Source organism: Saccostrea cucullata, unplaced genomic scaffold, assembly GCF_032062105.1.
Source record: "Saccostrea cucullata isolate Sc308-1 unplaced genomic scaffold, CSIRO_AGI_Scuc_v1 ctg889, whole genome shotgun sequence".
NCBI lineage: Eukaryota > Metazoa > Mollusca > Bivalvia > Ostreida > Ostreidae > Saccostrea > Saccostrea cuccullata.
In genome coordinates, this window is record NW_026932237.1 from 87,475 (window position 1) to 159,563 (window position 72,089).

At 34.0% G+C, this 72,089-nt stretch overlaps 3 protein-coding genes across 5 annotated transcripts in view; 1 reads left to right on the forward strand and 2 right to left on the reverse strand.

Annotated features, from left to right (window-relative positions):
* LOC134234699 (uncharacterized) overlaps positions 1-1,842 on the reverse strand; it is a 21,714-nt gene extending 19,872 nt beyond the window's left edge. Inside the window, exon 1 of one of the 2 annotated variants that reach the window (XM_062716753.1) lies at positions 1,711-1,842. Coding sequence is in view for 1 of the 2 variants with exons in the window: in XM_062716752.1 (XP_062572736.1) it covers positions 1,363-1,420 (58 nt within the window). In the remaining variant the exon portion in view is untranslated. Of the gene's footprint in view, positions 1-1,362; positions 1,643-1,710 lie in introns of those variants that run through there. The other variant, XM_062716752.1, reaches the window with a different exon arrangement.
* Positions 1,843-4,943: 3,101 nt separating this feature from the next.
* LOC134234706 (uncharacterized) lies at positions 4,944-7,486 on the reverse strand. Its single transcript, XM_062716761.1, has 2 exons — positions 7,430-7,486; positions 4,944-5,961 (listed from the first exon to the last, which is right to left on the reverse strand). Exon 2 carries the CDS (start codon positions 5,836-5,838, stop codon positions 4,978-4,980), a length of 861 nt encoding a protein of 286 aa, XP_062572745.1. The 5' UTR covers positions 5,839-5,961; positions 7,430-7,486; the 3' UTR covers positions 4,944-4,977.
* Positions 7,487-8,744: 1,258 nt separating this feature from the next.
* LOC134234697 (potassium voltage-gated channel subfamily H member 6-like) lies at positions 8,745-52,895 on the forward strand. 2 transcript variants are annotated; one of them, XM_062716748.1, is made up of 19 exons: positions 8,745-9,248; positions 20,331-20,561; positions 27,111-27,254; positions 31,673-31,960; positions 34,641-34,694; positions 36,007-36,224; positions 41,406-41,498; positions 41,870-42,208; positions 42,566-42,962; positions 43,625-43,824; positions 44,295-44,382; positions 44,736-44,900; positions 45,532-45,725; positions 46,009-46,111; positions 46,295-46,552; positions 49,159-49,268; positions 50,019-50,215; positions 50,352-50,565; positions 50,970-52,895. In XM_062716748.1, the coding sequence occupies exons 1-19, from the start codon at positions 9,173-9,175 to the stop codon at positions 51,501-51,503; spliced, it is 3,903 nt and encodes a 1,300-aa protein (XP_062572732.1). In that variant the 5' UTR covers positions 8,745-9,172; the 3' UTR covers positions 51,504-52,895. The 2 variants fall into 2 exon arrangements, with proteins under 2 accessions (XP_062572732.1, XP_062572733.1); XM_062716749.1 differs by lacking the exon at positions 34,641-34,694 and having other exon boundaries at positions 8,746-9,248.
* Positions 52,896-72,089: the final 19,194 nt, after the last annotated feature.

Below are 72,089 nucleotides of genomic sequence, written 5' to 3' on the forward strand. Positions count from 1 at the left end.
ATACTATATATGTTCATCCTAGAGACCTAATCTGTGTGCATTCACTTGAGCATTGCATAATATTATACGAAAAAAACTCGGTAATCCACGGGAAATATTACGCGTAAATAAATGTTTCGATCATTTCATTCGATTTCATGTGTGCTGCCCGAGCCTATTAAGAAACATTTTGCTTAAGCCTATGAGTCTAAAGTTTATCCTTTATTTCGAACATTTCATACGTCATGATAAACAAAAAATTGTTTTGCACTTAATGACAACATATGTGTTTCAGAAATTAGTGTGGCAGCTAGCAAATTAACTTCATTTTTCCGTATTTTTTAAATTTAAAGGCTCTCAACCCCCCCCCCCCCCCGAATTCCGATGCTTTAATATGCCACAGGTTTTCTTTTGATACCCCCATATTGTAAGCACAGATGTAGTTTTATTGATAGATGCCTATCTGTGTTTTGTTCTTTGCTTCTTTAGATCCGCCCGTGTGTTGTTAAACAGAGGGGATATTTTAATGATACATGCCAATCTTTATAATTTTTTTCTGAGAAATCTTTGATCCGCCTGTCTTGTACACTTATTGATACGCGCCTGTCTTCTAAATCTTCGTTCGGTATGTTAGCTTTGATCCGCCCGTGTTTTTACAGAGTCTGTGTTTTATCGATACGCACTTGTCGATACGTTAAGAAATGATGCGTTTTTATCCAGTCTTATCAATCTTTTATAGACATTTCCACCTGGTCGATCAGTTGGAAACTTTTTTGATAAATACCTCACCACAGCCAGAACGTATCAAGAAAAATTGAAAACTCTCTCTTTCTCTCTCTCTCTCTCTTTCTCTCTCTCTCTCTCAGGTGCACATAAGTATTAAGGATTTATAAATCAAAAGAAAGAAAAAATATCAAATATGAAAAATATGTTTTACCAAGACGTCGGCATAAAGGTAGTCTCTAAAGATATTATTTTTCTAGAACTTTAAGTTTAGATCCAAGGATGTGCGATTTAAGATAAAATGATAAATTTCCGTCCCACGCTTTAATTTCTGTAATATCATATAAAATTAAGTGAGCCAGGTGTTCAGAGTTCACAGACTTATAAGATGAATGCTGGAATCATGACATTATAATCACAAGACAGTTGTCCTTTTGTCAACCTAAAATCCGCCTCCCCACCGTCCCATTTATACATTGTACATGTCACGTGGTCTTCGCGTCCTATGGGGAAGGGAAAGGGGGGGGGCTTAAACATGTTTCTATCTTATTATAAATACGTAACTTATATAAATGAATTTAAGTATCAATTTAAAAGCTAACATATTTCACGAATACACGTTATCATTAAGGAAATAATACATGTATATATCATATTTACCTTCTCCCAAGGTGAATATGAAGATATCCATTAAAATCAAGGAAATTATTCCAAACATTTTCTCTCCGAATTTTGATGGAGCCCACCGCAGATATTTGGGTAATATTTTCCAATAAACACTTGTTGATGCCAGTGATTTTTGAGTTGCGTGCTTATATTTTTTTTCTTTAACTTGTTGCAGACGATAGTTTTAGATCACGTGACTTTTGTGTGAGCGATAAAATATGCATGCTTTTTTTTTCTCTCTCTCAAACTTTTTACATAATCTAAGCTTTATCTTAAAAGCACTTGTGGGTTTCAAGATAGAGGGAAAACATTTTAAAGCAGTGAATCTTAAGAATTTCATACCTAACTCTAGTTTCCTGATGTCCGTTTGAATAACGAGCCCGTCATGTTGTGGTTCTTTTTTTCAGTCATAGGCACGAAACCGGACATTGCTCTGAAGTGAGCAAAATTCCTCATCCCCTGAAAGTCTGTTTACTCACACGCTATTTTTTTCTGGGAGGAAATGATCGTTTTGCAAGTCACGAAATTTACATGTATATATAATTAAAAGAGAAGAGCGTCAAGATGTAAATGTATTTTATGCACGGTATTCATGCACAGGTACAAAGAATTGCACATGCTCTCTCTCTCTCTCTCTCTGCTTTTTTTTTTCGAAAAAAAAAAAACATTCCATTAATCTTTCAAGTCAACAATTCTACTAATGAGTAAATTTCATTAGCTCCGAGATATGATCGGATGATTCCAAATGGTCAACATGCAATTTTATACAAACTAATGCATGTATAGTACATTATACTGATATGCAATATGAGTTCCGACCACTCTAATACACTGTATATCTTTATCAACTTTATGCACTTAGCAAGTGGTGTGACTAATAAGTGTAAATCTACACGATTATACTTTGATGTTAAGTATTTTATTACTTTAGGTGCATGTTTTTAAAATTGTAAATGAATTTTCTACATAGATTCTAAATATGTTTTTATCAAAACTTTATGAACTCTCCTTGACAAAGGCCTTTGGATCGCTTAAAAAAATTTGTGTGTAAAAGTTTTTTTTTTCAACAACTCAATTTTTTTCCTAAGCGATCTAAACGCCTGTGCTCCTTGAAATACTAATTTGCAAAAAATTTAGAAAGAGAAAATTCATTACGGAAAGGAAATGTATGATGTATATCTTTAGGCAATATAAACCAACACACACATAAAAATTCTCTCTGATTTAACCGTATATACATGTATTGTCTTAATAAAAGTAGGTGTTCGTTTAATATTTGAAGGTGAATACCTTCCGAGCAGGTATTCAATTCAAACACACTTTTAATGCACTCGAACTTCAAGGCTTTTATTTTAATGTACTTTTATCCATTGTCCCAACCATACTGCATTTAATGAAAGAAATGGTGATTAGAGAATTCTGCCTTTATTGTCAAGTCAATTTTATGAAGAGAAATTAAGTTATGATTGGCAAGAGTAGAAAAAAAATTGTGAATTATGAAATTTGATTCATTACCTTTTTTTATATTGCAGAAGGAAGTTAAAGAACCCGTCACAGTATTAATGTATTATATATCAAATAAATGATATGAAAAATAAATTTCATGCGTTTTATTTTTATAGAGTTACCGTCCTTCGCGTTGATCTTTATTTTCTATTTGGAAGAGTTCATATTTATTTAAGGAATGGATTTAATAATAACATTTGACTAAATGTTTATGATTATTAGGCTATGATGGGGCAGTCTTCCATCTAAATCAAAACAATTAATACATCTGTCACGATTAATGTGCCGTGACACGATACGTATCACAATATTTTAGATCAACAACTCATTATTTCTTTAGGTAAATTGCTGTGATCTTGGTTCGTCTGGTAGTTTACTATAGTTAACTATAGTTTTAAAGTATAGTAAATCAAAGTGTTCAAAGTCTTTGCCAAAGTTTTTCAAAGTGTCAAAGTTTTCGCCAAAGTTTTTCAAAGTGTCAAAGTTTTCGCCAAACACAGTGTCAAAGCCAAAGTTTTTGTGTCAAAGTTATCACTAAAGTAAATCAAAGTTTTCAAAGTGTCAAAGTTATAACTATAGTTAACTGTTAATTGTAGTAAACTGTAGTTAACTATGTATTTTTTTGTTAGGGAAGATACATGTAATAGGAGGCGTTTCGAAGATGTGAAATACCTGTTTTTGAAAATACTGGGTCGTCAAATTAATGTCTACTTCCAACCTTTTTTCTTATTTTTTGGAATCGCCCGCATGGCGCAGTGGCTAGAGCGTCTGCTCTAGAGTCGCGAAGTAAGGAGTTGATCTTACGTCACGGGTTCGAATCCCACTGTGGGACGTGGAGACCGGTCCTTCGGATGAGACCGTAAACGGAGGTCCTGTGTCGCAGGAGGTGCTGGCGCAAAAAAGATCCCTCCCTGCTTAATGGCCCAAAGTCCCGAGTATAGGACAAAATTTACAGCTCTTCACCGGCAAGTAGTGGCGTCTCCATATGAGAGAAATATTCTCGAGAGGGATATTAAACAATATACAATCTTTTTTGGACTCCTGTAGCTGGTCTAAAAAGGCATTTTCTTACATTAAATAGTCCTAGCTTATACCAAAATGCTTTATGTCCCATAATCGAAAATTGAGGGTTAAACATTTTTTCTCTTGTCTGTCTGTTTGTTTGCAAAAACTTAAAACATTGTCCGAAATTGTTGATTGGTTGGAGCTATGACTCTCATTATTTCACATTTTGTATTCCTTGTGACATGATCTTTCTTTTGGTATACCATAACATTTGACATCTTGACCTTGGAGTTTCATTCAATTTTGCAAGAATTTGTCAAACTTTAACCTTGACCATCATTTTTGAACGCTAAGTCTTGGTACTAGGGCCTTTATCATACTTTGAAATCACAAATTTTCGTGGGGGTTTAATTTTCGTTGTTTTCGAGGTATGACGAGACCCACGAATTCATGTCAACCACGAAATGAAAATGTTACATACCTAACTACTCAACAATTCTTCATCCACGAATTCAAATCCCAACGAACCAAGATTTTTACTCAAACCACGAAAATTTGACCCCACGTTAATAAGTGGTTTTACAGTATTTAAGATGAGTTTTCGTTATTACAAGAACTTTCCATCAATATAAATACTTTTTACCTTTCAACCTCGACCTTTGATTTTGATCCACTGTCAAAAAAACTTTAACCTTTACTTTTTAATCATTAAAAAAAGTCTTTTCTTTGGGCAATCTAATTAAAATTAGATGTAAGATCCATTCGCATATTCGTTAGTTTAGCGAGTATGCGAGTGGATCTTACATCTAATTTTATAAATAGATTGTTTTTTTTTTGGGAAGTAATCATCCCTTGAGGAGTTTGACTTCAAGAAACTTCTCCAAAAGCTGCCAAACGAGGCATCAGTGTTTCACAAAAGCATCTTAGTTTGAAGATTTTCTATATAAAGAGATAAGAGGCCTTCCAGCAGAAAAAAAAATCAACTCTCGTCCACATTTTAGTAAAATGGAATTGATCAATGTTGAAATTAAATTTGCATTATAAAAAAACCCATGTGTTTTCTTTTTCCAAAAAGATTTTAATATTTGTTGAATGCTTTTACTTGGTTAATACTAGGTCTTTAGTTCTGTAAATGCTTATAACCGATAAAATATTCCCAGTTTGTGATCCAATGACCAACAAGTTGCTTTCGGTGTCATAGGCAAGTCCGTATGGAATCAAATTCATGCCAGTTTCTGCTGGCTCTAACAACAGTGCTAGGAACTTCCCGTCTTTGTCAATAATTTGTACCGATCCAGTTGTGGCACAATTAACGATGATGTTACATAGAGCATCCGTGCAAACTGCGCGCGCAAGTAAACGCCTGTAACGGAAGGGCGGTCCCCTATAATTAAACCTAAAATCCCCATCACGTGTCATCGCAACTATGGCCGTCTTCATGTCAGAAATTATGACGTCACCGTTTTTGTTTTCTGTAATATAATGAGGGATACCAAATAAACAATTGTTTTTAGAGTCTTTCTGTTTGAAGACAGCAAGTTCTTTTCCGGAACTGTTGAATCGCAAGACCTTCGAGTCTTGTTTACCCGCTGTCTTCATTCCTATCAACATATCGCCATTGGATGGAGAACTGTAGACACACCAAGGAGTCCATGGATCTTTAATACTAAACAATACGTTCTTAGTTTTGTCCTTGCTAGACAAACGACAGACGTTGTGTCCATTGTCTAGATAAATAAGATCTCCGGATGACGTCACCGTGTGGGTCCCGTGACCTTTGTCGCTGACGTCAGAGATTGTGTGAAGCAAGTTGCCTGATTGGTCAGCCAAAACGAGGGTTGAAAAATCATCACTGATACAGAAACGATCTGATGGTAGAATCGTGATGTGGGTCGAGTACTTGATTCCGGGCACTTCAATGGATTTCTCCAATACTACTTCTGGTAATAGTTTCAACATTGCGTGTCTTGGACAAAAGTATACCAGTCCTGTTTATTTTATTTTTTACTAAGATAGTCAGCGTGCAAGAGATGCATGTGTGTTCATATCCGTGAAGGTTTTAAAACCGCCTTAAACCAATATCTACAAAAAAGGGAAAAAAAATAAATTGCATGAAAAAATGATCTGAAAAAACATTATGATTCTACACACAATACTTTGAAGTTGAAATTATAAAAAGATGCTTCATCGGTTTCTCATTGACAGTATCTGGTTTTTAGAAAAAAAATCTGTTGGAATACCCATGGGTACTCATTGCGTGCCGTTATACGCTAACGAGTTTTAGTATTTATTTATAAATACTTATATTCAAAGCTTCTACATGAAAAGAAGTATGTGAAAGTTGAAGATAACAAACAATGATCACTCTCAGAAACCTATAAACAAGAACCTGCTGTTGAGCTATCACCCGCCGTGGGTCCTATGAAATTAATCAAGATTACGTTGTGTAGTCGAATCTAGTATTAAAACTATAAAGCCTAACATTTAGTATGAAACGAGTCAACAAAACTACAGGCCCAGTGACAGGTTATAATACTAACAACATCATTATAAAGCCCATAGAATTTACGAAATACAAGTTAACTTTTGTTGAAATCCCAGTAACATTATTTAACTTGTCAAATCAATGAGTAGCATTTCTTTCTTTATCTTTTTGTGATCTTCAATTTGACATTTAGATTGATCAATTAACAATGTTCCTTTTTATTCTTATGCTAATGGCTAGAACCACTCAGCGGTTGTGAGCGGTAGGCAGGGGATGCTCTCTCCTCCATGGTACTCAATTCAACCCTCTGTTTACAGAGGTCTGTGTTTGCTCTGACCGTAATATGTATTGTTGAAACTGTATTTAATCTTCACATGTCATTTAAATGTTATTGACTTGACATTTAGAAACTATATTTTGTTTTAACAAACATTTCTAAATAGTAAATACATGAATTATTAACCGAAACTTTAAAAAAATCAAAGGCATGACTATTTAATTAGCTCAAAATAATATTTATACCGATAATTTTGTTTCAGCATTCATGATAAAAATCAGTGAAATAAAATAAAACGATCTAGTGAAATTTATTACATGTACCCCCCCCCCCCCCATAAAAAAAAACTGTTTTCTTATTTTTTCACGTTTATAATTCAAAACGTTTCGATAGCTCTTGCCGTATATCAGGCTTTGTAGAAATAACTCAAAATGGATCATGTGGATCGTATGGCTTAATCTTTTTTTAATTCCCGTTAAAAATTCAAAGTTACAATATATTGACCGACAGATCATGATGAACATGATAGGTTCCCTCATACATCATACTGTCCCCTCGGAGGAACAGTCTGCAAAGAATACATTTTGAAATAACTTAATAACCGAAATGTATTTGTCAAATATATACATTGTATTAACTTGAATAGGCTCCATTTAATCTATGACGTTTACTTTGATCGGTCGATTAGGAGGAAATACTTATTGAATTTGGTTACAAATATTACCCGATGATAGATGACATTTGCGGGGGGGGGGGATCACCACCCAAATCAAACCCTTTCTACAAACCTTTCGGAGTGAGGAATATCCTTCAATGAATCCTCTTGTTGTCTTCGTTTTAGTAAACGGAACAAATATTGTTTTGTCAGTTACCAACAGACTTATTTCAGTAAGAGTTATCCCGCTTGCACCTTGTTCATTTAGATCTACCCAATTTTTTTTCATTATAAAGTATATAATTAACCTAAAATCTAAAGCTTGAAGATTTTTTTTCATACTTAGTAAGTATTGAGGGAAAATTATCACTTACTTTCTATATAACTAAAATTCTTTAAATAGATCAAGAAATTTCAAATAAATAAATAAATATAAATTAAAAAAATATCAGATTCCGAGTTATGAATCTACTTTCTCTGTCAAGTTCTTGACACAGGCACCTGACCTGTGATTCCTGAATATTTTTTGTAACATGGAATTTATTTAATTCATTTTTTTTTTTTTTTCGCTGATACTCTTTAGTGTGTGTTTAGCATTATTCAATTTAAATTACCCGCTGCTTCATTATTTTAGTCATGGCTGATTTAGTGTTGGGGGATTTATATTGGGGGTGGGGGGCTTGTAACGCTGATAAATTTTTATATGTTAAAATAATGGGGGGGATAAACTTGGATCCTCCTTATAGAAACACAAATCTCTCCTAAAATGGGAGAGTCATGTATTTGAAGGTCTCATGACACCCATGGAGTGCCTCAAGGCCGCCCATAGAACCCTGCATTCAAAGACCCCCTACAGCTCCGCCGTTGTTGCATATGGAATTTATTTCACGATGAGGACAGATTTTTTTTCGGGAGTGCGAAACAAGCAAGGGTAAACATATCTTTTTTTAATAATTGGAGAATCCACTCACAGGTGAACTAATACTTACCAACCATAAGACATTGAAAGACTACCGAGCCTTAATAATTATAATTCTTTATTAACTCTGAAATGTGAAATAATTCAAGTCATATTTTTGACGGGTAATTAGTTCTTTTGAGTTTGACTTGACATATTTAGTGCAGTGCTGGCAAGTGCGTATTATTATAATTTTTTAATTCAAATATTTTTCCCTGTTCATGATTTGGATGTAAAACATATAAAAATATGTTGTTTTTTTTCAATTTGAGTTCACAGAAAATATCACATGACCTCTAAAGGACACTCTCAGTTTCACAATAGTGAAAAGAAAGAAAAAAAAAACTAATTATTTAAAAGATTTGGTAATATTCCGACTCAAAACTTCAAAACAGTATGATACATTGTAGGATGTTTAAAAACGAGAGAGAGAGAGAGAGAGAGAGAGAGAGAGAGATGGGAGCATGCTGTACACAGCGGAGCTGGTGTTCGTTCATCGATCGGAAGTCGCTCTATGTAGATCGATATCTCTCTTTACAAAACAAACTTCTTCTGCTACAGAGTCTGGTGTAGAAACACGATAGTTCACCACCGACAGGGGGGAAATAACCTCACACGCCGCGTGCAACCCCAGGCGGCAGATTCCAACCAACGGATCAACGGCAGGCGTAACCCACCCCCGCCCGGAGAAGAGTGTGTAATGTGAAATCCTCGCGTGGAGATTTTTTCAGTGCATTTTTATTGGTCGATTTTTACATTTAGTAAACACAGCAACTCGTGAACAGTTTCTCTGTTAGCACCTTCTGTTAGTTACAGATTTCTGAGTCATTTGTTGATAATGGGATAAAAATCGCGTTTTTATTTTTGTTTTTTGTGGTGACGATTCAGCTGTGTGGTTTCAAGGACAATTGAAAAAAAATGCCCGTACGGAGAGGTCATGTCGCCCCACCAAACATCTTCATTGATACAATAATCCGGAAATTTGATGGTCAAAGTAAGTTACGGTTTTGTAGTTTATACTTACCTTTCAGGCGGGAAGAAGTGTCACACATGTGACTTGAGTCTTCTGTCAAACTAGACGTGATGAAGGCACACGTGACTTGTGGAACCCTCACACTTTGCGCTTTCTACGTAATGTACATTCTGGTATAATATAATATTCATTTACCTATTGAGATAAATTATGTATGGTCAACCTCAATAGAGACATGTACATGATTGTATAATTATGTATACTTATATATAGGCCTATACATGTAGTTGCCTAGTATGTAGCCTAATGTAAGCCTAATTTTGAACTGACTAAGCAACTCTCCATTTCATTCTGTAAAAGACGAATGATAAGTCTACCCCTCTATAGTATAAAATCTTGTTGATTTTATAGTATAGAGGGGTAGCCTTATTTATCATTATCCATGTTATCTGTTAAATGGGCTGTATGAATTACAATGTAGATAGCTTTGAACAGAATTGGTTGTCAGCAATATTTTTTATGAACGTCAGCTGTTCCTACAGTCATGATAGAGATATTAAGTAAAAGTTGAATAGAACATGTGGAATATATATTAACATGATTAAGCAGGGACCTAAATACTATATGTTAATTAGTATATTGGTCCCTTGATTAATATAACATACTGCATGTGTCTTTGGAGAAGCTAAGATACTAGGTACTATGTACATGTAAATAAGAAAATAATGATGCAGAAAGAATGTAGTTTAATATAAAATGAATCATAATATTATGAAAATTAAATATTCATTGTTAAAAAGATATTTTAAAAATGCAACATTTTTTGCCCCACTCGTAAAATCTGGACAGAAGTGTCAATGCATCACCATGAGCATGATGAGGTCATGACACAATTAATTCATAATATATAAACATTGTTAACCTAAACTTAATTCAGTTTTAAAAAGGAATTAATAATTATTAAGCCTTTCAGAGATTTTTTATTACATATATACATGTTACATCACCATGTTCACAAGATGTGCATATTTTTGAATTTTCTCTAAAATCTTTTGAATATGAATATTTCAATTTACATCATAGAGTTTTCTGAACTTTTCAAATGCCCCTGGGTATATTCAGAAAATTTTCTTAGTGACAAAAATGAATGAATGAACATTTTAAATTAAAAAAATAATAATGAAATAAATGAATAAAATATTTGTAAGTCTTTCATAAAACATGATAAATTTGTTACAGTAATACATGTACGGTACATGGAAAATAAACCTCATGAAATATCAAAATTGAATTTAAAAATTTAACAAAAAGAGAATTTCACATAGGAGTAAATCAATAATTACATTTGTACAACATTCGTACATGATATTTTTTTTGCCAAGGGAAAGAGATTTACTGTATAAGTATAGAAGTCAATAATAGCTTTATCTTGTATCATATATTAAGATGAAACACATCTTAGAGAAAACGTTTGAGAGATGATCCCACCTCCCCCTCTGACATTTTCCGTTCGAGATAAGAGGCTAATTAAATCTTTGCGATGTATATTTATCCTTTATACGCGTCTAGATATCCGCGTTATTATTTCTGTTTTTTCATCTCATTGTATTTCCTCATGTCATAGATAATTCCCCTACATCGCTTCATTAACATCACTAGTGGCTGGGTGTATTGGTAGTAAATTGGTATGTGTTATGATACATGGTTATTAAGAGAGTCAATGTTATACTGGTTAAACATGTATATATGATAAAGTTCAAAAGAGGTATATGATTGTGTATTCATGCATACATGTATCTATTCAGTTATCAGTGTAGAGTGTTGTAACCTAAGACTTGGGGCTTGGGGGATGGGAAGTCAAGATCATCTTTTTTTTTTTGGTGGGGGGGGGCAAGGATTATGATTTCCAATCTGCCCCCCCCCCCCCCAAAAGAATGATCTTCCTACCTAGTCTTTGTTGGACCCAGAGGCACATATAGCAAGGATTATGATTTTCAGTCTTCTCTGCTCTTGGCTGTCCTCTCCACCTCTCTCCAGGTTATTTTCCCCCAGTTCTTTTTCTATGGTTCTCCTCCATGTTGTTTTTGGTCGGGCTTGGCATTTCCTCCATTTCCCTTTTGGGGTCCATCTAAATGCCACTCTTGTGATATATCGTTTGTTATTGGCTTTCTTAGAACAATGACCATCTCCATCTGCATTTTCATGTGCATATTGTTTCTATAGGGAATTTTAAGTTGAAAGTGTTTTGTTGCATCTAATCTATGAAAGTTAAAGTAAAATAGTCATGTGTCTATGAAAAAAAAAGATGAAATAGTTATTTTGTGTCTAAAAAATTAAAGTGAAATACGGGGTATAGTCATGGTGCATCTTTGAAAGTTAAGGTGAAAATAGTTATATGTAATTTAGTTGAGTTGAAATAGTCATGTTGTGTCTACAAAACTTAAATCATAATTTATAAATGGTCATGTTGTGTCTATAAAAGTTCAAGTGAAATAGTCATGTTGTTTCTCTATAACAGACTTGAAGTAAAATCGTCATGTGTCTTTGAAAATCAAAGAGAAATAGTCATGTTCACAGTTGTGTCTATGTAAGTTAAAGTAAAATAGCCATGTATCTTTGAGAGTCACGGAGAAATAGTCATGTTCATGTGAATTGCGTCTATAAAAGTTAAAGAGAAGTAGTCATGTTTTGTCTATGAAAGTAAAGATAAAATAGTCATGTACACATGCTGTATCTATTTGGAGAAGAAGTTCAACAGTATGTTGTGTCTATAAAAAGTAAAGTCAGGGGATTTAAAAGTTTATGTGAATTAAGGTGCATACATTGTAGAACCTGGTCATGTGCACTGATTGTCTGTTGAGATTGAATGTTTGAAAAACAATAGTGACATGTATGCTTTCCAGAGGACTTTTGGGGGAATGAGGAAGGTGGATGGTTTAATGTGGGAGTTCGGGATCCAGATTTGACTATTGGGGGTTTTTGATCAACAAAAGCAGTTTCCAACAAGAATTCAATTTACACTTTTTTTGTTCTTTGATCTAAAGTTGAATAGGGATATTAATTCAGTAGGCAAATGATTACTACTGTACTTGTTAATGCTTTTCTTAAGTGTATATTCAATTTAGGTACTAGTAAGTTCCTGTTTGATCCTGTCACCCATGTTGTGCAATGGTTAGAGTTAAGGGTGAAACGTTTACTGAATTTTGTAAACGTTTAAACGGATAGCAGTAAACGAAACGGTACCGTTTAAACGGGAGATATTCTATGTTGGATTTTTATGGCTACTTACTCATGAAACTCGAATTTTAATAATCAATTCTTTCACTTTAATATAAGTATGAGTTGTTATTACAAATTTATTGTTGGTTATTGTGATTTAACCGTAAGAATTTGAGGCGGCGGCGCATTAAATTCATTCACTTACGACCTCGTCACCCAACTGCTTGGTTTGTTTGGCTACCGGACGTAGAAAAAATAATTGTAAAGATGGATCTTTTAATCTCGAAAAAAGTAAAACAAGGCCTGCTGACTGTATTGAAACTTTTCAAAGACTTGTAAAAAATGTAATATATTTATTTAATCAAAATATATCAAGTTTTATATTTCAAGTGTCGTAAAACATCGCTAGTATTAGCAACTCGGAAATCGGAATTAATTATGTTAGCCCGTATCGGGTTTTAGATATTTTCATTCAATATGTTTCCGGTTTAGATTGGTCAAAGACGGTGTTTCTTTTGTAAATTATGAAATAAAACAATTTTTTGTGTTAAACTTTATTTCTGATAGACATTGATAATGACCTTCGTGTAAACGTTTACTCAAACTGTAAACGTTTAGAGCATATAATCGAAACGTCGCCGTTTACACGTGTAATCGTTTCGCCCTTAGTTAGAGTGGTTAAAGAAATGATCCTTACATTATGAGTTCTAATCCCACTTGGGATGTGGAGACTGGTCCTTCGGATGAGATCATATAAACCGAGATCCCATGTCGCAGTAGGTGCTGGCATGGAAAAGATCCCTCTCTGCTCAGTGGCCCAGAGTGCCGACAAAGGACAAAATTTGCAGCTCTCCACTGGCAAGTGGTGGCATCTCCATATGAGTCAAAAATTCTTGAGAAGGATGTTTAACAATAAACAATCAATCAATCTATTTCAGCTAAACTGAATTTGATATAGATTCATCCACATGAAACTTATAAATGAGGTCACCTGACCTTACGTGACCCCATCTACCAGTTTACGTATATCTGTATATCCAGGCAATATTGGATTTATAGTCATCCCCAAGTTTTTTTTTTGAATTTATGAGTACAAGTCACTACATGTATTAAATTCAGAACTTGAGGCTTCACAAAAATATGACTCAGCATTGATTAAAATTGATTTTTGAGTTAACTGGGTCCCCCCTCCCTTGCCAAGCAATTTGGTACATTTTCAAGCATAGGTACATTACTGAACATTGCTGAGACTTATGGTACAATTGTCAAAGATGGAGAAGTTATGTAAATTTAATCTAGTCAAGTAATATCATATTGTGATGGTGGGGGGTATCAACCATATCATGCATAATAAAGTGCTCAGAAGTTACTCAGTGGGGTAAATTTTTATCCAGATTAAAGCTGATGATCCAACCAATTATTATTAATACCACACTGACAGTCAGTTCCTCGAAGAGTCAGTCCATTGAATATACTGAATATGTTCTATTGAATGTACTATGTTTGAATGACTTAGCAGAAGCATTAAAATTCAAATATCTATCTATTTGATTATATAAGATAGAATTAAGCAATTGATAGTTAGAGAATACAATTAGCTTAGGGGGTTTGATTGTCTATTATAGTTTGTCTGGAAACTCTGATGGAAATCTTTGTGATTCTAATTCTGAAAATTTTATTTGTGTACATGTTTTGAAGTAAGATTTATTCATAAAGTAGAATTTTAGCTTACAACAGTTGTGGATTGGCATGTAGATGAATTCCAGCTTCATGCAGATCATGTTTTAGATCATGCCATGCCTACAAAGCCAAAAAGAGGTGACCCAAAATACATTATCAGAATCAAAATAAATGATTTGGGTGTGTTAACTGTGTTTGTAACATTAGAATATGATGCAGATGACTTTAGGCTGGAACTTCTTAAGGGTTGGGTCCCAGAGAGAGAGAGAGAGAGAGTAATTAGAGGAGGACGAAGAATTTATAAAGTCGCTCAGAAGTTTTTATATATTAATTAAATTCCAGAGTTAAAGTAGTTGTCAAAACTTTTAAAGGAAACTGATAGCAGTTAGAAGTTCATATCTAAGATCCTTTGAATGATTTAAGAAGGTCAAAGTTAATCAAATAAGTAAAGGAGCAGACATTTCTGTACAGAGTTAAATCAGAACATATGTTTTCAAACATATTTTTTTTTTTGACAAATGTTGACTTCATGCAAGATCAGTGGTCAGAGATAAGCACAGGAAAAATATGGCTCAAAACTATAACAAGAAATTTCATTTACACATCATGACTTGATTATTTCGTGTATATCTTTTCAAATTTCTTTTTCGTTTTTTTCAAGTACAGATTTCTATCGTTCTGTCAATCATTCACACATGTGAAGGAAAGCTACTCTATGGAAAGATGAATGAATATATATTTACACAGGAGATTCTTCACTGCTTGTGGGTAATTGCTGTAGACCTCACTCAGATCATTCGAGTCCAATGACCTTCAATTTTTGTAATGAAAAAAAAACATGGTATGAAAAACATTGGCAATCAGTTAGAATTGACAGAGACCGGCCATGATTATCCATATATATAATGTCTCCCACCTGGTGACTTCAATCATTATGTTCAATTTGTAGTAGAGAATAGTTGTTGTTAATAATTGTGATCAAAACATATGTTATAAGATTACGACTACTTGATGGCTCAATTTTTTGTGGAATGATAGTATGTACCTCTAATCATCAAATTAATATTCTTAAAGTAATAATAACACTTTGCATGGTTACAAAGTCATATTTCCTTTAAGGATGAAAACTTGAAATTATGTCCCCATAAAAATCCCCCCCCCCCCCCCCCCCCCCCCCCCCCCCCCGCCTTACAGAAACATTATGGACTCAACAGTATGAGAAAAATTGGCAAATCCTGCAGTTCCTCTGACAGATTGAGTTCTTATGATGCATCCATATGACTGTATATAAAGTGTACAATATATCCGATTGTGCTACCCTCAGATTAATTAAGTACTGTATAAACATTAAAAAAGGAAATTTTAGAACACAAATTTAGCGATGTGTCCTTAAAAATTATAGTATTTTATTTTTAGCAAGAATGAGATGTAATTTTATAGATTTTAAAGTGCTCACCAAAGAAGCTATTACATGTACCATGATTACAAATTAAACATAGTTTATTTTTAGCAATCTCATAACCCTTAATTGCTAATAATGCCAAAATTAAATCCTGACACTAAAAATTCTGCTTATATGGTATATTATAACTAATCTTTGTTAAATTGTATTTTTAGATGAACATTTACTCATTGTTAACAAGCAGGTTGTACTTCGATCACCTTTGGCAATTAACTTAATCACAAGCACAAATATGTGAAGTATGCAAACTCTTTGCTGCAAACACATTGTATTTTAAGAAAATTCTTAACCCAATGTTTGTCATTTAATGACACTGAGTTGTATGTAATATTTATTGATAATTTAGGGGCTCATAGTTTTTGTATGTAAATTTCAGGGCACAAAGCCTTTGTTTCTATGTTCGTATAACGAATATGTTAAATGTCACTCAATAACGAATTAAACAAAGACTGACTCGGGAAAAGAATTTACTTTTCCACATCGTAAATAAACAGACTTTTCTACTTTGGATTAATTTAGTTAACACAAAGGAAAATAAATGTGTGCACATAAAGTTTATTAGTTGTGTAAACAGTTCAGGGTAATAATTTTCTTATGTCTACGCCATTGTTGTCAGGTCAATGAACAGCTGATGAAATATTAAGTCTTTCTCAGGAGTACTCACATTATTATTTTGAACTGTGGATTATAGAATTTTCTCATTTCATTATTTTCCTTTCTGTGTTTTGAATGAACCAGTAAGATATTTTTGATCAATGTTCAACCCTAGACATTGTTTAATTAAGCTAGAAGCTGAAGGCCTCTCTGCACCTTCAAAATTTTAAATGTTCAAAATTAATTTTTTAATTAAACAATTATTAGGTTTTATTTTTACGATTGGAATTTCTTTTGAATGTTTAAATATAAATCACTCTATTTCTAACTTATAAAGAAATGCATGATTGAAAAAAGAATGCAGGATTAAATTGTTCAAGTCTTGACCCCTGGGGTAGGGTGGGGCTACAATGGGGGATCTAAGAAAAAAAGATGAAAAGAATCTTCTCAAAAACAGAATTTTAAGAATCCTAGCTTATATAGTGATGATTCAAATTTGTCCAAATCATGACCCCCTGGGAGTTTTGGAAGGTACCACAAATGGGACAGTGGTGGAGATTCAAATTTTTACTAAGTACATATAATATAGGAAAATACATCTTTAAAAATCTTCTCAAGAACAGCAAAGTTAAATGCTTTATTAATGGAAGTATCTTCCAAGTAGTATAAAATTCAGGGCCTCCCCTCCCCACCTCCCAGTAATCTTTTCAATACTAAACTGATTTGTGCTTTTTCATAGCCGATGTGCTCAGGTGAGCAATGTGGCCCATGGGTCACCTGTTAGAATTGTAATGATTTTATAAGAGCTTCACCCATTTTCAATATCGCCAAATGTTCCCTCATCATATAAGTGTAAGAAAATTTCTGTTTAAGTATACTGTACCAGAATCATTATATAAATGTCTTGTCGCAGACACGTCTTCAAAGTCTTTTTTAGATGTCAGTCTTGTTCTTGCAGATCTAAACTTTGTTAACATTAGGATCCCAAAGCATTGAAGCTTGAACTGTTCTTCTCAGCCCTTAACAAAAATAGCCGGGGAAATTGGCTTATATTAATATCCACTGGAAATTGGAGTGGTTTCCATGGCAACTGATTGAATTTGGTGTGATTAATTATTGTTTGAATGCTCGAGTCCCCTGCATACAAACAACCCTAAATTAATTTACAGAGGCAGAAGGGTTACGTTTTTAGTGCCACACTCCTAAACTTATCCCCTTTAGAGTTTTGCGAACTGAATTTAACAATCAGACAAACAGTTTATTAGCTTGGTTATGTTGAAAATTAAGTCTTGCATGCTGAATGGCTAACATTGTTAAACTTTGGGCCTCAGCTTGGGATGGATCTTAAACATAGATTTCTTGAGTAATATGGATATATACAGCAAAGAATGTAAATTTGAAGTTCCAACCAAATGTCATTGGTCAAATATATATTATAGTTTGCAGTTAAGTGTTAAGTTTTACGTTTAGTCACGATATTTTTCGTCAGATGCATCCAGCATAAACAATTCATGTAATTGGTCAACTCAAATTATCAACATTGACACGGAAATAGTCTGTTGCACGAGCAACCAATCAGGGATAAGAAGAAAGTTTCAGTCGTAAAGCTTGCGGTTAGGAGGTGTGTACAATTTATCTTGAGCGCAGCTATCAACTAGATCATGACGTAACATGAAACTAATAAAATTACACTTAGCTGCAAACTATAATATTTTACCCTAATCCTTGAGATTTCTCTATACCCATGATATTTTTTTCATCTCATCAAGTTCAAGATAATTTTAAGCAGGCTTGACTGTAATTCTATTTCTGAATCCATAGAATCCTTTGATACAAAATATAAGTTTCTTGCCAAATCAAGTTCCAGCTAACCAGGTTAGACTGTATACTGTATTAATTAATAATCCTAACTGTTTGATCTGACACCCTGTTCGGAGTTATACTGTCTACATATAATGAGTGTGTCAGAACTCCATTTATTTATCTGTTCATCATGAGCCATTAGTCAAAGGTCGTTATAGTAATAAGTCTAACTGAATGCATTGTCATTTAAATTTTTCTTTTCTAACAGATTCAGAAAAAAAATAGTTGCATCTTTTAGCATGTTAAGCTCCATAAAGAACTGATAAGGATATTTTCAGGAATGTCCTATGATGAGGATCGAGTGACACAATTTAAACTTCGGTTTAATTATAATAAATGTGAAAATCTTCGGCAATTTTAACCTCAAGGTGCTGGTCTCCAGCTTTTCTTTGTTTTGTAAATTATAATACAGTAAATCTCAATTATAAAGAACTGAATTGCCTGTAAGGAAATCTTGGTGCACAATATTTTACACACATTTAGAGAATCTTTCCAGTAAGAAGGGAGCTCCGAGGTTGTTGAAAACATTTCTTTTACTCATGACCTTGAGGAAAAACTTGCTGAAATACAATTTGACAAGCAGCTATAGTTATCATGGTTGTGTTGAACTATTTCATTTTTGAAAATATAAGTAATTGTTTATCAATTTGCTAATATGCTAATATTATGTGATGCCTTTAAGATTTAGATGTGTTAGATTATGTTTGAGATTTGTTTTTAAACATGATTGATAAAAGACATTAGTGGAATAGCTTTATTACTACAGCTATTAAACATTGTGGAATATAATAAAAGAGTATCTAATTCCAGAACTGCAAAATTATAATTAAGTCAAATTTGATGAAGAAAATTTGAGCCATCAAAGTGATCTAATTTTAATTCTAATCAATTCATATTACAAGTTTTCCTAATTATATGATTATAGGTTTAAACATCAGCTTATAGTCATTAATTCTCTAATGAAGTATTATTATAAACCATATAAATATTCAGCTCCAACTTTGTACAGTAATGTATAGAGCATATTGTTCTGATCGATATACTGGTACAGAAAAAATATATTTCATCTGTGCATGTCTGATTGACATTATGTTTGAGCAGAGTGGAGAGAAAATGAAACATTTGTGTGTACTTAGATGAAGCATTTCCATGGAAATCATTTATATCACAATAAATCTGCACGTCTCTAGCCATGAATTGGACAAGTATAAAGGAACTTCAGTCCATCAGTGCCCATCAATCAAAGCCATTCTGCTTCATATCAGGGTCTGCAGAGTGTTTGTCTCCAGAGGGCTAAAGTTACTGTTTTTTGACAGCATTCAAACACTTGAATGAGACAGATTTATGGCAAATTGGTTCTTTTGATTGTTCTGTAGTTTGAATTTATTGATTAAGTGTGACATTATATCTTTTTGGAACACATCATCAAAACATCTAGAGATATTGTGAAGGATCAATACCGTTTCCTTAATACTAGATCAACTTAGATGATGCAACTAATGTTTTACTGAGAAAAAAAAATATGTTTGTAAGGACAATTTGTCAATCAGATTTGTCTTTAAGTCTATGGTGTAACATTACTGTGAAATGTATAATTACAGATTAGCAAATAGTAAGCATTAAGTTTTAATCACTTTCTACAAATAAATTATAAAAATCAAAATATACAATTCTTTTTATGGGATGGTTTATTGAATTCATCTCTATTAATTTGTATTGGGCTACTTTTGATTGGAGAATGTAATGTATACTATACATGTGATATTGCCTGTTGCTAAAAATGCAAGTATTTTGTGAATTTTCAACACATAATTCAATCAGCATAGATTTAAGTACTCTGAGTATTTTCATTATTGTTTTATACTTGTGTATCCCCATTATGCTACTGAGATTATTATAGTGATGAAAATTTTTTACTGTATATATGCTAGGAATTTTTCGAAGAATAATTTGGCATTAAAGAATCACCACAAGTAAAATTAAATTATTCGCTCTTATTTCTAAAATGCTGAAAAAGAGAAGATAAAATCTTAAATTTCATGGGAAAAAAATCTAATTGCAAATAAATGATCTCACAATCTGAGGTCGAGAAGTCCTAGAGTTCATAAAATGAGGTTTTTGGATAAAATTAGGAATCAACAGTACTGTAATATTATTACATGTAAATTAGTTGTAAAAAAAAAAAAAAAAATAGGTTTCATCAGACATTAATTAATGATTTCTGGGATCAATCACTTTTGTTTGGTAAATAAGTTAATTTTAATAAACTCTTCCTTTTTTTCCAGACAGGAAGTTTGTGATTGCCAACGCTCAGATAGAGACCTATCCCATCATCTTCTGTAACGATGGGTTCTGTGAACTCACCGGGTACTCGCGAGCGGAGGTCATGCAGAAATCGTGTCTGTGCGAGTTTCTACACGGACCCACGACGAGCACGTACTCGATACTGCAGATGAAGGAGGCCCTCCGCGGGACGGAAGAAAAGCAGGTGGAAGTCATGTACACACGCAAGGATGGTAAGTCAGTTACCGAAAGTAAATACAGTCAGACCTCATTATATTGAACTTGATTGGACAGAGAAAAGAATTATTGAAGGATTTTAGATATTGAAAAATCACATATTTTCGTGGGGACAAATTTTTGTGGTTTGAGTAAAAACTCTTGGTTCGTGGTGATTTGAATTCATGGTCGAGGAATTGTTTAGTAGTTATGTATGTAACATTTAACATTTCGTGGAGAACCTGAATTCGTCGGTCTTGATCTTTAAACCTCAAAAACAATGAAAATTTAACCTTCCTGAAATTTGTGATTTCACAGTTTTATAGAAGTTTTTTCTTTTTTTTTCTTTTTTCTGCGTGGTATTAATTTACACTATGTACATGGTCACAAATTTTCTGCGGAATATTGTCCCATCGTACTTAATATATATGTAAGGCTTAAAATGTCTAGGAAATCTGCATAATTGTTTACTTGTGGAATAAACAAAAAGAGAGATTCCTCAGAATTATGACCCCGTTAAAAAAAATATGTGTACAGTTTTCAGGGTGAAAATTCTTAAGAGTTAAGCATGAGACTAAAAAGTCACTGACATATCCATGTTATTCAAGATATCGGTGTCTGAGATACCAAAGTTCAACTGTAGATTTAAGTGGAGTGCATATATATATTTATCCAGGGGTATATCACAGTAAACATGGTAAAAACCTTCTTGTCCATGAAATTAAAAATGGAGAAGTACATATTAAATTTTGATTTTTGACACTTCATATCTGTTGACTTTTGCCCATGTATCTTGAGAGCATAACGTTGATCATAACTTATGGAGTAGGAGAAAAAATAAAGGATACCATGCAAAGGATGGGATGTAATAAGTGTCAAAATTGGCCCCTTATCTGATGTAAAACTGAAAGACATAAGTAAAATGTATACGTAAAATGACATCAAGGTCATGACAAATAAGCATTCTGGCTGCCTTTATAACTCTAGCATTAGATTAGCAGCCAGATGTCACTAGAAGATGATATCTTGGAATGGTTAATATCGAAAAACAAATTTACATCAACTCTGTAGCTGCTGAACAACAGAAATCCAAGAAATTTCAATGATGACATAAAAATTATTGATTGTATGGCCTTCCAAATATTTCCTTGTTCTGTCACTGAGGAGGTGAACATTTAAATGGACTGTTTGACACGTCTGGACATAGCATGACATTTGGAGTGATATACACAGTCCCAGGAGTAAATTGAATATTGTGTTAATAGGAAGTATGAAGTGTCAGAATTGTTATATGGTCATTTTCACCTCATCTTGTCAAATCTAATTATGCTAATAGAGCAGACTATTGCATCTCTAAGACAGATGACTCTTTCCCTTGTTTATTAGCCTACTCTGTTCTCAAGTGTTATTTAAGGTATATGAATAAACTAACTTTTTTCAATTGGTTTAATGACAGTGTTAGCTCTCGATCTGGTTGTCCATGCATTCCACTTTTATAGACGAGCAGTTGCAAGGTTATATGCTGCACACATCTGCAACTATCTCAAAACCTTGCAACTATCTAAAAACCTTGATAAAAAGATGAGTATTTCTTAGTGCATATTTTATAAATTAGTATATTACAATAAATGCTGATAAAATAAGCTTAAGGATGTACAACACACCTACCCCAAAAAATTCCTGTCGTTTAATTTTCGTTATTTTTGTATATTTAGTACATGACTATATCTACTGCAGGTATGCACATTTTGGACAAAATCGTTCGAGTGGTTTTTGGACAGGAACTTCCAAAAGTTACCGCCCTTTAGTTGTTTACAAGGAGAGAAAATTTTTAATCAATGAACTACTTAAACCTTGATTTTCAAAAAAGCCAGGTTAGATATAAATGTCAAATTTTATTGGCTTATTCCTTTAACCATTTAACACAAAAACATAGTCATCTTTTTGATATAAATATCATCAAAATAATTTTTAAATACCTTAAACTGAAAAACTATAAATTATCTAAGCCTTGAAAATTGCGTATTTTTCAAATTCAAAATTTTTTTGTGAAAAAACCTGTCGTTTAATTTTGGTAAAAAACAGGTAGCTTTAAAAATAATCTTCATGATTTTTTGTATAATTTTTTACGACCAGTTAAATTGATTAATAGCGGAAAAACCCCCTCCCCCTTTCTCAATTCAGACCGTGGTCGATCACTTTGTTATATGAATCTACAAATACACATTAAAAAAATTAAATTGGAATACTGCTTTTGCTTCAAAAATATATTAACTTACAAATTTAAAAGTTCTCATATGTAAAGCGTATTTAAATGTAGATTTTTAGGTAATTTTTGAGTACCCCTATCACCCCCACCCCTTCCTTTTTTGCGTCGCAGACCATTAGCGTTTGACGAAACGTCGTTTACAGTGCAAATAAAGTGGTATTTCGTCATTTGAATCCCGGAGGTATGCATTAGTTTTTAAATTCATGAATGCAGAATAAATAAACATTGACTACTCTTTTTATATGTATCAAGGAAACTCCATATATGTATGCGTTATGCATTCCATATTTGATACCAATCAAGTTTTGTTGAACTTGAATATGTTGATTTTTGATTTTATTTCTTTAATTTTATTCATTAAAAAATGGTGTATGTTCAACTCTCCTGTGATATAAATGGAACAATTGTAGTTTCTTTCATGTCATTATTTCAAACGAGACAGTATGTGGCCGTGGGGATACATCGACATTTGCATAGATGTACACCCCTCATGATATTGTACGCATTTCTTTCAATGTCGTCGCTTCTAAAGTTAAAATAAAAATTTGTTGTCCACATTAACTTCAAAATATCAAACATTAAACTCTCTTCATCTATTTCAATTTATATCAAATCGCACTTTGATATTTTTCAAAATCTTATAGGCCACGTTTTGTTTTGATTCGAGGAAATGCGAACCGACATTGTTGACAGAAAGTCAAACGATTTGCTGCAATAGGATATTCATAAATCAGATAATTTCAGTACAAGTGAACAATTCTTTTCAATTCTATACTTACATTGTGTATATGAGGTCTACAGTATTCAATTCTCCGATATATCAGGTCTTGCTGTAAATGTATCTGATTTTGTGGAAAACCATGAATAAAGGGAGGAAAATAAACATCTCCTACATTTTCAGAGTTGTTCCTCAAGAACAACATCGATTTTACATTGTAAAAAGTTTTTTGTTTGTTTATTGTTGTTTTATTTAATTAAAGAAGAAAAATAATATTTATATCGTAAATGCACAAATTGTAATGAAGACCATTAACCGGAATGTAATATAGCCAATTGTACATAATGAGAATTTCGGCAATGTAAAATAAAATTTTCAGAATAAAAAAAAAATGCTGCGCTTTGATCAAAAATACAGCTAATTGTATATGAAATGAAATGAAATAAACATTAAGGGATGGTATTTTATGTCTTGCTTTTTACGGAGTTTAATCGGGTTAATTAAAAAATACCAATCACAGCCAAAGCCCCATATCCCAATTTTCTTTCATGATTGATATACATCTTTATTTTTGACGTTAAATTTGACGTCACGTCAAACGTTCAATTGAAATCGCAAGAGTTATCTCCCCCAGTGTGTTGTACGTCTTTAAATGAAAATTTTATGCCCGTGGTGTCTGGCGATATTTTGGGGCATGTGGATTTTGGCCTGTTTGCATGGTTGCTGTCTGTTAATTTGTCTACAAAAACTTGATTACAACTTTCAAATGGTTGATTCTAGGGCTTTTATAATTAAAATGTCTGTTCCTTATGAAAAGACAGCTTTTTGGGGTGCTAATGTTTCCTAATGATCTTGGATTTTGACTTGCTACTTTTGAGCAACTTTAACCAAACCTTTTCTTTGCAATTGACCATAAACTTTTAAACAGTTCCCAGATTTCTTGCATCAAGACCTTTCTGTAGGTACTGACTTAAAAAACCATATGACCTTGACCTTGAAGTTTGCTCAACTTTTTAATGACCTCAACCTCCTTCATAACTTTTGAACATTTGATGCTTGGAATTTCATATATTTAATTTATACCAACACTTTTGCTTGTGACATTACCTTGCCCCTTGGGGAATGAAAAACTAACCTGAGCCATATATTTATCTGCTTTACTGGGGCTTTCAAGTCTTGTTTTTGTAAGCAGTCCTCATGGAAGAGGCTGGTGATATTAATATTAATTAAAGCTGACCTTGTTTAACAATACAATGTTCATTGTGTAACGAGAGAAAATGCAGCGGATCATACAGGGATTCGAACTGGCCCCCTGAATCTCTGGTCAGGTGCTCTACCAGCTGAGCTATCCGGCCACTGGCGATCAAACCCGGCTGACTGCCACAATTGAATAAGCCATTGTAACCCTCCAGAGCCAAGACTGGAGAGCTCTAAAAGATTTCTAATCCAAGTCTAACAAAGGATCAACTTCATTTGAAGACTGCATGACATTTAATGATTCCTTTATCATCTTTCTAGAAGGAAATTCTATGGCTTATAAGTGTCATAAAGCCTGAGTATAAATACTCCAGTGACATGACATTTATATGAGGATGTTTCACAGTTTTCTGAGAGAATGGTGGATTAGTTCACACGATCGGGAGATAGTTAAGAGGGAAAGGGGGATCTTAAGTTCATTTGCTGCACATGTGTTTGCATGATTTAAAATGAAGATTAAAGCCAGGATATTGTGCTTTAACGAAAAAGGAGACATTTTTTTTGTTAAGTTTATTGAAAAGTCAAAGGTCAAGGTCAGATTCACAGTCCTACGACTTGGAACATAAACTTCATCTATTTAGACTATTTTGGATGAAAAGTATCAGATATCCAATTAAACATGTATTAAGGGAAGAGATTTGGAAGTCTCTAGCAATGCCATTACCTTTTGTTTATTATATTTTACCCTTAATATCTCAAATCTCCAGATATTTCAAAATTTCTAATATTAGTCCTAATTGTGTTCAAAATAATGAGATTTGACTGTACTTGTTATAGTGTATACATTAACTACAGACACTCCATAAACAAGTGGTTTTCTAGTGGTCTTGATACGGTAATTGAAAAGAAATGGAAAACTTCAAGTATGAATTCAGAATTTTAGTAACAATATGCTACCAGTAAAAGAATAATTAAGCTACTTAAATATGTATCTGTCATTCTTGATAGATTTGCTGTCAGTTTGAGAAAGATGCTGGTGATATTGGATTTATAAAAAATAAGATCTTCTGCTGTAAATGCCATTATGAATGACAATATCTTCAGCTTTTCGTTGAAGAAAAAAATATGGAAATAAATGACAACTTAGGAAATTTACAATATAGATATTTTTCAATTTTGGAAAATAATTTTATGACAAAATGTTTAGTCTTATCCTAAGAAAATGAATCATTTTATGTCAATCAGTTAATGGTGATAAAGAAAAGGGGGCTAAAGCAATCTATTTCATAGTCGCGTTTACGAGGAAAACAGTAAATTTCCCGCTGATCGCGCTGATAGTTTTTCTGGAGATTGACAATTTCGTTGAGGAGATGTTCTAATCTGCGCTCATCAAAAAGTTGCTGCACTTTTAATTTGCTAGGCTAGCTGCAGGCTCTATCAATCAATATAGCATAAAAATTAATGCTGATAATGCATCTGATTTTTTCGTAAATTGTCTTAATGTTTCAGTTGATCTAGTAAGTTAATGTTTTTGCTGTCATTCACTCAAAATTTAGATGTTGGCTTGGTGTGCAATCAATAGTGCATTTTAACTTAAGAAAAGCAATTTCTTAAAAGAAAAGCTGTAGTGTTGTTAAATGTCCCTCTAAGAATTTTTCACTCATATGGAGACGCCACCACTTGCCAGTGGAGAGCTGCAAATTTTGTCCTACACAGGGCACTCAGGGCCATTGAGCAGGGAGGGATCTTTTTCATGCCAACTTCTACTGTGAAATGGGACCTCCGTTTAAATTGTCTCTTCCGAAGGACCTGTCTCCACGTCCCACATTGGGATTCGAACCTGTGACATAAGGATCAACTCCTCTGTGACTTTGCGACTATAGAACAGAGACCCTAGCCACTGGGTCACACAGGCGACAGAAAAACAAAAATGAAATAGCATGGAAATAACAAAATTGTAGAAGGGTGCCTGAGGTTAACCTAACAGAGAGTTTAGGGGGAATACCAGAATATCCAAGTGATGTCAATATAGGTGGGGAAATTCACCATCCTGTGGGTCTCTTGATTCTTGGACAGCCATGAAAGAGGATTTTTGTATTTCGTATACAAATGTACTTAACAATGCTTTTGCTTTAAATGAATTAGAATATATATCTAGTGTGACAAAAACTCTATTTTTTTCACTGATTAAAATTTAAAAAGATAGTAGTATTTATGGAAATCATATTTTCAGAATGAAATTTTCTTCATGATAGTGTATGACATTGTGTTGTATATATTTTTATTGAAATACTTTGACTATAAGTACTCCTAAAAATGGTAATAAATCATTTTCCATTGATGCTTTGTAATACTATAATATATTTATCTTCTGTTTTCTAGGCAGCCTGTTTCTATGCAGTGTTCTCATTGCACCTGTCAAAAATGAGCAGGGAGAAATCATTATGTTCATCATCAACTACGAAGACATAACGGATGCTCCCCTGAAGAATGAAATTGCCAAAAATTTCAAAAATAACAACATAAGTAAGTGTCTTAAAGAAATGTAATGAGGGGGGTGTAAGATTTTAGTTTAACCTTTGCATTTGTGAACACATTTTCAAAACCACTGATTAAATTCTTTTTTGAGAACTGAGTTTTGAGAAATTTGAATAATTTCTTTTTGACAAATCCAATTGGGATGGAGATCACAAAGAAGAGTTTTTGAAATTGTCTGCTTTTAGTTTGGAAATGATTAACATGGGGAGGGATGATCTTTAATTTTATATTGTCATAACATCTGGGGGGGGGATCAATTTTTCCTGTTTCTAGAAAGCTATTTTTAGCTTACCTAAAACAAAATTAACTAAAAAGCTCCCTGAAATCTTCAAGTGGTGAAAAACACACAGTGTGGAAATTGATTTTAATAGGATACAGAATTATGATGCAGGATGTTAACATGATGTGTTTGAAATGTAAATAGTGTCCTTTTGTAATGTAGTTGGAAGAAAATGCACATCACAAAATGTTCTATGAAACACGTACTCTAAAATATGTTTCAACATTCCATATGCCTTTTAGTGCAATGGGTAGTGTCGATTCACATTTGTTCAAAGCATCCCCCTGTCAGATGTCTTTTATATTTAAGCTTTTCATTACTGCACTGATTTCTGCGTTTTCCTACCAAAAATGCATACTCAGCCTCAGGTGAGCAATGTGGCCCATGGGCCTCTTGTTTTTGCATTCATCATGTTGATCACAGTCAGACATTATCCAGAATTAGTAAAAATTTCTAGTTGTTTTGATTTTAAAATTATTTGTATCATATATTAACTGTTTCATTTTTTGATTTGCTTTTTTATAATTTGATAAAAAGAATCCAGACGCTGATTTAAAGATTATAAGAATTTGACAAGTGTGTTAAAAAATGAAAACCCAGATTTTGTATTATAAGTCACAACCTTCAAGAAATATGTTTTCCAACCTTATAAATAATCACAGAATATGTAAGCTGTAAGGTCTGATTTGACCCTGAATCTTGTGGCAGAGCTTAACATTTTTTTGTGTTTATAAAGAACTACAGCTGTTTTTAAACACATCCCGATTCTATGTAGCAGAGAAAAAAAAACTAATACACAGAAAGCTGTGAATATAAAACGGAATCCCCCTGACGTATTACACACTCGGCATGTTTATATTGACTGCAGGCAGGAAGTAGGGCCTAACACAATAAATGAAGTGTGAATATTTCTGCAGGAGTTGTAAGAACAGGTGTTTATTATACTGTCTGAGGAGCCCCGGTACTGCTTCTCAGGGGTCTGGCACTGTATCAAACTTTGGACAGTTATACTAGTGTAAAGTGGTTGCTGATGGCTGAGATTTTCATTTGTTGTTTTGATACTCTCTCTTTCTCTTAGATATATAAGGTCATGAGCAAATTTCTGTCCTCAATGAAAGTTAAAGCTATTTTTTTTTTTAAAAGAAAGTTTTGTCATAATAATGTCCTATGAATAAAAGTTTGATAAATCATAATTATTTACTGGCAGCTCACGAAAGATACTTGAATGCTCTATCCAAGATATGGATTTCTCCATTTGCCTGATCATGGTTAGGAGCACACTGAAGGTGTCACCAGTTTGCTCTCTCTCTACACATGTACAAACCCTCATATTGAAATGTCCTATCTGTGGTTTTATTAGCTCACCTGAGCCGAAGGCTCAAGTGAGCTTTTCTGTAAATTGTTTAACATCTGTCGTTGTTGTCTTAGTCGTTGTCGTTGTTGTAAACTTTTCACATTTTCATCTTCTTCTCAAGAACCATTGAGCCAATTTCCACCAAACTTGGCACACAGTATCCTTGGGTGAAGGGGATTCAAGTTTGTTCAAATGAAGGGCCACGCCCTTTTCCAAGGGGAGATAATTATGAATTAGAGAAAAATTAATGGCATGGACGATCAAAGTTTAAAAATCTTCTTCTCTAGAACCACTGGGCCAGAAGAGATGAAACTAATGTGGAATCATTTCAGGTAGTGTAGATTCAAGTTTGTTCAAATCATGACCCCCGGGGGTAGGGTGGGGCCAAAATGGCCGATCAAAGTTTAAAAATCTTCTTCTCAAGGAATATACTGGGCCAGAAAAGATGAAACTAATGTGGAATCATTTCAGGTAGTGTAGATTCAAGTTTGTTCAAATCATGACCCCCGGGGGAAGGTAGGGGCCAAAATGGTCGATCAAAGTTTTTCATAAGAATATTTAGGGAAATCTTTTAAAATCTCCTTCTCAAGTACTTCAAAGCCATAATTAGTGATATTTATAATTATTAAATCATCCTCAGGTAGTGTAGATTCTAGTTTATTCAAATCATGATCCCCTGGGGAGTAAAAAGCTGTAATGGAAACTCAGTAAACTTTCATTTCTGATCTGAGAATAATCGAGCGCTGTGGCCCCTGGGCCTCTTGTTGATTGATTGTATATTGTTTAACATCCCTCTCGAGGATTTTTCACTCATATGGAGACGCCACCACTTGCCCGTGAGAGCTGCAAATTTTGTCCTATTCTCGGCATTTACAGCCATTGAGCAGTGAGGGATCTTTTTTTGTGCCAGCACCTACCGCGATACTGGACCATGGTTTATATGACAGGTCTCCACATCCCAACCCGCAACATAAGGATCTACTCCTTACTTTGCGACTTGCAGAGAAGACGCTCTAACCACTGTGCCACTCAGTTAAAATACCGAAGTCTTAGATTTGAGTACCATTTGATGAGTGTTCAGATTTTAGATGATGCCAGGGTCTGTCTACTCACTGCCTTTGGCATTTATATATGATACCCCAGGAAACATAATCAGTGAATATTAGACAGGAGCTAATGACGTTTCATTATCGTCATTACTCGGTAATAAAAAGCTGTATGGCTACTTGATGTCATGCTCCTCTTCTTTGCTTCTAAAATTCGGTAGATTTCATAGGAAATTAATAAAGTCTGAATTGCCAAGATTATTGAATGGGGAATATCAGAAATACAGGAAATATATTTGTCATATATGGCTATCTCGCGTGCAGCGTTCATTACGGGTGCCCAACTGTTCTCGTCTATAAAGGGCATGTAGGGATTTTAATCATTTTTCTTTTCCCTTTGATTGCCTCTGTCAGTTCACAATGGAGATATTGATGGATATTTTTTAGTACTAATTAATATTTTCTTAGAGGACCTTTATTCAAAGCTATATATGGCGTATCTGAGGTTAAAAAACAAGAATCTGAGATTAAGTGTAGATTTACATTATATTTCTAATCATTCTAATACTTGTATAGTTCAAAGTAAAATTTTGACCAATTTTGAACTTAGATTTCCCCATGTTTCTATAGTTGAATTGACTTTAAATTGTGTCTGATATTTAAATACAAAAAAGATGAAAAATTTTCACCTGAAATTGTTATGAAAAATTTGTTAACTACAGTAAGTGATGTTGTAGTCAGTCAGCTGCAGGTATACTGATATTTTACGAAACATCATATGACTTGTCTTAAAATTTTTCTCTTTCTCCAAAAAATATTTCATTCACCGATATCAACAAAATTGCATGAGTAATGATTTACTAATACAAATTAAAGTTCTGTATCAGAGATGTACACGTTATAGATAATGTATATTCTCTAAAACTAAAGCCAGCTTTTGATAAGTGAACAGGTGAATATGGATTTGAAATAATCAAAAAGTCATCCTTTCATAACAGCAAGATGGATTAGAGGGGTTGATTTAAGGTCAGAAATCAGAAAAATAAAGGAAAGCTACATTTCCAATATTTCACGAAGATCAGAGTTTGTTTCAGGAACTTATAATGATATGGGTATAAAACACCTAGAGCTAAAATCATATGAAAGAATTAAGAAATCAATTGTATCGTTGGCAAAAGAACAAATACTTTAACCTTTTGTTGAAATCACTAAGCTGTGAATGATGCAAGATGTCGGGACGTATAATAGGCTGTTTATACTAATTAAACTCAACCTTGCGCCTTGCTTAAAGTGTCAATTCAATTAGAAGTTCACGTTCTCAAGTAATATTTTTGCCTTTAAGCTTTAACTTATTTTTATATGTATCTTACAGAGAGAGAGAGAGAGAGAAAGATCAATTAATGGGAGCATGCTGTGTTTTTGTATCTGTTTGTTTGTTCTCCATTTGTTTTAGAATGATTACTGGGTATTATACTTTTATGAAAATATCAATTCAGAATCTTTTGTTATGGAATTGATACTTTAGGTCATTTTGCAGCATCATGTCAGGTCAAGGTGAAATGTCAAGGTCAAAAATCAAAAATCTTCATCATCTGTGTCTGATTAACAAAATTTTTATTATACACACATCTTCTTCCAATATTGACATATAATATATTAAATCCTTACTTCCAGTTTTAATTTAATGGTTTTAAATTTATTATGTGTACATATCATTTATTGACAGGTCGACATCGAAGTTTTAAGCTCCGCCTCCCTTCCATTCGTCGTGACATCAATTGTAAGACTAAGTGCATCAGTCTACGATCTCAGGACCCTGAGGACCCAGACCGTGATGACTTCCCACCCCAGCTCCCCGTCCCCCGGGGGTCTCTCCCCCCAAACTCCCCACCTGCACAGGTCAGGAACATGGAGAGGGAGACACAGGATAAAGCGGGAATCCCCAGACGCGCGTCGTCAATGGAGGCGCTGGATAAACAAGGAGTTCCCAAGGCAGACTCCCACAATTCAATGGGTAGGTACCCAGAATTCCCTGTGTTTAATGTTTTGCTGAGAGGACCAAAATTTTAGGCTTGTCATATTATTGGACATTAGAAAAATATTAAACCTTAACTGTTATCTAGAATTAGAAGCGATTGACAAAAAAACTCTTCTAATTTAAGATACATATTAAGGTTTGGGGTACTTAGGTAAAAATACAAGAAAATGATTGTTAATTAAGTTTCCAATCACTTGGATGAAAATTTATATGGAATATACAAATTATTGGAGTTCAGATGCCAAAATTCAATTTTAATTCACACTGTCTTACATTTGATGGTTAACAACAAGCGCTGTTTATAACATTTAATTCAAAATCATCTAAAATATTTTGATGTCATAGAGGGTGAAAAAAAGTATCATTATATAAAATATTCTTTATGTTTATAATTAATCTCTCCTATTGCACATGTGTAGATATTAGGTTCCTGTTTTTGTACAGATCCCATGTGGATGTATGATAAAACATTGTGAAGTTTTTGACTGTAAGCAGCAGTTAGTGTATAGATATTTTGGTGGGCTGCCTTGTTGATTTTATTTTGTTATTATGTGTGTAGCTGTCCAGCTGGGATATTGCAGCTATATAGTGGGATATTGTGTGTTGTATGTGATCCAGACATTGAATGTTGTAGCTTAGCTGCATAGAGAAAAAAAAAACATGTTTGAGAGTGCAGGCAGTTATTTTTTCCAAATTTTAAATGATTTGTTTACTGTAACACATGTTTATTGGGGGGGGGGGGGGTTGAACAGATATTTTGTATCTTGACAGACTTAAATCACAATGTGAAATTCAAAAGATCAATTCATTTAAAACTTAATTCAGAAGATTTGAAATGGTGTTAGGTGTGTAGCGATAAGCTCAGCCAGGGGGGCTGCTGTAAAGCTGAAGCACATGCAATGATTATTTGGATATAGTTTTTAGCTCACCTGAGCCGAAGGCTCAAGTGAGCTTTTCTGATCACATTTTGTCCGTCGTCCGTCCGTCTGTCTGTCCGTCTGTCCGTCCGTCTGTCTGTCCGTCCGTCTGTAAACTTTTTACATTTTCGACTTCTTCTCAAGAACCAATGGGCCAATTTTAACCAAACTTGGTACAAAGCATCCTTGGGTGAAGGGGAGTTTAAATTGTTAAAATGAAGGGCCAAGTCCTCTTACAAGGGGAGATAATCAAGAAAAGACAAAAATAGGGTGGGGTCACTAAAAAATCTTCTCAAGAACCACTGGGCCAGGAAAGCTGAAACTTATGTGGAAGCATCCCTGGGTAGTGTAGATATTAAATTGTTCAAATCATGACCCCCGGGGGTAGGGCGGGGCTACAATAGGGAATCCAATTTTTACATAGAAATATATAGAACAAATCTTTAAAAATCTTCTTCTCAAGAACCAATGGGCCAGGAAAGCTGAAACTTATGTGGAAGCATCCTTGGGTAGTGTAAATATTAAATTGTTCAAATCATGACCCCCAGGGGTAGGGCGGGGCCACAATAGGGAATCCAAGTTTTACATAGAAATATATAGAACAAATCTTTAAAAATCTTCTTCTCAAGAACAACTGGGCCAGGAAAGCTGAAACTTATGTGGAAGCATCCTTGGGTAGTGTCAATATTAAATTGTTAAAATCAAGACCCCCGGGGGTAGGGCGGGGCCACAATAGGGAATCCAAGTTTTACATAGAAATATATAGAACAAATCTTTAAAAATCTTCTTCTCAAGAACCACTGGGCCAGGAAAGCTGGAACTTATGTGGAAGCATCCTTGGGTAGTGTAGATATTAAATTGTTAAAATCATGACCCCCGGGGGTAGGGCGGGGCTACAATAGGGAATCCAAGTTTTACATAGAAATATATAGAACAAATCTTTAAAAATCTTCTTCTCAAGAACCACTGGGCCAGAAAAGCTGAAACTTATGTGGAAGCATCCTTGGGTAGTGTAGATATTAAATTTTTAAAATCATGACCCCCGGGGGTAGGGCGGGGCCAAAATAGGGAATCCAAGTTTTACATAGAAATATATAGAACAAATCTTTAAAAATCTTCTTCTCAAGAACCACTGGGCCAGGAAAGCTGAAACTTATGTGGAAGCATCCTTGGGTAGTGTAGATTCTAAAGTTTTTAAATAAAAAAGGGAAGGGGGTTGTTGGGCATGATTGGTATAGCAAGAGGGGGAATCTGGTAAAGATCTGCATCACCCAAGTTACTCAGGTGAGCGATGTGGCCCATGGGCCTCTTGTAATGATGATCTTTGAGCCAACACAGGTTTACATAGAAACAATTAGCAACTACAGCATGGGGTTGTTCTGCTTGTTTGAATTTTTTTTTTCTTTTGCAGCTAATTTTAAACATTTGTGTAGGCTGCCTAGGTAAAACCAAAATTAGTTGACAGTTTTTAACTAACATTTGTATCGTATTTTGCTGCTTTTTCCAAGTTAATGGGTTTTCAGGTGTTTTTCCCCTTTTATTTGTGTGAGAAAATTAAATTTGATGTTAAGACTTACAAAAAAGAAGGAAAAAAATTTCATACTTGATGCATAAATGATGGAAATCAAGAACTAAAGATTTTTTTTTCTTCAAGTTTTCACAACAGAATAGTACATAACAGCACTATTCATGTATGCATAGGGATATGACTTGTCAATTTAGACGAAATTTTCTTGCAGATGGGTTTATACGGAGAAAACATCGACGTGAGCGGGCTAATACGATAGGGTCATGTGAGTAGGAAGGACCGACTGTACCCCGTTTGGCTTTTTTTTCTGTTCCACCCCCCACCCCCTCCCCACCCCAAAGCAGTAAAACGAGAGAATTGCAGAGAATTTCATTCTGATAGGCAAATGTTTCAACATTTCCATTTTCCCTCATATGCATTTACAATTTATCTTCATTTGAAAATCGTGTTCATAGCATGTAATGCTTCTTAAATCGGTTTGATCTGTGCATATTTTGCAGTTAGAGAAAAAGAAAGAATTTAGTCAAAGAGAGATAACTCAATCATGACTCATGTACAATTTTGATGACAACACAAGTTATCTTTCTTGGCACTTTTAAAGATACAATGTACAAAAATGTACAAAATTGTATTCTTTAAACTGTAGTGTTTGTTTGATATTAAAAAAAGTCATTCACAAAGGATTTTTAATGAATGTGATTCTCTGTAACTCTTCCATCTTCATCTTAAAACCTCCTACATACTAATGCCAATAACCTATTATAGCCTTATATTTTAGACATTAAAACCAACTGGCTTCTATTGAGTACTTACATCACTTTAACAAATGTACTAAAAGTCACCATTGAAGACTCCAAACTTACAGGGCTTCAGCTCAGTTGAATATATCACACATTTAATTGAGTGATAGAAAATAATACACTTTATACAGTCAAACTTGGATAACCTTATCAAATGGAAAACAAAACATAAAACAAAAATTTAAGCCTTTGTTTTTACTTAAAAATAAAGTTGATAAAGGAATCTTTTTAAAATTGTAAATACTAAATTTTAAAATACCTCGATCATTAAACAAATTTTATTGTTTCTTAAAGTTTGGCTGTATATACACAAAGAACTAAAACTTATTATAGTTGCTGTAATATTTTAAATTAATACCCTGAATTTTCCTTTGAAAAAGTGGTGAATTTTCTTTGCTTAATTGAACAGTACACATTTTGTAACATATAAGGCAAACTAAAATGTTCCAACAAAACAAACAAACCAAAAAAAAAAAAAAATTAAATATAAAACCAAAAACAAAACAAAATATGTTTAACTCATTTTTAGCATCACAGACAGAGAGCAGAAGAGTTGTGCATTTAGGAAAGTGTCTGTCTGTCTGTCTGTAAGCAAGCAGGTTTTTTTTTCGAAACACTATACTTCTCCAAAACTTTCATATACATGTATGAGGTGAATGTTGACTATTTTTAGCAGCAGAAGTTTGAAAAATCCCAGACCCTAAGGGATTGAATGGCCTGCATGGGGGGAAAAAAATCGTAACAGTCCTGTGATTCATAAATAGGTTCTCTTTTCAGGGGGGATGGGGAATCTGTTCAGAGCCAACGTCATCAACCAAGCCTCCAGCGATTCCCAGCTCGCCAAGCATCGCACAAAGTTCACGGACAGCATGAACGATCTGGACGGAGATTTACACACGGACAAGGAGGGGGGACCAGGCAAAGATAACCGGGGACCAATCTTCCTGTCTAATGTCGCCAATATGAAGCACAATGTGTCCGAGAAAGTAGCACAGGTTAGTCACTTAGTCACAGTGATATGGAGGTGCTTGAAGGGATGGTAGAACCCTATTGTCATTGAGGTATTCTAAGGGATACACCAGGCCACTGTGAGCTAAAATAAATATATGATACATGTAACATATATGCAGTCAGTTTGGTCATTGTTAATTCCAAATGTGAATGTGACTTAGAGGCACCTATCAAAGATCACACACAACTCAGAAATTATGAAAACTCACACTCATCAAATTCATTCAGTTTTAACATTCTGTAATTAATATCTTTCATTGAGATAATATCACTTGAAGTGCCCAGCAAATAACTTTTAAAGATGCATGGCCTAAAGTAATTTCATGTACATATAGATTTACAATATTATATTCAACTAGAAAGAAACTGTCATTAATGAGTTGAAGATACCATCTTTACATCTTTGCCGTCTGTTGGGAGAAGACATACAGACAATTTTTTAAACATGCAGGCCTTTTAATTAAGCTCTAGCTGCCTCAAATACTTTAAAAAAGAGAGCCTGCTAATTCTTGGGGGGGGGGGGGGTGCAAAACATTTAAGACTTCTAAAAATTTCTTCACCAATTTTGTTCACCAGATATCTATATCTACAGATACAACAATTTCAAAATTATTTTAAGAGATTTTTTTTTGTAAGCAACAATCAGTTAATTAACACATTCTTAACACACAAATATTTCAAAAAAAGTGCACTTGCACTTTAAATATCCCCTGTTTATTTTTTTCTTTAAAACAAGACAGCAGCCCTATGTGTTTATTTTCTCTCAGTAAGAATTTTTTTGATTTGATTTTAACAAGCAGGTGATGATAAGTATTAAAGTTTTTAAGATAATGTTCTTTTTGTGTTTGCTGCCATGTTACGTGATCTGTTACAATCGAGTGAGGAAGATCTTTCCGACTTTTTCCTAACGCTAAGTGACTGCTCTGCTCGGGGGTTTCTTAACTCTGCAAATAGGTTCATAATATATATTTTTCAAAGTTAATTGGGATGTTTTTCTTTAAAAGAATAGCTTCTTTGTTTTGTTTTCGTAATTGAGATTTATTGCTTGAAATCTAGTGCTCCATGATTTTTCTGTGCTTTGTTCTTTCCGGATTTCATGTTTTTTTTTGGGAAAGGAAAGAGACAAGTTAAGTTTTAAATCTGAATTTTTTCATTGTGGATATATGTTGGATTGAAATTTCAACAGATTTTATGGGAAGTCTAATTTCATTAGGCATAATAGCTAGAATTTAATCAAAATTTCATTAACTCATGGACTTACAAAAAAAGTGATTCTGGAATTTCCTTGGAGAGCTGTACGTGTATGTTCAATTTATTGGATCTTGATCTGTGATATTTAACTGTCAGTATTACATTGGGAGATTACTTAGTTTATAGAATGTCATTTCATGTCATGAAAACTTAAAATTATACAGACAGATAGTTTGTGATGGAATTCTCTTTTGACTTAATTTTTCACTCGCAGACTGCATGTGTTCAAGATATATGGAGATTGAAATAATGGACATGAGTAAAGTTTGAAGGACAAAACAAATTTATTTGAAGTTTAAGTTAAACAGCTCAATTAGAGTCAGTGAGTGACTATAGTAATATGAATGGAGCTGGCATGACTGAATCACATTTTTCTGTGAAATGTACTTCTCATGAACTTTAAGATGATTTTAACTTACGTTTTCACCATAATTGCTGTGACTTGCAAATGGATGATGGAGAAGCTTCAGAAAGTATGAAGTTTTGTTTTATTGGTAGAATTTCATGTTTTTTTTTATAAATATCATTTTGCTTTGATTTATTTGTTCTTGAGTGAAATATATGACTTTGGGCATTTTTTAAATTGAGATATTATTGATTATATCTGAAAGTTTCAAAGGAATCTTTAGACAAGAAAACTGTTGGATTCAATTTGAAGTGATGTAATTTTAAAGTATTTGATTCTTATCTGTGCATGCTGGGTCTATTTTTATTTAACAAATTATTTAAGAGGGGATGTTTTAATCCACAGAAGATTTCCGAATCAGTTGGAATCTAAATCAAGTTGAGTTAGCATGTACAAAAATGTTGTAATATAAAATTATGAAAGTTAATAATTTGAAGAGTTAAGACCCAGCTGCTTCATTTTCAATTAAATTATATATTTGATTTATGAAAGAAATGATGCAAAGTTACTTTTTCTTTAAATATCCTTCCATTGTACAGTTGTTTGTAACATATTAATCTTGTACCTCTTAATATTGATATCAGGCCCACATATGAACATCAACAAGTAGACATTCTGAATTAATTCAGAATGTCTACTTTTTGATGCTCATTATTTTCTTACTTTATGCTAACAATTGTTCAAATTGCTATTCTGATAAATTTCAGTAGCTTTTTAATAGAATTTTTATGCAGTTCATGTACGTACAATGATTTTAAGAAACATAAGAAAACCTGAGAGAAAATTTTATAACATTTTTTTGTTATGTCTAAACCATACCAGGAGCTTGATACGAAAAATCAAAATCAGCTGCCGCAGACAAATGAGGGTGCCCTAAGTCTTGTCCGTAAGTTAAGTGACAACCCAGTCAAAAGAATGAGTGAAGCGGTGACTTATCTCAGGGGACGGAAACCAGCGGTACACCACCATGTGTGATCGTAGATCGATTGAAGTGGTTCTATCTTAATCTGGATGCCACATATTTCTTCTAGTAGCTTCATCCTATTATATTTAATATTAGAAATTAAATTGCAGAAGTGGTTCTATCTTAATTTGGATGCCACATATTTCTTCTAGTGGCTAAATTTTCCTATATATCTTATCAGAATTTATCTTTGGACACCACACATTCTAGTAGCTTTTATCCTATGATATTATCTCATCAGAATTTGATTTGTTGAAGTGGTTCTATCTTAAATTTGAACACCACATTTTTCTTCTAACAGCTTTTTAGCTCACCTCAACGAAGTTGATACGAAAAATCAAAATCAGCTGCCGCAGACAAATCGGCGTCGGTGTCGGTGTCGGCGTTGGCGTGACAACCCAGTCAAAAGTTTTTTGGAGCAGTTTTCTTTTTAACTACTTCTATGTCCTATATGGATTAGACATGCATGGAGGATGGTTCTAGTGTGTTTCATTGCACCATTCAAAGTTTCAGATGCTGCAATTTCAGGAAAGGAATGACCAGGTTAATGTTTTTGGAGCAGGTTAACATTTTTGGTGCAGTTTTTGGTGTAGGTTTAAATTTCCAAGTAACTATATATGTTGACCAAACTTATCATGGACCATACATTCTAGGATAGCTTTATCGGGCTTGCTTATGCTGAATCTGACCTAATTTTGAATTGTTGAGTGAACAGGTTAAAGTTTTTGGTGCAACATTTCCACATTTAACTATAAGACCTATGTTGACCAAACTTGCATGGATGATACATCTAAGGATGCATACTATTGGGCTTGCTTCGTTGAATCTGTACATTTTGTCGTTGTTGAGTGAACAGGTTAAATTTTTTTGCAGGTTTCATTTCCAAGTAACTATAAGACCTATGTTGACCAAACTTGCATGGATGATACATCTAAGGATGCATACTATTGGGCAAATTTGTTCATGCTGAATCTGACCTACTTTTCCAGTTGAGATGAACAGAATTTATTAAAATTTTTTGGTGCATTTTTTCATTTCCAAGTAACTATAAGACCTATGTTGACCAAACTTGCATGGATGATACATCTAAGGATGCATACAAATTGGGCTTGCTTCGGATGCTGAATCTGACCTACATTTTCCAGTTGAGCGAACAGGATAAAGTTTTTGGTGCATGTTTCATTTCCAAGTAACTATAAGCCCTATATTGACCAAACTTGCATGGATGATACATCTAAGGATGCATACTACCAGGCTTGCTTCAGATGCTGAATCTGACCTACATTTTCCGGTTTAGTGAATATAAAGTTAATGCATGATTCATTTCCAAGTATCTATGATTCTTTAATGACCAAACTTGCATGGATAATGCATATAAGGATGCATCTACCAGGCTTGCTTCAGATGCTGAATCTGACCTACTTTTTGTGGATGAGTAAAAATGTTAGTTTTTGATGCATGTTTCATTTGCAATTTAACTATGAATATAATAGCAAACTTGCATGGACTATAAATCTTAGGATGCAAACTAATGGACTTGCTTCGGATGCTGAATTCGATATGCATTTTTCAGATAATAGACCAGGTAAAAGTTATGGGTGCAAGTCTAATACCAAAAAACTATAAGGCTTACATAACATTGTATAAACCAAACTTGCACAAACGTTGGATAAAGAGATGAAAACTCTCAAATTTAAGATTCTGGATTTTGATTACATTTTCATGAAGAAGAACTAGTTTAAATTTTTTATGTAGGTCTATTCAAAGTATCAGATCAAAATTGCTTAAATATTTTCATTTTTGGAATGTACACTTTTTGTTGGTTAACTGTGTGACTTTGCCTTACTTAAAGACAACATTCGTTGAGGTGAGCTCTGTAATCTCTGATTACCTATGTTTAACTACATCTTATCATCAGAATTTGTTGCCTTAAAACTTTGAAGATGAATCTCAATTTTGTTTGAAGATATAATCAGCATTTCAATTGCTTTCTAGTTTACTTTTCATATTTTTTGTATTTTATCTTGAAATTTTGTTTACGTTATTAAGCTTTCTAGAGAACGCAAATCAACAACTTTGGATCTGATGTAGATCATTCAAAAGTTTACTCTGTATCTATCATATGTCTATTTATAAAGCCAACTCCTCTTAACTTACGATGAATAAGCATTGCTTACTACTAAGGTATAAAAAAATGCTTTATTAATATACAATTAGCTCATCTTAGTTTTGTACTGTTGATTTTTAAAAGAAATACATATGCAGGTTAAAAATTTTTTTGAACTGCAAATTTTTGCCATGCAGTTTTAGATTCTTTTATTCATATATGGATTTTTAAAAATATTTTAAGATCTAATGAAAAAATTAAAATACTATAGGATTTTAGAAATGTGTATATATTAAAATAACTGTTAACTTATTTTTTTCTCATTAATCCATTTTTGTATCAAGTCTAAATTTAAAGGTATGTACATGTGTGTATTGATTTCATGTGAAATCAATACATTGGTTAATTTAACACCTTTTTCATTGATGTTTTTCTAGGTTCTGTCCCTTGGAGCAGATGTGCTACCTGAATACAAGCTACAGTCCCCTAAGATACACAAGTTCACCATTCTACACTACTCCCCATTCAAGGTAAGTGAATAAAAACTTACTCACTTCCATAGCACTTTTTCAATTTACTCAATAGCCTTAGTAATTTGTATGGCAATGTAAGGCATATTATTTTTGCCACATATATCTGAACTTCGGCATCTCGAACTCTAAAATCTTGAATACCAAGGATATGTCAAAGTGATGTGGAAGTCCCAAACAAATATACATTAAGTATTTTATACCCTCAACATCTCGAATCCCTGGATATCTCAAAGTTTTTTCTCAGTCTCATCAGGTTGGAGATAACCAAGTTTGAGTGTACTTTTAAACAAATTTTTTAGAGAATGTTTAATTGGAGAATTGTATCTTACAGCTAGTTGGATGAAATATTAATCATTTTCTTTTGTAAGGCTGTGTGGGATTGGATAATCCTTCTCCTAGTCATCTACACTGCCATCTTTACCCCTTATGCTGCTGCGTTTGTCCTCAGTGAGGAGAAGAAGAAGCCCTCCAATCAGAGCATCCAAAGTCGATACAGTGATCCGCTGACCATTATCGACCTCATAGTGGACATCATGTTTATTGTGGACATTCTGATCAACTTCCGCACGACGTACGTCAACAAAAACGACGAGGTGGTCAGTGACCCGGGTAAAATCATGGTCCACTACTTCAAAGGGTGGTTCCTTATTGACGTGGTGGCGGCCATACCATTTGATCTCCTGTTGTTTGGATCTGAGACAGATGAGGTAAGAATATTTTTTGCAAAAGTCTTTTCAACATTTTTTCTTAAGCTTATATAGCTAGCTTTAGAACCATTTCTATTCATTAATTTGCCTAGCATCTGCTTTGTTAAACTTAAAGTAACATGGAAATATTCCCAAGGGTTATAAGATCTGTTTCAAGTTGTTGTAACAACACATGCAAGATTCTTTAGTGATGCTTAGTTTCTATCCCCTGGCATTTTCTATTGAACCAAACCAAATTTTTAAAAGTATTAAGAAGCAAACAAAAGTTTCTAAAAGTATTGTCTAGATTTTTAACATTTTTTGGTACCAAAAAATATAATTCTGATGTATTTAAGGTTCAAATTTCTCTCATTTCAGACAACAACACTGATAGGACTTCTAAAAACAGCCCGTTTATTACGACTGGTCAGGGTCGCTCGCAAGCTTGATCGCTACTCAGAATATGGAGCTGCAGTACTAATGCTTCTCATGCTGGTCTTTGCGTTAATTGCTCACTGGCTAGCCTGCATTTGGTACGCCATCGGTAACATGGAACGCCCTATGTTAGGAGACCTTAAGATAGGCTGGTTAGACGAACTAGCCCGACAGACTCACCAGAAATATGTAAATGGGACAGGAGGGCCAACCATCAAATCTAAGTATGTGACGGCCCTTTACTTCACCTTTAGCAGTCTTACCAGTGTGGGATTTGGAAACGTGTCCCCGAATACAAACTCGGAGAAAATTTTCTCCATCCTCATCATGTTGATTGGGTGTAAGTGCATATTCCAATTTTGATTTGTGATTTTGATACATTTAAAAGGTATGATATGTATCTTCCTAAGACATAAAAACATAGAAGGAGAAAAACTTAACCTAACTTTTAGACATGGCTTAATTGATACCACAGTTGTGTAGCTCAAAATACAGACTGAATTAATATGAAATTTTATTTACTGTAAAAGCACAAATATTCGTGGGGGATTAAATTTCGTTTATTTCGTTGTTAACAAAATTCAATGAAATTAAATCCCACACGAAATTTTATCTGACTATATATTGAATAGGGTTAGTTTTAAAACAACGAAATTAAATGCACACGAATTTATTTTTGAAGACAAAACAACGAAATTTTCTGCCCACGAAAATTTGTGTTTCTACAGTATATGGAGACATTGTATTTTAGTCATCTCCATCCTATTCAAAGAGCAGTATGTTAAATATATTATACACAAAATGTTTTCTCTCGACATTTCTAAAATTCCAAAATTGTCAACCTTTAAACCATTCTTTGTTACCATAATATTTTGTTAAAAATCTAGCAGTTGTATAAAATAACCGAAATACAAATTGAATAGTGCTATAAAAAATATATATGTATGGAAAAAATGCTGCTCATCTGGAAATTATAAATTATTTAGTGACCTTATTTTCCAGCTCTAATGTATGCCAGTATCTTTGGTAATGTTTCCGCCATCATCCAGAGGTTGTACTCCGGAACATCCAGATACCATGTCCACATGTTACGGATCAAGGAGTTCATCCGATTTCACCAGGTTCCTAATCCGCTACGACAGAGACTGGAGGAATACTTCCAGCATTCCTGGTCCTACACCAACGGCATAGACATGAATATGGTAATTAGACATGAATAGGGTAATTATAGACATGAATATGGTAATTATAGACATGAATATGTTAATTATAGACATGAATAATTGAATATGATAATTAGAATAGACATGAATATAGTAATTATAGACATGAATATTGTAATTAGACACCAGTATGGTAATTATGACAATAATTGGTTAATGTAATATCACATGAATATGGTAATTAGGGAAAAATATTTAGATTAAACTTTGGTAATAGCTAGCTAACACTTTCAGGGAGTAAATGATGATTGTTGGCAATTGGCAGTCATGGAATTTTGAAATGATTTAATATTCAATAATAACAATCAACAATACCATCATGTAGAGTATAAACATTAGGATATATTAATGAAGAAGGATAAACAAATCACTAGACACTGTTAGAAACTTTTTAGTATGAATATCCTTATATGTTGAGGCATTTATAATTTACTATGTTTTTTCTTCAGGTGTTGAAGAGTTTTCCTGAATGCCTCCAGGCAGACATCTGTTTACATCTCAATAAAAACCTCATCAATAATTGCCCAGCATTCAAAGGTGAGAATATATGGGGCAGACTTGGAAACCGAATAAGTAGAAAAGGAATTCAGAAGCATGAGGCTCAAATGTTAGAGAGAGCTTCAAAAATGCACTTGATAATGCATGCAAGGGAAATAACTCAATTTTCTTCCAATATGCATTATGTAATGTAAGTTATCCAGTTTGCACAAAAAATTATCTTGTTGATATATGAAGGCACTTTAGACAAGCATTACTGTCAATGGGATTGATATATCTCAATCGAATCTTTCATTTCTATGTGCCAATGATAGATTGCAACCTCTCAAACACCCCCTAAAGTTGAGCTGAATATTGACATTTTTCCTATAAATTTCTTGGTTATTTTACAGGGGCCAGTCCGGGATGTTTGAGAGCCTTGTCTATGAAGTTTAAGACGACACACGTTCCCCCCGGGGACACCCTGGTTCACCGCGGTGACGTACTAACGGCTCTGTATTTTGTGTCCAGGGGCTCCATAGAAATCCTCAGGGATGACATCGTGGTCGCTATTTTAGGTAACGCTCTAAAAGCATCAGCTTTATTATAATTGTATTTTTTTCATGCTTGCTCTGTAACTTAAATATTGTAGGACAAGAGCATGTTTTATAATTATAGAAATCAATTTAATAAGATACAGTATACCAATTTATATTGAAAATGTACTTAATGCCTGTAATGTATTTTAATGAAAAACGAACGTTTCATTCATATGTAAAACACTGATAAACTTTAATATATATTTTATTTGTTATCATGAATAAGCCTGACAAATAACCAACAAATAATGCATGAAAAGTGCTGAAAATAATTCAGATTTTAACACAAAGCAACTGCATTTGACTGGAGATTATGTTAACCCTGAATTATTAGAAATTACTGTAAACATTATTTACATTATAAAAATAGTTAATTCTTTTTAGTGATTTTGGCAGAGAGAAACTTCGGCTAATTCAAGAACAAAAACTTAATGTTTTGCACATATATACATTTATGAGAATGTTACGAAATGCGCCAATTCAAATCTGCGCTAGCTTGTTCAAAATGGAATTTCTGACTAATATTGTACATGCTAAATATAATACATTTACAGTTATCATCTTCCACATGTATTTCAGTAAATCTGAAATGAAAACCCTGTTGTTTTAGGTAAAGACGACATATTTGGCGAGAACCTTTGTCGCTATGAGACGGTCGGTAAGTCCAGCTGTAATGTACGAGCTCTGACCTATTGTGACCTTCATAAGATTCACCGTGACGACCTACTTGAAATCCTGGACATGTATCCAGAATTCACCGAACACTTCGTCAGGAATCTAGAAGTCACCTTTGACCTCCGCGATGTAAGTGTATAGTCAGATTTTATATTATTTTGTTACCGACCTCTTCATCTGCAGCTTATGTAGAAATAGGCTTGTAATTTTGCATGAGCCTTACATGTACATGTGACCATAGGAAGGAACTTATTTAATTTCGAAAGTCAACATGGCATTATTAACATCACATCATTTGAGATGTTTGAAATTGTGCTTTAAATTCTGAATTGCATGCAAAGTGATGATCTTTATAATAAAATATCTTTTGAAATTAATATCAGCTTTGTATATCTGAATATTTTACTGTCAGGTTGATTTGGATCAATGGCGAGAGGAGACGGACATGGGAAGGGCGAACGCACTGAGAAGACGGAAAAATATACGATCTTACCACTCCGATACAGGGAGTGCAGGTAATTAATACAGTCTGAGAGTCCTTCATTAATACTTATCTGCCACTAATTCTCAAAAAAAAATAATCAAGTTTGTCAAAGAAGTTTCAATCAAATATCATGTCATAGTTCATTAGGTGGAGATTTAAAATAAAACATTATTTTATCTACATAGTACTAAAAATATGACCAATTTTCTGATAGGTCGCGATGACGTTTCACACGAATACAAATTCCAACCATCGAGATCGAGGCGTCTTCGTCGTGACAAACTCAGCGAGGACGGGCCGACAGTGTCAATGTCCTTTGAGGATTCTTCTGATGAGGAGATCCGAGAAAGTGGGGCAGGGATCCTGGAATTTTCCCCAGCCAAGGCGGGGATGGATGTCACACCTGCGACATTTTCCGAGTTTAATAGGAAAGAGGACAGGAAACAGACTTCTGGTTTCTCCTCTATCGCAGGTCAGTTTCTGTTATATTCTCGTTTACAATTATAGGATATTTTGTGTTTAACCTTTGTAAAGGTGTTCAAATGCACTTACAGTCGGATTTTGTTATTATGGACATAAATACATGAATTGTCTATATTTAATTCCATAGATAGGTCAAAGGCACTTAGAAGTCCCAACTATATTTATGTATGAGAGTATTCATTTTCTACATCCTTGGATATCTCAAAATACTTTCTTGGTTCCATTGAGTTTTAGAAAATGAAGTATGACTCTATATAGAATTTTTGTTATGTATGCTTCTAAGTTCTTTGAAAATATAAAAAAAAAAAAAACTTAGGTAAAAATGTTGACTTACATTTATTAGCTCTTCTGAGCCAAAGGCTCAAAGAGCTAATGCTATGGCCATTTGTGCGGTGTGCGGTGTGCGTTAACTTTTTAGAATATGGGCCATAACTCAAGAACCCCTTGGCCTATCAGTGTCAAATTTGTCACAGGGTATCCTTGGCCCAAGGGCTACCATTTATACTAAAATAAGGGTTGGGACCCTAAAACAAGGGGAGATAATCAGGAAAACAAAACCAAAAGTACTGGTTGCTAAAAAATCTTCTTCTCCAGAACCACCAGGCAGATTTTCACCAAACTTACATACAAGGATTAGGATATGTTGAAGATTAAAAATTGTTCAAGGCATGACCCTGGGGCAAAGGGCGTGGTCTCAAGGTCACTTCAAAGTTGACCTAAATTTACAATTAATAAAAACGTGTATATTTTGCTTACTATAAGGACTAGGATCATCAAATCTTGTAAGTTGATGCATCTTACGACTTCACATCATGTTAACTCAAAAGTAGGTCACGGTGACCTACTTTTTAAATTTTGCAGGGATTTGTTTTCAAATTGATTTGAAGGCATATTTTGGACACTTTAAGGCCTATGATCATCAAACTTTGTCAGTTGATGCATCTTGGGTCCTCGAACACTGTCAACTTAAAAGTAGGTCACCGTGACCTACTTTTTGAACTTTATGACTTATCCTTTTAAAAACATTAAATCCCATTATTTCAGACACTGTGAGGTTTAGAATCATCAAATCTTGTACTTTGATGCATCTTGGGACTTTAAAACATATTTATGAAAAAGTAGGTCACTGTGACCTACTTTTTGAATTTTGCTGACTTTTGTTTTCAAATTGTTTAAATCGCATATTTTGATTACCTTCAGACCTACAATCATCAAACTTGGTCAGTAGATGCATCTTGGGTCTTTGAAAAATGTCGACCAAAATATAGGTCACGGTGACCTACTTTCGACATTTTATGGCTATATTTATGTATCTTACGTATTTATTGGCTTAGAATCTTCAAACTTTGTGAGTCGATGCATATTTGGTTTTCGGAGAGTTATGACCAAAAAGTAGGTCACGATGACCTACTTTTGACATTTTATGACTTTATTTAAGTATCTCCAGTACTAATTGGCTTAGCATGATCAAACTTTGTGAGTTGATGCATCTTGGGTTTTCAGAGAGTTACGACCGAAAAGTAGGTCATGGTGACCTACTTTTGACCTTTTGTGATTAAAATTAAGTATCTCTGGTACTTATTGACCTAAAATGATCAAACTTTGTCAGTTGATGCATCTTGGGTCTTCAGAGATTGTCGACCAAAAATTAGGTCACAGTGACCTACTTTTGACATTTTATGGCTATATTTAAGTATCTCAGGCACTAATTGGCTAACAATCATCAAACTTTGTCAGTTGAGGCATCTTGGGTTTTCGGAGAATGTCGACCAAAAAGTAGGTCACGGTGACCTACTTTTGAATATCTCAGGTATGTATTAGCTTAGAATCACCAAACTTGGTCAGTTTAGGCACCTTGGGTTTTCGGAGAATGTCGACCCAAAAGTAGGTCACTGTGACCTACTTTTGACATTTTATGGCTATATTTAATTATATCTGGTACTTATTGGCTCGAAATTATCAAACTTTGTCAGTTGAGGCATCTTAGGGTTTCATTGAATGTCCAACAAGAAGTAGGTCACGGTGACCTAATTTTGAATATCTCGAGTACTTATTGGCTTAGAATCTTCAAATTTTGTCAGTTTAGGCATTTTTGGTTTTTGAATAACGTCGACCAAAAAGTAGGTCACCGTGACCTACTTTTGACATTTGTTGGCTATATTTAATTATCTCTGGTACTAATTGGCTTAGAATGGTCAAACTTTGTAAGATGATGCATCTTGGGTTTTCAGAGAATGTTGACCAAAAAGTAAGTCATGGTGACCTACTTTTGAATATCTCAGGTACTCATCAGTCTTTGTCAATTTATGTATCTTGAGTCCTCAGAAAATTTCAATCAAAAGGTAGGTCACTGTGACCTACTTTATGGTATTTTATTATTATATTATATCTTCAGTCTTAACTGGCTAAATATAATCAAACTTTGTAAGTTGATGCATTTTGGGTCTTATGATACTAATAGAGTTGGAGGCTTCTAATAGAAGTGATAGATTGTACAATTTATCAGAGGAGCGATTCAAGGCCCTTGGGCCTCTTGTTTTTCAATAATATAAGAAGAAAAATTCAAACATTACTGTTGATGTATCATTTTTACAGGCGCGTTTGCCAATGTCAATAACCTTGTCAGTGCTGTGACAGGTCGCTGTGACAGCGGGAAGTCTAGTGAACCGGATATGACCCCTCTACTAGAGGAACACAAAGCTCAGGTAAAGAAAGATAGAAGAAAAGTGACCTTGACACAACTGTAGAAAGGTGACCTTGACATGACCCCTCTACTAGAGGAACTCAAAGCTCAGGTAAATAACTGATTGTAGAAAAGTGACCTTGACATAATCGTAAAAAGGTGACCTTGACATGATTGTGGAAAAATGACCATGACATGACTCCTCTACTTGAGGAACACAAAACTCAGGAAAATAACTGATAGAAGAAAAGTGATCTTGACATGATTGTGGAAAAATGACCTTGACATAACATGATTGTTGAAAGAAGGCCTGGACTTGACCCCTCTACTTAAGGAACACAAAGCAAGGGTAAGAAATTGATTGTAAAAAGGTGATACGGACATGACCAGACCCTCTACTAGAAAGCTCAGAGTAATTAATTGATTGTGAAAAGTCGACCTTGACATGACCCATCTACTAAATAAATGTAGGAACTTCAACTCAGAGTGATCATACAAAGGTGATGTTGACATGACCCCTCTATTAGTAGAGGAATGTAAAAATTAGGGTGGGTAAATGATTGTACGAAGGCAACCTTGACATGTTCCTTTTAAACAAACACAAACCTGAGGTGAGTAGCTGATTTTGGAAAAACAAGCAAGTGTGCGAGAGAAAGATGCATGTCCAACAGCTGTTCAGATGACTCCTCATATTATAAAAAAAGAAAGATCTAGCATTTTGCAAACAATCATACTTATGCAACAAAATGAACAATTTCATTTTTTTTTACAGCCAAAAAGACAATCGAGTTCCAGTGTGCCAAAGTCTACGTCCTCCATGACGATTCCTGTCTCCACCCCCTCCCCCCTATCAGACGACCTCCGTCACTCTGGGGAGAACGGGACCCTCATTCCACGACCGTCTTTCAGTCACTACGAGCAATCCCAGCACTCCCAGGAAATGGAGAGAAGAATGGAGGATCTGGCCAGGTAAGAAAGGGGGGGACAGTTTACTGAAAGAGGGGGATGCTATTACAATTAAAAGTTTTCAATATATGATATTATTTTTCGGTAAAAATATCTTCAATATACAGTTAATTGATTTCAATCTCATTCAATTTCACAGACAACTGACAAGGCTAGAGAACAAAATGAACTCAGACATTGCCATGATTCTCCACATCCTACAGTCCCAGAACGGGGACCGTGGTTACCATGGTGATGGGACGACTACCCCCCTGTCTGACAACCCGCCCCCTAACTACAGCCACGTGAACAGCCCCTCAGAGTCAGAGGAAACGTTTACACACGGGGCCATGTTCCAAAGACAAGAAAGAGTGGTATGTGTAACATTTAAATTGCAACAGCTGTGTCTCAAGTTAAAAAAAATAAAGTCAAAAAAAAATCTCACTATTTATAAGTTTTTTTAAAAGAAAATCTTTTTATATTTTAAATGAAATAAGCAGCATTTTCAGGAAGTTCAACAACTACAGTGAAAACTGTTTTATTCGACACCTGTGCAATCCAAAACACTGTTAATAATGACATTAACTTTCTTTCCAATTTAACTATTCTCCATGTATTTTACACTGTGCCATCTGACACCCTTTCTATTCTGACACAAAACACATCTCCCAGTACTTGTCGGATTAGACAGATTTCACTGAATTATTTATTGTGACCTTAACTCTAAATTAAAAATATTTAAATTGCGTTTTGATAAACATTGTTTTGGTCAATACAGACAGAGGAGGAGTCTCCATGGGAACGACGGTTAGAGGACATGTACGTGTCCCCATTGTCTGGTCACGAGGCTTCCATAGCAACAAGTTCAGAAACACCTGAAACAACCAATCAGAAAACAGGACACAAACAGAATCTTCCCACAGCTGAAAAATACCAAAATGTCTACCCTCCTATGGAAGGGAGAGCACCACTAGTGGAGGAAGAGATTTCTCTCCTAGGACCAGAGTTATCTGCCCCTGTAGTGGAGGAAGAGTTATCCTCCCTGGCACAGGAGAGGGCAGAACGAGACAGACTGGGGATAGTTCTTGGTGACAGCTGTGAAGGTGACATGGCAGGGTCAGTGGTTAAAGGATCAGAGGACAAAAATGTAGACCCTGGAAAGACTAAGGGGGGTGATGTGCAAGAGGGAGAATCCGTCAGTAGGAGGCCGGACACGTCTGGTGGAGATTACCTGTATTCCGACTTCTCGCCACAAACCAGAAGGAGGCTGGGAATTCCCTTAGACATAGACCCCAAGCAGACATTTGTATAAATATAACTATGAATTATTCCTAACATTTAGTGGCCAAAAGAAACAAACCAAGTACTTATTGTCCGTTGTTTGGATAAATCACGGTCTCTAGAAAAGTGAGGTGCAGTGCAGAAGGATGAGAATGAGTGAATCTGATGGGAAATTTTACTTCTTAAAAGTGTTGCCCAGTTCAAGGCTGTGATTGAGATGTTACTGGTTGGGTGCAAATCTTGTGATAATTATGTGTTTGAGAATGAAAATGTGTGTAAAAGTTTGTGGTTGTACAAAACACAGGAATTAAGCTTTGAGCGAAGATAAAAGATAAGAATGTTGTGTTTGTAAACACTAAGTGTGGTCATTTATATGAAATTGACTTCTGTGTTGTTAAGTTCACTAAGCTTCAGAGAGCCTTTAAGAAAAATCTGACTTTTGACCTCTAAGTAAGACCTGACCTTTACTGTACGTAAAGCAAGGATACTCCTTATTTATATGTCCTAATATCTGGTCTAAACTTAAAAAAAAAAAAAACCAACAGGGCCACAGATACATGTAATTCAGTACCCCAAATATAAATCATACTTCTGCAGTTAATTGAGTGCCCCAATGAAAAGAATAGGGCTACGGTAAATTGAGTTCCCCATTGTAGAGTATATATATAGGGACTCAATTGAGTACCCTAATTTACATGTAACTAAAGCGTACTTCTGCCAAGTTCTGCAGTTAATTGAGTGTCCCTATGTAAAGCTTAACTGTCAATACCCTAGTGTAAAGCTGATACAATTTTTTTTCCAATGAGGATTCACAGATTTCCTGGTTCACTTAGCTGGAAGTGCAAAACAGCCAAAAAGACCACATGCAGAAATGTTTTAGATGAAAATAAAACTTCACTGTGTATGGGAGAAAACTGAATTTGAAAAAGATGAAAGAATATATGTGTGGATTTTATATTTACGTTTTAGATGAAAATATAACTTCACTGTGCACGGGAGAAAATTGAATTTGAAAAAATGAAAGAATGAATGTGTGGATGTTATATTTACGTTTTAGATGAAAATATAACTACACTGTGTGTTATGAAGTATTAGAAGTGAATGAATGTGTGGATTTAACTTACTTTTATAGTGTATGTTAATGTTGACACTCATCTTTAGACTGTGATGACTAGAACTGCAATCATTCTACATGTAGCTGTACAGTTAACTTTTTGATTTGAAAATGTTTGCAAAACCGTTATGATTTCAGAGTAGTGCTGCAAGTTTAGAGAGAATATGTGAAAATTTTGATGCTCCTTAACACAGAACCCCCAAGTCATTCCCCTAATAATTATTTGTACATTACGTACTTAATATGTTATGTATATAATTATATATTTAGTAATCAATTAGAAATATATTAAAAAGTGTTACACTGACATTTTGTTTTGCTCATTAAAATCTTTCATCAATTAAAGTTGGAGGGAATATAAATATAGTTATATGAAGTATGGCAAGCCCTTTTACTATTTATTTGTGAAATAAAAAATTTCTATAAATTTATTTGAATAAGAAAGATATCTGTTTAATAAGCGTAAAGAGATATCTATATAGCTCAAGAGATATCTCTTTAGATCAAGAGATATAACTAAAAAAGATCTCTTTGACTAAGAGAGATTTCTTTATAGGTTACATATACAAGAGATATCTAACTTGGAGAGGTATCTCTCTAGATTTTAAAAAAAGAGATATTTATCTAAGTTTATGAGATATCTCTATCTCTTTTAATGAAAGAGATAGTTCTTTTTCAGTTTTACTTAAAATAATTAATTCTCCCCTTTCATACAAAAGTGGGACAGGAAGTAAAGTCTCTGGAATAATTTTAATGTTTTGAGAAAAAGACTGAGCATGTAATCTCCAGAATAATATATGTACCTTGTAAAGACAAAAAAAAATCCCTTGTTTGAAACAACAAAAGGATTAAGACAACTTCGATGATCAATAAATATGCTATAAACCTTAAATTCAGGAAAACAAAAGTTGGCATATACTCTCAACTCAGTGGACCGAATTTTCTCAGATTATGAAATAATCAACTGTTACAAATATGAAGTCTAGACAACACTAATTTACTTTAATTTCATATTTTGTTACGATGGTTGTTTAAAGTCCATGGACAACATTTATAACTATTGACAAACATTTGTTAAAATATTTGAAACTGCTATTTTCATTAATTTCATGTTTAATTATATTAATATGCAAGTTTCTAACAAACACAAAGCATCATAGTTATAAATATAGATACAAAAAAGACACACACTCATACCCGAAGCCTAAAACGAACATTCTTGACGTTAACGTTACCCGACATCAAAAGCTTAATGCATATAACTTTTCTCACCATAGTCACCGTTTAACTCTATACATTTCTTGTGTCGCTTTATCCAGTAATCAAAAATGCTCACAAACTGTTCAGGTTTCATATATGAAATAATATTTAACGCTTCCTGTCTAAGATCCTGCAAATCATCAAACCTCTGTCAGCGTAAAACGACTTTTTTTTTTACGGAAATGCGGCAAAGTCACGTTACGAAATTCATTTTTTCCAACACTGCACAACACTCGGAATGATGGACTTCTGTCAAGCATGTTATCCTGTAAACCGTTCTTCCCTCCGAATATCTTATATGCTAAAGAACGGCTTCCTTTTCTATGTTTTCCCGACTGTTTAAAGAGTTTGTGTGTCTCTATTGTTTTTTTTTTTATCGATGTCTAAGCAGATTTTTAACTCTACTCTCTGCTCAACCTTTCCCGAAAACGTCCTTTTTTCGAACAGTGCCGATCCTGTCTATATGATTCTAACCTCGATTTCTCAGTCATTTCGAAACTTGGAACGTTCAGATTTTGTAGGTTTGTTGTTATCAAATTGACAACCTCCTAATGTAATATATATAGCCATCCAAATTTCCGCGGAAATTTACAAAATACAAGTTAAATATATAAAGTGATAAATAATTTTTATTTGAAATTTTACGGTGCTCCGGGTAACCATCTCAAGTCTAATAATGAAGCCATAATTGTAATTATACATGTAAAATTGAATATAATTTTACATTTTGTAAATCGCAATTAATAAAGGTTATAAATATGCTAAAAGTAAATATCAATGATACATTTTTTACTTAAATTTTTGTCCACGAACTTAGCGGAAAACCCTCGTATAATATAGAATACTAGTATAGGTCGAAATTTAACAATATTTTAATGTATATCCATGATTAAAAAGCTTACTTCCGGTAAACATGGTAAAAGGAGAATTCATCTAAAATACAATTTAAATAAAATTAATGAAGAGATTTTTTACGGTAAGTCATTTGCTTGAGAAATATCTCTTTTGGACACTTTTTAAGATATCTTTATCACTTTGAGAGATATCTCTTGAGGTAAACTTAGAGAATTATATCTCTTATTTTGAAGTCGCCCGCATGACGCAGTGCTTAGAGCGTCTGCTTTGTAGTCGTAAAGTAAGAGTTGATCCTTATGTCGCGGGTTCGAATCCCACGGTGGGACGTGGAGACCGGTCCTTCGGATGAGACTATAAACTGAGGTCCAATGTCGCAGTAGGTGTTGGCACGAAAAAGACCACACCCTGCTCAATGGCCCAGAGTGCCGAGTATAGGACAAAATTTGCAGCTCTCCACCGGCAAGCGGTAGCATCTCCATTTGAGTGAAAAATTCTCGAGAGGGACGTTAAACAACAATCAGTCAATGTTTTACTTTGAGAGATATCTGACGTTTAACAACAAACAATCAATCAATCTTTTACTTTAAGAGCTATCTCCCAAAGTAGAAGAGATATCTCTCTAGGTGAAAAAGATATCTCTATAGGTGAAAAAGATATCTCTTTAATGTTCAGAGATATTTCTTTTAACAAAATAGGTATCTCTCAAGGTGAAATAGATATCTTTTAAGGTGGAAGAGATATCTCTCTTAGTGTAAGAGATATCTCTGTAAGTTAAGAGGTATCTCTATTTTTAGGTCACCTGAGTAAACTCAGGTGACCTATTGCTATCCGTTTTCGTCCGTCGTCATGCGTCGTCCATCGTGCGTTAACATTTGAACATTTTCAGCTTCTTCTCTGCAACCACTCAACCAATTTCAACCACATTTGACACAGAGCATCTATGGGTGGAGGGGAACAAAAATTATGAATTTCATGATCCTTGCCCCCCTGGGGCCAGAGGGGTGGGGCCAAAACCACTAAAATTAATGCAATCTTTAAAAATCTTCTTCTTTACTACTGGACATCAAGCAGTCAAACTGTTTGCATGATTGTAATCAGCATTGAGTCCTCTACCAAAATTATGAAATTCATGGCCCTAAGGTCAGGGGTTCTAGTGCTAGGGCGGGGCTAAATAAGTATATAGTGAAAATGCATTATATCTTTGAAAATCTTCTTCTCTGCTCCTTGGTATTAAATAAACCAACTAAGTACATAGTTATGATAAGCAAGAGTGCTTCTACCAAAATTGTCAATCTTATGGCCCCAGGGTCAGGGGTTCTGGTGTTAGGGCCGGGCTCTATTGATTGTATAGTGAAAATACATGAATTCTTTGAAAATCTTCTTCTCTGCTCCTGGGTATTAAATAAACTAATTAAGTGTAAAGTTATGATGAGCAAGAGTGCCTGTACCAAAATTGTGAATTTTATGGCCCCAGGGTCAGGGGTTCTGGTGTTAGGGCGTGGTTCTATTGATTATATAGTGAAAATACGTGAGTTCTTTGAAAGTCTTCTTCTCTGCTCATGGGTATTAAATAGAACTAACTAAATGCATAGTTATGATGAGCAAAAATGCCTGTACCAAAATTGTGAATTTTATGGACCAAGGGTCAGGGGTTCTGGTGTTAGGGCGGGGCTCTATTGATTATATAGTGAAAATACAAGAATTCTTTGAAAGTCTTCTTCTCTGCTCCTGGGTATTAAATAAACTAACTAAGTGCATAGTTATGATGAGCAAGAGTGCCTCTACCAAAATCGTGAATTTTATGGCCCCAGGGTCAGGGGTTCTGGTGTTAGGTGGGGCTCTATTGATTATATAGTGAAAATGCATTAAATCTTCTTCTCTGTCTCTGGGTATGAAGCAGATGAACTATCTATATAGTTATGATGAGCAAGGGCCCTAATCTTGCAGAATTGTGAATTTCAAGGCTTCAGGATCAGGGGTACCATAGAGGGTGGGGGCTGTACTTTACTGAAAATGAATGAATTGTTTGAAATCTGTTCCTTGATATTAATCAAATATTTTTGAAAAGCAAGGATGCCTTTTCAAAAATTGTGCAGTGTGTGGATCTAAGCCTAAGGGTCAGGGGTTCATGTGTGGTATGAAATTGTTTGAAATCTGTTCCTTGATATTAATCAAATATTTTTGAAAAGCAAGGATGCCTTTTCAAAAATTGTACAGTGTGTGGATCTAGGCCCAAGGGTCAGGGGTTTGTGTGGTATGGGCACTACTGATTATTACTGAATATTACCGATAAGTTGAAATGCATTTTTTATTCCCCTACTCTGCCTAAAGGTATTAAGTAACCAAGCTAAGCAACTGCTGAGTGTATTGTTATGATGATCAACGGTGCCTCTTTCAAAATTTTGAATGCTGTAGCATTTTGCTTAAAACATGAATCAAATTCAATAACTGGAAAGTTGTTGCATAATGCTCAGGTGACCTATAAGGCCCATGGGCCTCTTGTTAAGAGGTATCTTTCTAAAATGAGAGATATCTCTGTAATTTCAAGATGAATATAATTTTTCGAATAAATAGCAATACTGCTTGCCATAAAGAAGTGTTTGTGTCTCAGATGCAAGTCAAACGCCAAAGGTTGAGGTAAAAAAAAAAAACAAATAAAAAAAATGTTGGTATCCAAAGGAAGGACTTGTCACGAAGAATACACATGTGAAATACGAAAGCCCTACTGTAACTGTTCAAAAGTTATGATCAAGGTTAAAGTTTTGAATAAGTGTAAAATTCTAAGGTCAAGGTTGATAGGTAGATAAAGGGTTTATATATTTCACAGACGTATTCCTTGCATTTGAGAAGATTCAGCCCATGCCATAAGCTTTCCTATGGATGCATCAGTATTTCACAAACACATCTACTATTATGTTTGGCTTGTCAAATCAATTCTAGGTAGGAATTTTTTTTTAACTGGACCCCCCCCCCCCCCCCCCCACACACACACACACGCACACTTCGAAAAAAAAATCAAGGACCCGATCCTGTACTAGTAATTCAATCTGTCAAGGTTATTTTTTTCAAATTTGTATTACAACACATTTTATTCGTTGTAACGAATTTAAGAATTAGTAAATATATATACCATTCGTTTTAAGATATTCGGCCATTTAATGTTATGTCGAATTTAAAGGTTAAAAAAAATGACAGGCCCTTGATGAACTTCTGTATATTACTTACTACCTAACTGGGATAAGTATTCAACTCTTCCGTTTATTACAAAGTACAAGTGGAATTATCTCAATCGATCAGATATCATTGCACTATACAACATATGTTGATTTACCTGCGAAGTTGTTACAATATGATTTTTAAGTTGGCTATTTCAAAAGAAAATACTTTGTTATTGATGTACTGATGTTGAAATTATTCAGTGAAGGGCAACACAATTAAACACTAAATGTGAGTTAACTTTTTAAATTAACTAACTGAGCATTAATTTCTTCTGATTTTTTGTCAGATTAGTCAATTCACACAACTATACATGTACATGTATATATGCCAGTTACGTTCAAACTGATCGAACTTCTGAATACAAATAGACCGCAAGGTAATAATTTTGTTATATAGTTTTGTATTGAATGGCAGTAGAAACTAGAGGATGTATTTTCATCAATTTAAAAAAAAATCACCAAAAAACTTCTGTTTAAATAAATCCATTATCTACGAAAGCCCAGAAGGCTCATTCGAGGTTGAAAATACGAAATTCGAGATTCGAAATTCGAGATTCGAGTTTCGAGATTCAAGATCCAATTTAACCAATCAAAAGCGGGTTCAACATTTGATTACTCCCCTTTATTATGATTTTACTATCAAGAAATCGTTTAATATATTTATAACAAATGGCTCATTTTATTGAATTATAATGCAAGAAAGAGTATTATATATATTAATTAGAAGGAAATTCAATTAATCATTGGATTTTTGATCAGCAAGATATACTTCAATTTATATTATGGCTTCTTAAATATTATATAGAATATATATATCAGGAGTATAAATATTTTTGTATTGTCTACTTTGTTTCCGGGGTTGATGACATATAAATAAAGTTAGAAATAAGTATCAAGTGTCTAAAGATTAACTATAAACCCGCCCCTACCCACCTCACCTGCCTATTTTTCCAAACACACTGAAAATGTTACTTTGTAAAACTTGAAAGGCGACGTAGTAATGAAAAACAAAAATCGCGTTCGTTTTTCTGATAGAGGAAATACATGTACATAAAAAATTAAGTATTTAATCACTTATCTTCATCTAAGACTTTGATTTCTTGAATTATTATCGTTTTACTAACAGCGTGACAGTTTGCTTGATAGGGCGTGCTAAAATTTGGCATGCTGATTATCATTTTACTCATCGATTGGATGTTTGATTTCAATGGAATCAATAATACTTTGCATATGAAACACAGAACCCAGCAATACCATTGACAATATTGACCAATCACAGTGAATAAACAACAATTACATGTGAACGGACAAAGCAAGTTTTACTTCCTATAATGACGATAGCTACATAGTACAACAGTAGCAGAGTAGCCTCAATAATTCCATTCTTTTTAAATTTTCTCATACATGTTATACGTATTTAAAAACCCATCCGGTCAAATCACAACAGATATAATACATGTTTTTAGGACAGAAAACGGGCTTTGACTGACCACGTGTTGCTCCTGACTACAAATGCCGTACAGGGAAACAATCATTCAATGTGATTGGCCAGTATTATCGGGGTATTGTTGTATTCCGAGTTTCATATGCAAATTAGTATTGATTTCATTTATCCAATCGATGAGTAAAATTATAACCAGCACACAAAATTTTAGCACGCCCCATCAAGCAAACTGTCACGCTGTTTGTAAAATGATAATAATTAAAAATGATATATACAATACAGATTTGCAATATGAATTAAAATGAATGCGGCATTTATTTCATTTTATATCAATAAAGGATGAATCTAAATTAGATACAGAACTACAGCGTTATGGTTTTAAATTTTAGTCTTTGACCATACCCTTATGACCAAAGACTAAAATATACTCCTGAAACCTTATAACGCTACAGTTCGATTTAGCAGCCAAGTCTCATTGCACAAATGTACCCTTTATAAATGTAATAAAATTATACCCTTGATTACTGTGCAGTATAGAGACGATTCATAATACTAGTATTCCTTATCTAATTATTATCAAATATAATATACTCCCCCAGCAATGATCTGATTAAAAAAATAGTCGACCTACTTGTTCCGCAAGTTAACGATAAGACCATAAAATATTCCATATATACGTATTTACTATTTTGTTGAATGAGAAAAATAAAATTATATGTGTATTTTTAGGTCACCTGAGTAACTCAGGTGACCTATTGCTATCCGTTTTCGTCCGTCGTCGTGCGTCGTGTGTCGTGCGTCGTGTGTCGTGTGTTAACATTTGAACATTTTCAGCTTCTTCTCTGAAACCACTGAACCAATTTCAACCAAATTTGGTAAACAGCATCTATTGGTGAAGGGGAACAAAAATTGTGAATTTCATGGTCCCTGGGGCCTGAGGGGTGGGGCCAAAACCACTAAAATTATTGCAATCTTTAAAAATCTTCTTCTTTACTCCTGGACATCAAACAGTCAAACTGTTAGCATGAATGTAATGAGCATTGAGTCCTCTACCAAAATTATGAAATTCATGGCCCCAGGGTCAGGGGTTCTAGTGCTAGGGCGGGGCTAAATAGTGAAAATGCATTATTTCTTTGAAAATCTTCTTCTCTGCTCCTGGGTATTAAATAACCTAACTAAGTATAAAGTTATGATGAGCAAGAGTGCTTCTTCCAGATTTGTGAATTTTATGGCCCCAGGGTCAGGGGTTCTGGTGTTAGGGCGGGGCTCTATAGATTATATAGTGAAAATGCATTTATTCTTTGAAAATCTTCTTCTCTGCTTCTTGGTATTAAATAAACTAACTAAGCACATAGTTATGATGAGCAAGAGTGCCTCGACCAAAATTGTTAATTTTATGGCCCCAGGGTCAGGGGTTCTGGTGTTAGGGCGTGGCTCTATTGATCATATAGTGAAAATGCATTAATTCTTTGAAAATCTTCTTCTCAGCTTCTGAGTATTAAATAAACTAACTAAGCACATAGTAATTATAAGCAAGAGTGCCTTTTCCAATGTTTTGAATTTTATGGCCCCAGGGTCAGGGGTTCTGGTGTTAGGGCGGGGCTTTATTGATCATATAGTGAAAATGCATTAATTATTTGAAAATCTTCTTCTCTGCTCCTGGGTATTAAATAGACTAAGTAAGCACATTTCTATGATGAGCAAGAGTGCCTCCTATAAAATTGTGAATTTTATGACCCCAGGGTCAGGGGTTCTAGTGTTAGGACAGGGCTCTATTGATTATACAGTGAAAATGCATTATTCTTTGAAAATCTTCTCTGCTTCTGGGTATTAAATAAACTAACTAAGTACATAGTTATGATGAGCAAGAGTACCTCTTCCAAAATTGTGAATTTTATGGCCCCAGGGCCAGGGGTTCTGGTGTTAGGGTGGGGCTCTATGGATTATATAGTAAAAATACATTTATTCTTCGAAAGTACTAGTATTTTCCTTTGCTTCTGGGTTTTATGCCAATGATCCAAGTATGTATATTTATGATGAAGAAAGGCATCCAGCAGAGTGGTTTTTATGCCCCCTGGGTCAGAGCAGAGGGGGGGGGGGTACATAGTCTGAAATTAAATTAATGCTTTGAAATCTGCTCTTTCCTATTAATCAACCATTTTATGATAAATGCTAAGTTAATAATTATGATAAGCAATGGTGCCTCTTTCAAAATTGTGAATTGTGAATTTCATGGCCTCTGGTTTAAAACACGAACCAAATTTAATTGTTTGAAAGTTGTTACACAATACTCAGGAGACCTATAAGGCCCGTGGGTCTCTTGTTCAAAATGTAATCCAAATTTTATTTGTATTTCGTTTTAATACATAAAACATTTTTTCTTGCATTATCATTTTAGCAAATGACCCATTTGTTATAAATATATTCAACGATTTCTTGATAGTAAAAACATAACAAAGGGGAGTAATCAAATGTTGAACCCGCTTTTGATTGGTTAGTTTGGATCTTGAATTTCGAATCTCAAATTTCGAATCTCGAATTTCGAATCTCGTATTTCGAAACTTGAATCTCGAATGAACTTTCTGAGCTTTCGTAATTATACTATCAAAACTCCCGCTTGAATAGCGGCCGAGGGGGAGGGGGGATAAGAAACTCCTTCCGTCAAGCTGTTACGCTTTGGGTTACCCATCTCTTATCCGCAACTCCTTTTATTACACTGAATGACGCTTAATAAGATTTTCCACATAGGCATTGTTTTCATAATATCATTGTGGGTGACCTCCTATGTTAAAAGTATATAAACCCTCGTACATTGTATACATATTTTTTTCCCCATAGCAGTTATGTTGAATATTTCGAAAATGATCATTAAACAATGACTGTCCATTTATAAATACAGATCTTTTTTTCCCTTTTATTTAGGTGTTGAAGTTTTAAGCTCATGTTAAATCTTGAACTAATATCAGCCAGCCCAATTATATTACTATGGCGTCAGACAGTCTTTCTTTGGTTTGTTTGTTTTCAATTTAAAATCCCTACATTCGAGCACTCAATTGCAAGCGTCGATCGTTCGATTAATACATCTGACTCTGAAAACTGTGCGTATAGAATTTTAAATTCATTTATGCGTAGAATACATAATAAATTTAGTGTTTAAATCTTTGCAAACATCTAAGCAACCGTGATTTTCTTTTTTTCTCTGTCTGTATTTGGTTTTGCAAAATCGAACTCTGGGGGTTTGCACATACTTTGAAGATTCAGATCTCTTCAGATTTAATGTGGAATTACTGAAATTCATATGTCCGGCAAGTATTTTAGTAATAATTCATGGAGTTTATAGACTCTTTTAATTAGTCAGATGTAATAATACGTTGATGTTTGTTGTTAAGCTGATTAAACTTTACACTCAGTTATTCCATTTCTCTTTATTTGATAATCAATGATGTCTAAAGTAAGAATACTCGTTCATATATAATTGCTTCAAAAGAAATACTAGAACTGTACAGCAAAGAGGAACGTCTTTAGTTCAACTTTCTCTTCCTCTTAATCTATTTTTCCATATCAAAGCAAGAGTTAACATTAAAAATACTAGTACTGGAATGTTGGTGAGTAAACTGAATTTGAACTTGACAAAATTCTACCAGTAAATATTAAAGTATTTAATCACATCAAGACAACACAGGTAAACTTTACCTGTACCCCTTATAGGGCTTATTAATTGAGTGTGATAATTAGATAATTGTTATAATGAGTAGATGTTCAGGGAATAAACCAGTACACCCAATGAACCGATAGAAAGTTTTGTATCATGTATTTAAAGAACTATTTGCATCGCTGTATTACTATAATATATGCAAGGGTACCTCACTGGCAAGGATTTTAGTTTTGAAAAGAGATAAACATGTTCAGTTCTAGATTAATTTTTTTTTATCGACACCGTTGACGATTTGTAGAAATGAGCAATTCCAAAAAATAAAATACAATTAAAAAAAAAAATCTAAAAATTTTTTTTTAGTTTGTATTCCACTTTCAGATTTTTTTATTCTACATTGTAGCATCTTAAAAATATATATTCCAAATTGAATACAACATCTCGGCCGAACGACGCGTATGAGTTTTATTTAAGATGAATCAATTTTTAAAAAAAATTTATTGTTAATGTTCCTTAAACAATGTCTGTAAATATACACAAAGCTGAACAGTACTTTTTATTCATGTAATACTAAACTACAATGTGTTGAAACTTTTGTTTAACTTTCCCCCTTATGCCTCCTTAATTTCTTTTAAGCTTTTCATGAATAATTAATTTCAGTCAGACTAGTATATTTCTATTGCACACCTTTCCGTTCTATGCAATTTTATAAGCCTGCATTTGAGCTCTCAACTGCATCGTCTGATCAATACGCATTCTCTGAAAACAATGCATGTATAGATTTTTAAAGTCATGTTTGGATAGCTAAATTACTTAAAAGAAATGGTTTTAAGATCTGTGCAAATATCTTAGCAACAGTTAAATGTTTTTATGAAGTAGTAAAATTATACTCCGGGATGAAGAAGTAGCTTGCAGATTCAGTTCACTTTGGAATTATTGAAAACTACAGACTGGCAAGTACATGTAATCAATCAAGCGATTGATAGATCTCTTCATGTGTGCAAATGAATTCAGACATTGTATTCAGTTGTTTAGCTTAGAACTTAGATAATGCATTTCTTTTGATTAATAATACATATTTTTTTTAGAAAAGCAATGCTAAAAGAAACCAGAAGTCTCTGTCGAGACTGAAGCTCTACTGCTTTGTACTTATAGCAAAGGAAGAGAAAAGTACTTAGGCAGTTGGAAACTGAAACTTTTCAACAGCAATGAATAGAATAATGATCCTTGATTAAGTCTCTTTATGTTCTTAGTGTAGTCTACTTGCATGCCACATTATATTGTAATCAGACTAAAACTGTATTTGGAGTAGCATTTTGAGAGTATCTAACAGAAATTTCTATTTTTAGTAACCATGACAACACCATTCATTGAAGTGAAAAACTGACACACAGAATTATGTACCTTAGTGTAGTCTACTTGTGTGCCAAGTTATATTGAAATAAGACCAAAACTGTAGGAGGTGTAGCATTCTGAAAGAATTTCACAGAAATTTCTATTTCTAGTAACAACAGCAACACCATCCATCAAAATCAGAAACCGATACACAGAATTATGTATCTTAGTGTAGTCTACTTGTGTGCCAAGTTATATTGAAATCAGACCAAAACTGTAGGAGAAGTAGCATTTTGAAAGAATTTCACAGGAATTTTTAGTAACCACGGCAACAACGTTCATCGGAATCAAAAACCGGTAAACATAGTTATGTATCTTTGTGTAGTCTACTTGTGTGCCAAGTTATATTGAAATTAGTCCAAAACTGTAGGAGGAGTAGCATTTTGAAAAATTATTTACAGACAGACAGACGGACGGACAGACGGACGGACGACGGACGCATTACTATCGCATAAGCTCTTCTGGTCTCTGACCAGTAGAGCTAAAAAGGCATCAAAAGAAAGCTTTTTTTTTCATATCTACAAAATATCAAACCTATTGCCTGGATGTCCATTGTGGCCATTTGTGACAAATGGATTGACTGTATATTGTTATGTTGTAAAAGTAGGTACTACATGTATGTACATATATCGCAGCATTGATTTTTTTTTCCTTTTGTGACCTATACAATTTAAAAATGCTAAACCTCATAGCATTATATAGCATTTAAAAATCTAAAAGATGCTAGAAAAACACACTTAATTAAACAAAACATTTCTTTAATGTTACGATCATCGGAAACCCAAGGTCGGTTTTACTCTTTTATTCCAAATTCTGTTAAACAAAATGAAAGACTGCAATGTTATAAAACTTACTTATAAAATTTGAATTTATTATCAAATCAATTTGAAAATTCTATGCAAACAATTCATGTGTCATATTGAATTATTTTTTTCGTAGTAAATATAAAAATTACAATACTATATAAATATTGCATGCAGTTGAGTGTAACATTGAAAATTTTCACCCCAAGAAAACCATTGTCAACCGTGGTTGACAGCTATTGTTGTTTTAAGATCAATGCGATGATTCAGAATCTAAAGGAGGAAAAGATTTATCGAACCCAAAGGGCTAGGTGAACGTTGTTTTTCGATGATGGAGAATCATTGTTTTGACAGAAAAAATGTCATATTTTAAATCGCTAGTATTGTACCCCCCGCTCAAGAAACGGAATGCCCTATAGTCTGTTATGCATTATGGTACCCATTTCCTATCCGCAATCCCTCTTACATCTGTATATCGCTGAATGAAATTTGATGAGACTTTCACATGCAGAATCTTTGTTCCATAATGCAATTATGCATCTTCTACTTTACTACACATATTAATGAATAAAATGTAATGATGCTTTCACAGATGTTTTATTATATAATGCCATTGTGCACCTCCTATTTTGCGCTCATTTCGTGTTCTCCAGAGTAAAGCATGAACTTTGCCAATATAATCATATTGGAGGCGGGGTATCACTAAGTGAGCTCAGTGATCACTGTACCTCTAGTTTAAATCTTGTTTTATTCCACCCTTCTATTATATTATGTATATTTTTAGAACGTTAATATAAAATAAAAAAAAAACTAATTTAATTTTTGTAACGTTTTCTTCATACTGAAGCAAATTATATATAAAAAATCTATTGAAGAACAAAATTCCTTTTTATTATAAATGTATATAGTTCGCACATGTATGTACCCATAAAGTATCTTAACAAACCATAAATAGTCAAATCTAGAGGTACTGTGAGCTACGAGCTCACTAGATGATACACACCCCTCGCTTCCCAAATGATTATAATGGCAAAATTTATGTTCTCCTCTGTGAGACCCGAAACAAGTGTCAAATTAAGAAGTTTTGGTTGTGTTAGAATGTGCACATGGGGCATTGAGGCGTTTTTTTCTCATTGCCTCGATGAAATGAATTCTTTATTAATTACAACCATAAAAGTCACAAATAAAAGTTTTAAAAATTCGCTTTATACTTTGCCTTTATGGTTGTTATTAGTTTTTAATTTCTTTCTTAATTTATGATTTTATAAAAGGTTGTTTGCATTAACTGCTCCCCAAGATGAAGGTGCATAAGACATAGAATCAAAACGTATTGAGTTTCCAGATATGCATAACAGTTCCTAAAATAACGTGTACAAGTATTTAAGAAAAATGGCTTTGTAAACATTTTTTTAAAAAACATTAATTATTACAGTTGCAAATGACACAACGATTTTATCATCCTATTTGATAGAACATCGGCATTATCACATAACATGATAAAGATCCACGATAGCAGCATGTTGCACTTCCTTTTCCACATTTTAAATTGAGCATGTTTGATACTTGTAGCACCTGTATTTGATTCAATAAATCTATGATGATACTACGTACCCTATTTACATCCCTTCAAACTGATGGACCACGCACGGCAATGTGTTGATTCAGGACCTTTGGCTTGCCAGGATGCCCTATCTTTTATACAGGAATTTATTTACTTCTTTTGATTACACTGAAAAATATTAAAGATTATATTAAACATGTATTTTTTTTTTAATTTTTCCTATGGATTCGTTGTGAAAATTCTTTAAAATGTTAAAATAAAATATTTTGTTGCGGCCGATTCGGTGATTTGCATCAATATATACTTTTGAATTTTGGATCACTCTAAAAGTGGTCATTTTTCAACGGGGTTCAATTTCATATAGTACTCACATATAAAATAATGACCCCTGGGGCTCTTTTTCTACAAAAATGATCTTTTTCTACTGGTGGGGGTCATTTTCTGTCGTTAAAAAATGACCCCCAGTCATTATTCGATGGGTTTATTATTCGTCTTTACACAGTGAATACAAAATATGTCAAATGGTTTCAAATACATGTTTAAGATTACTAGACGTATAAAGTAGTTGGTCCAAGGCAAAGTTTGATTTTGCTTCCTTCTGTGCAATATTTTTTCTCTGCAAATTCATTTTAATAATATTAAATTAAAACCTGACCTACTTTCCTGACCCCCTTCCCCTTTATAAATTTTTTAGCAACACGTACACTTGTATTGTCGTTTGTATCGTCAATGATATGATAACCCTCAGAGAGTCTTTACAGTGTTTTTAATCGAAAAATTATCAGTATGTAAATATTGATTTTTTTTTTTACAGATATCACGTGAAAGATTGTATAACCAAACATTGTAAGGATCTTTTCAGGTATTTATATGCGTAATTTTATCCATTTCTGTTTTGTTCTTAATATCAAATTTCAGTCCATGTCGAAATATATGAGCACATAGTCATGTGATTTTGATATTCATATGAAACATAGAAGGCATTTTTGTTAATTTTTAAATATAGAAAAAAGCATGCTGATACAGGATATCAACACACAGAATGTGATTTATCTTATGAAAAGAAATCCAAAGAAAATGATAATTAAGAATTGAGTGTCATCTGAAAGTGATGGCGAATCTTGTTAAACAGAAATCTGTAAGAGTGACAGGTATTAAGCGTGGTGGTCATATTTCCCATGTTGCAACAGACTGCTTCTGGATCAGTGATAGTAAAAATCTCATCTTGTCAAACACAAGAGGCGAAGGTCTTCATCATCTGACAGACATACTTGGTTTTGGATGGGGAATACACACAGTCAATTTTAATGGTGATTTAATTTACATAGACTGGAAGTATAACATTACAAAACTGTCTACAGATAGAATAAAGACTACATTAGTAAAATTCATAACACCATGGAGACCACAGTGTATCTACAGTTCCCCTTCCACTGGAGACCTGCTGGTCGGGATGAAGAATACTGATACATGGACAGGCAAGGTAGTACGATATAACTCCACAGGAGAAAATATCCAGACCATACAGCACGACGACAACACAGGTCAGGAACTCTATAATGAACCCATCTACATTACAGAGAACCGCAACGGCGATGTTATTGTGTGTGACTCTTACAATGATGCCTTAGTGGTGACAGACCTTGGAGGTCAATATCGATTTTCCTACGCAGAACCATCATTTGAACCACGTGGAATCTGTACAGATTCGCTGTCTAACATCCTGGTTTGTGATCACTCCGACCACTCTATACATATGATTGATAAGGATGGTAAATTTTTGGCGCTAATGCACTTGCAACAACAAGGGACAGACAAACCATTCAGTTTGAGTTACGATTTCAAGACTGACCTCCTTTTAATTGGCTCATCAATAAACAAAAGGGTGGATTTCTACAGGTGTGTACACGGGGACATGCTGACTGGTAAGTGATGATGTAATTAAAGTGGTTTTATGAGGTAATATGGCAATTGAATCGCGTGATTGATTGCGTTTGCGCGGAAGGCGTTTATGTATAAAGTAAACAAGCAAGCAAATTGCCTGATCAATCATCATAAAATTAAATAATCTGATAGTTTAACCATAAATTCATATGTTTATGTTTGATTGATTGTATGATGTTTAACTTCCCTCTCGAGAATTTTTCTTTCATATGGAGACACCGACACTTGCCTGTGGAGAGCAACAAATTTTGTCCTATACTCGAAGGACCGGTCTCCACGTTCCACAGTGGAATTCGAAATCACGACGTAAGGATCGACTCCTTACTTCGTGATTCTAGAGCAGACGCTCTTACATGTACCACTGCGACATGCGGGCGACTACATGTTTATTTTTTCATCTGCGTACATGTTTCGATCATCTGCTTAATATGAGTCAAAGAGTGAGGAGCTGATCCATATATTGTGGGGATCGAATCCACTTAAGGGACGTGGATAATACTCCATATGCGTGAAAGTTTCTCGAGAAGGACTTAGCCAACAGACAAATAAACAAAGGAACATAATAAACATGTTTTCGTTTATGCACAATTAAGATGCAAGCCCCGTCAATTCTTTTCCGCAGTACTCGTGATATTTATAACCAATCCCTTTTACGAGATAAAAGTGTATAATTGTAAAATTCAAGATATTTTACTATTTAATTGTAGTTAAATCTCGGACAAAGAAAATGGCCCATGAAACATTATATTAAATAATACTATACTTTTTCAAAATTAGTATTTTTTCTGGTGATTAACAAGCCATATTCAATACCAAAAGAGTCCATAATTGGTTTATCATATAGTCTGGTTTTGAATAGATAAGATATTGAAGGCATGAATACATATCTACAACAGTATGAATACCATTTTTGAAGGCCTACCCTTACAGGACATCAAATGCAAACAGCATCCAAGAACTCCATACATATACTTCTGTACCATGTGTAATATGCCCTTGTGTAAAGATTGTCTCAGCATTCATCAGAGGGGGCATGACCTTAGAAATATAGAGGCCATGCTTCAAAACATTTATACATATACAGGTTTGTTTGTTTGTTAAAGTTAAACATTGCTTATCACAGAGTGGACATTTCATGCCAAGTCCATTTATTTGATCTAACATTTTGATAAAAAAAATTACCCCATCATGACCAGGCATATGTCATCTACCCCCAAATATTTATTTATGCTTTCCTGACCCATGGCTAGAGTCTTAAGTGAGTTTTCTATCATTAATTTCTCATAGTCCCTTTATGTTGTCTGTTAATTTTTTCCTAAGACAAGTATAATAAGATTGACAAAACATTTTATTTTCGTCTACGTTGACTACACAGGTTTCTATATAACCACCCCCCCCCACATTCGAGAGAATGAAAACATAAAATTATGGTGTTCCGTTGAGGCCACTCGCACATTCGCCTTCACACCCTCGTGCTTCGCCGTTGCATTCTCGCATTAAGCTCCTTCGCTTTCGCACATTCGCACTCTCGCATCTTCGCCCTAAAGCCCTGAACACAATATAAAATCTCATTAAATTTCTTAATTAAGTCTACTTAATTATAATTGTTGTTAGCTTCAAGGGAAAATATTTTATTGAAGATTCCTTTTTACACGTACTTTAGCTATGACAATCGTTTCATTTTTCTTTAAAATTTTTAACCCCATGACCTCGTGGTTTGAATATATTTTTGAACTTCATTGTAAAGCCACGAAAAAAGTAAAAAAGTTAATAGTCCTGGAATTGCAAAGGAAATTCACTACAAATAAAGACCTTTATTGACTCAAAAAAGAAAACCCTGTCACCCGCAAGTGGAAAAAAAAAATAAACACACAAAAAAAATTTCATATTGAAGCTTGCTTCATAAATCAAATTTAATTTCCACAAAAATGTGAATAAAATCAGCATCTCAATGAAAATTAGGAGCTTAAAGGTGAATTGAAAAATTTGAATTCCTTACATCTCCATGAAGCAACCTTCTGATAATTTACCTTTGTTTTTCCATACTTTCAAATCTTCGATAGCTCAGAGTTTCTCTCTCTCTCTCTCTCTCTCTCTCTCTCTCTATTCATTCAAGTCCAAGATAATTTGGTTTTACTTCCTGTGATACTAATTACTGGAGTATTACATGAGTGTACTTTTATTTTGTTTGCGCCTTAACATTGGTATACCTTACATAAGCCTTGTTATCTTTCATTAACAAAAAAAAAGAATTATTTCTTTTTCATTTGCAGATGGGGAGTTGCTTCTTATATACCTTCTTCTTTCCAACTCTTATAAACTTAACATGAAAGAAAGGCATTGGATGAGCAAGTACAATGCAGTTGCCACCAGATTTCATTTCAAGGAAATCGAAAAGCCATTCGATCTGGAAGATTTAGATAAATACAAACCTATTCTGAAATTCAGTGACTCAGTGGTCAGTTTTTCTACTGATCTCTTCAAAGATATTTGTTTCCTCAGAAGCTTAAAGAAGTCAGAATTTCTCGATGCTTTTATTACTTTGGCAGAAAAAGAAAATATTTCCGAGTACTGCAGGTCCTGGAATTATCGAAGAAGAGAGAATGAAGTTTGCTGTTGGGTATTGCCAGAAAATACAGACGAGTTTTTAGAAAGACTTGGTGAAGATATTTTCACGCACCCAACAATGGAGGACCAGTCATTTCATGAAACCGTTTTCACAAAATGTTAGTAAATATAAACCCAGATTTACTTAGTTGGTAATTTACTTGAAAAAGAATTAAATGATTAACGTTTGTCCAGGCGATCAATTGTCTTTCATTTTTTCATCTATAAACCGACTTCTATTTAAAAAAATATGACGGACCACAACGGAAAACCACTTTAGTTTTTGTCATCTGTAGATTTTCCGATTTAATTAAAAACAGTTATTAATATAGGGAAGAATTTTTTTTCTAGAAATTCTGAAGCTTTTTTTTTTAAAGAAAATTTAACTACCAGTATTCAAAACAATCTTTCTGATCCGCTTAAGATAGTTATATTTTCAAGGGTATTGTAATCGCACTATAAAAATGGGGTCAGATGATTAGGTCGAGATTTTGCTTTATGTATGTAATTCTAGTGCCTTTATCTTTATAGTTGGCATACCAATACCAATTATTATTAGGGGAGATAAATCAGTGAAGAACTTCATTGATAATCTGAAGAAAGGGAGGACAATGATGTATCATGCCTCAGGGATGATAGTAGGGTGTGCTGGTAGTGGAAAAACAACATTTTTAGAGAGACTGAAAGGTAGAGATCCGACAGATATAAAGAAAACTATCAATTCAACCAGAGGAGTGGATATCCACACTGATGTATTTGATGTA

Coding starts and splice junctions, on each gene's coding strand:
- LOC134234706 (XM_062716761.1), bottom strand. CDS start 5,838: ATGTTGAAACTATTACCAGAAGTAGTATTGGAGAAATCCATTGAAGTG.
- LOC134234697 (XM_062716748.1), top strand. CDS start 9,173: ATGCCCGTACGGAGAGGTCATGTCGCCCCACCAAACATCTTCATTGAT. Junction 44,383..44,735: donor TAATTGCCCAGCATTCAAAG/GTGAGAATATAT, acceptor GTTATTTTACAG/GGGCCAGTCCGGGATGTTTG. Junction 50,566..50,969: donor TCCAAAGACAAGAAAGAGTG/GTATGTGTAACA, acceptor TGGTCAATACAG/ACAGAGGAGGAGTCTCCATG.